This window comes from Nelumbo nucifera, chromosome 3 (genome assembly GCF_055504915.1).
Source record: "Nelumbo nucifera cultivar China Antique chromosome 3, China Antique-T2T, whole genome shotgun sequence".
NCBI lineage: Eukaryota > Viridiplantae > Streptophyta > Magnoliopsida > Proteales > Nelumbonaceae > Nelumbo > Nelumbo nucifera.
Genome location: NC_142651.1, coordinates 82,681,612 through 82,753,700, shown reverse-complemented (window position 1 = coordinate 82,753,700; position 72,089 = coordinate 82,681,612). Strand labels below are relative to the sequence as shown.

Here is a 72,089-nt window from a genome sequence, read left to right as displayed (position 1 = left end):
GCAAAACTGGAAAGTTACACCCGACCCCTAGACTCGATTATGATACTGCACTAGGTGTCGGATTGGGCTATCTTTGATGTACCAATCAGTGAGATCCTTAGCGGGGGTCAAAACCTGGGTATGTTGGGACAGTCCGAGAATTCATCTGAGTGGGTGATCCTAGTGACAGGATCAGCCCCTTTGTCGGACAAAGGTAATGATCGGGGATGCACTCTCACTGATGGAAACCAAGACTGCCGGCAGCTGATTTCAACCGTTGAGATTTGTTTTGCAAAATATATTTTATATGAGATATAAAAGTATATATATTATGGTTTCTAAAATGTTTGCAAAAGGTTTTAATTCCCGGGATCCATATAAGGGGAGCGTGCAACACTGTTCCCTGCAGTCGAGGGAGAGGTCCTCTCTTGTCGGGCAGTGTATGATCATTATGGGCTGAGAGGTTAAGTGTAAGACCATTGAGGATAATGCCTGATGGGCTAATCTTGCATCTGCCCACAGTCCCTGGGTGTTACAAGGTGGCTTGGCCCAGGGACCACTTAGTGTAAGTGTTGGGCCCATAGAGCTCATTTGATGGGTTTCAGGGGGTACACTGTCTTCAGCAGTGCATTCGGCCAGGCCTTGTAACAAAGGCTGGGCTGAACCCATGTGGCTGATGTGTAGATCAATGCTTGGGTCCCACGCCACACAAGGAACCCAACTGGGCAGCAATTTGGAAGGTTTTTGAGTACATAACCTTAATGGGCCTTAAGCCCATTTCGAACTGGGCTGATTTGATCAGTCATTTAAAGGGGGCGAATTCTGAAGTTGGTCAGCTAAAAGGATTGGGCTTAGACCCTATCCACTCAGAGAGTCCAAGATCTAAATAAGATTTAGATCTGGAAACCTCCTAATTAGATTAGGAGACAGCTGATCTGATTTGCAGATAAGTTAAGGATTATCCCTTATCACTAAGGGACTTCTAACCCAAATATGATTTGGATTAGCAGCTCCTAATCTGATTAGGAGCTGATCCCTTTGAGATTATAAAAGGGGAAGGGGGCGGCAGCCTTTTACAACATCATCAACAACATTCTTCTCTTAAAGAGAGAGAGATTGAGAGATTTTCTGCATACTGCGAATTCTCTCCTGCCGCCACCTTCCTGCCATTGCCATTCCTTCAGTTCGATCTCCAGTTCTTGGGAGCAATCAAGATTGGATCTTGATTTCAATCTTTTGTGAAAAGATTGGTTGGAGCTGTACTCAAGTTGTCCAGTTGATCCTTACGAAGGATCAAGTTCTTTTGAAGAACGTTGCTGATTCTGCTCCACCCTGCACTGCGCCATCTTCAGTGGGAGCAGATTTTGGATCCTTCCTTGGGCGTGAACACCTCCATTGGGAGATAGTATTTCTCCGTATCAGGTATAATCCTCTCCCACTCCTTTTGGTTCAGATCTGGTTCAGTTTATGGTTCAAGATTGATCCTTGAAAATATGATTTTCTAAATGGGGAATACGATTCCCAGTTGAAGGGAGAGATAAAATTTTTGAAAGTCGCCCCTTATTCCGCAATCTTTGGGCGTCCATAGGATGGATCTCTCATCCCTTCAGTGGTATCAGAGCCATGGTTCAAACCTTGAACCAGTTTGTTTCAGATCTGAACCTGCGCAACTGGGCAGAAGGTGTTCTACCCAATTTGCGCAGATATGGGTTTTGGGAAGTTTGTTCCCAAAATTAATGGGCGAATAATCTGAAATTAATTTTATATAAATCTGATTATTATTTAGAATTGTTCTTTATGATTTTCTTGATTTATGGACTGTTCGTACAAGAGGAGATCGAAATCTTGGTTTGCGCAGGGAACCTGCAAGATTTGCAGTTTCTTGATTTATTTATTACATTTGGTCTGTAAATAATTTTTTTTTTTTATTTTCTAGACTCAATGTATAGGTATTCGATCTGATGTAATTATTAATAGAAATAGGATTTCTATTTATTTTAATTATGGATCGAAGATGGCGGCGCAGAAAGGGAGATTTCGCAGAGAAGAAGATTTCGCAGATGGGAGAATCGCTATCTGCGATTTGCAGTTTGTGAAACTGCATTCTGTGATCTAACCTCTGTTTTCCAGAGACAACCCGTAGTCTCCGTCACTGAGAAAGGAGGGAAATCTCAGAGAGGAATAAATGGAAATGGATCGTAGATTAAAATCCATATCTATGAAATGAACATGAATCAAATTAGGTTGTGGACTGATGTTTGCTCTTTTATCAGAAAATGGCAAACGGATCTTTTGCAAAGCTACTTGATGACAACAAGTTGAAAGGCCCAAACTATGCTGACTGGTATAGGAACCTTATGTTGGTCTTAACCTCTGAGAAATTGGACAAGGTAGCAAAGAATCTTGCCCCGGATCGTCTGGGAGATACGGCTTCTGAGGCCCGAAGAAGAGAATACCAAGAATGGGAGGAGAAAAACTCCCTTGCCCGCTGCTATATCATTGCCTCCTTGGACAATCCAATTCAGAGGCAGTTCGATCAGATCGAACTTGCTAAAGACGTATTGGACAGTCTTAGGACAATGTACGAAGAGCAGAATCGTTCTACTCGGCAGAAGGTCTTGAAACAGTTCATGACCGCGCAGATGTCCAAGGGCCAACAAGTTCACGACCATTGTCTTCGGATGATGGGCTATATCAACGAACTAGAGGCTCTTGGATCCGGGCTGGATCTGGTAACTCAGATCGATGCTATTCTCAACTCTCTGCCTCCATCCTTTAATCCATTCATCATGAACTACAACATGAACAAGCTGAACGTCAGCTTGCAGGAACTCAACAATATGTTGCAGAGGGCCGAAGAATTGATTAAAAAGGATGAGCCCATTGCCATGCTTGTTGAAACTGGCAAATCGGGCAAGAAAAGGGAGGTGAAGAGAAAGCCCCAGAAAAAGGCTGCCAAACCCAAGAAACAGAGGAAGGACAAGGCATCAGATGCCTGTCATTTTTGTAAGAAGACCGGCCACTAGAAAAGGAATTGTCCTGCCTACCTGGAATCCAAGAAAGGTAACTTCGAAACTTGTGTTATAGAAACCAATTTATTGGTAGCTTCTGCGTCCTGGTGTATTGACTCCGGGGCTTCAACTCATGCATGTAACTCACTGCAAGGGTTCAAGGTAAGCAGAAGGCTGAGTAAAGGAGAAGTCACACTCTACTTGGGGACTACTGCAACTGTTGCAGCCGCGGCCATAGGAACCGTGGAACTATTTTTTAGAGAAGGAATAATTGTACTGAAGATTGTCTTTACGTACAAAATTTAAGAAGAAATTTGATTTCTGTCTCAAAACTGTGTGCAGATGGTTATTTTGTCTTCTTTAGTAATACGATTACTATTAAAAGAAATAACAGATTCATCGCATACGGGGAACTGGAGAACGGTCTCTATGTTCTACATCTTTCTCTAGAAACTAACATAACCGAAACTACGTCGGTTGAAAACCCCAAGAAGAGAGCCCGTGATACAGTTAATCCCACGTGTCTGCGGCATTACCGACTTGGCCACATCGGTGTTGACCGAATCACAAGGTTGGTAAAGGATGGTCCTTTGGATTTTCTAGCTGTAGAAGATCTTCCCACCTGTGAGCCTTGCCTACAAGGCAAGATGACGAGACGGCCATTTAGTGGTAAGCCTGAAAGATGTACAGGCACACTTGACCTAATACATACTGATGTATGTGGTCCCCTGAGTGTTAGGACACGAAATCAACACGTGTATTTCATCACCTTCACAGATAATTTTTCACGATATGGTTACGTGTACCTAATGAGACACAAGTCTGAATCCTTTGAAAAGTTCAAAGAGTTTAGACAAGAGGTCGAGAAACAGTTACGGAGAGAAATTAAAGCCCTTCGATCCGATCGAGGTGGCGAATATCTCTCTGACGAATTCAGGGACTACTTAAAGGACAATGGGATAGTATCACAATTAGCTCCTCCTGCTACACCACAACTTAACGGTGTTTCAGAGAGGAGGAATAGGACCTTATTAGATATGGTCCGGTCGCTTCTCATACAGTCAGAGTTACCCACATCCTTTTGGGGTTACGCATTAGAGACTGCGATTTACGTGCTGAATCGGGTTGCAACCAAATCGGTTCCGAATACTCCATATGAACTTTGGACCGGAAAGAAACCAAGTGTCAGACACTTGAAGATTTGGGGTTGTCCAGCACACGTTAAAAGAATGAGTGCAGACAAGTTGGAATCTAAGACCAGCCGTTGCCTATTTGTAGGCTACCCAAAAGGCTCTGTAGGTTACCTTTTCTATGACCCAAGTGAGCAGAAAGTGTTCTGCAGTCGAAATGCGCAATTCTTGGAAACCGACTATATCCTGGACACCCATCGTCAGGAAGTTGTTCTTGATGAGGAGAGCTCAGGAGCAGTGGGAGATGTCCCACAAGTTCCAGGTAGTGACCAACTTAGAAGATCCACTCGGGCATCCAGGCCACCAGTCCATTATGGTTATGACCAGGATAGTTACCTGGTGGAAACCTTGACTAGTGAGGAGGATCCCGTGACTTACGCGGAAGCTATGTTGGACATAGATTCCCAGAAGTGGGTGGAGGCCATGAGAGCGGAGATGGACTCAATGGAGACCAATGGAGTCTGGACTCTAGTAGATCCGCCCTCCGGGGTAAAGGCAATCGGTTGCAAATGGATTTACAAGAGGAAGAAGGGCCCCGATGGTAAAGTTGAGACCTTCAAGGCTCGTCTGGTGGCGAAAGGGTACACTCAGAAAGAGGGCATCGATTATGAGGAAACCTTTTCGCCTGTGGCCATGCTTAAATCCATTAGGATCCTGCTAGCTGTAGCAGCATACAATGATTATGAGATTTGGCAGATGGATGTCAAAACTGCATTCCTGAATGGAGATCTTACTGAAGATATCTATATGCAGCAGCCGCAAGGCTTCATTGCTGCAGGTCAGGAAAACATGGTATGTAAACTTAACAGATCCATTTATGGGCTTAAGCAAGTTTCTAGAAGTTGGAACATCCGTTTTAACTCTGCTGTCAAATCGTTTGATTTCGAGCAGAATCCGGATGAACCCTGTGTCTACAGGAAGTACAGTGGGGATAAGGTTACCTTCTTGGTTCTGTATGTAGATGACATTCTACTCATTGGGAATGATGTAGGAATGTTAACTACGGTGAAAGTATGGCTTTCGCAGCAATTCTCCATGAAAGATCTTGGAGAAGCCTCCTATATACTGGGTCTTCGACTCTATAGAGATAGATCGAAGCGGATAATAGGATTATCCCAATCTGCTTACATTGACAAAATAGTCAAAAGATACAGCATGGAAAACTCCAAGAAAGGAAATGTTCCTTTCAGGCATGGAGTCACTCTCTCCAAGAAGATGTCTCCCAAGACTTCTGAGGATAGCTCATTAATAAGGAAATCAGTCTTTAGATTTCGGACTGGCAGATAACATAAGGCAGATCTAGTACTAGTAGTTGTTGGATTAATCCCCATGGGAAAGATACTCTACTCATTAGTATATTTCTTGATCGGCTAGTGCACTTGCTATTGTAATCCAAACGCATCAATGGGTGTGTGAAAATAAAATCAAAATGGACAAAAGTTTAAAAGAAAAAACTATCCTTCCTAAAGTTTTGAATCACACACCTAAAACTACAACAAGAAGATCACATTTCTTCTCCATTGCCAAATGCACAAGGTTTCATCTTTGACCTTAGAAGCTGCAAGCTCCCTCTAATTGGCTTTTGAATCAATGAAGAATGTAAGGCTACAAATCAATTAGATCAAATATGCCAAGATCCAAATTTTTTAGCTCGATTTGATTTGAATATTGTATTCCGTTCATAAAATGAATTAAAAATGACATTACTATTTATATCATGAATAAAATGAATTGAAAAATAGGGGCCTTAGTGGCGATTTTTCTCTATCATTCTCATTTGTCTCTAGGCGCCTTTGCCATCGAGTGAACTTTGCTCCCAAACTTTCAATCCTTCGACACACCTCGTCTTCACTCTTCTCTCCTTTGTTTTTTAGGTAACTTTCGAACCATGTATTTCTTACATTCTGGCCCTGAGCGCTATGAACTTCCGAATGGTTCAGAAGGGAGCTTTCCTCAGACTCTTTACCCCCTTTCTCCCTTAGATCCATTGGCTGTCGTCCCCCTTTAGCAAGAGGTGATGGTGCTGAGGGGGAGGGTAGCCTCCAGGGGTGCTGAGGGCAGCCACCTTGGCGATGACCCTCCCTGTGAGAGCGCCGCATCCATGACGCCGAGGGAGGCCGAGGGGGTACAGATCCCAGAGCCCGTCCCTGGGATGGTGGTCGAAAGCGCTGCCCGAAGGGTGGCGATGGCTGATCTTCCACGTTTGGAGTTCGACAACACTCTGGATGTGGACCAGGTAAAGGCCCTAGATAAAAGGTTTCACATACCTCGGTCTTACTAGCTTAGGGTTCCTGACCTCGGAGATCGGCCATGGTCCCCTGAAGAGGGGGAAATTTGTATATACCAACATTTTTTAGAGTTCGGCCTTAGGTTCCCTCTCCATCCTTTGATTTCTGAGCTGCTGGAGTGGTATGACATAACTATCAGTCAGCTCATCCCCAACTCCATCAGGACCCTTGTAGCTATGCTGGTGTGGGCTCGGCTTTGGGACGTAGAGTTAACCCCGAAGATGTTCTGTGCCATGTTTGTTCCAAGGAAGCACTCTTCTGAGGCCAGCATGTACTACCTGCATCAACTGAGGGGGAGGCCGGTTGATAACCCCACGTTTGTCCACAACTGGAAGGGTAAATTCTTCTTCATCACCTACCTCAAAGGTTGGTCGTTCAGGTCAAAGTGGGGAAAGGCTTGTACGACAGTGGAGAAATGTCCTCCTCCGCTTCGGGATGAGGAGGCCGCTACCATGGCACACCTGATTGTTTTGGGGATAGTCAAGGCCAAGCCCTTGGTGGAGAAGGAGCTCCCCTTGGTGTTTGTGGGGCTCAGCCCAACCCCCCTCGGTAGGAGAGGTTTCATAGCTTTTATACACATTCCCCTCGTACTTGTCTGGTGTACTAATTCATATTCTTTCTTTTGCAAAGGTACCAATGGAGAGGAGGAGCTCCCCCTGGTGTTTGCTGCTCGAGAGTGCCCGCGCTAAGCAAAAGACCCGGGTAGAGAAGAAGGCAAGAGGGCAGACGCCGAGGAGGCCTGCCGAGGGTGTGCCCGTAAGGGATGAGCGGGCGTTAGTCCCCACCAAGGTGGTCGCTCAACAATAGGACCCTGCCAAGGGGGCCACTCAACAAGTCCCTGCTAAAAGGAAGAGGCTGGTCGAGGGGTCTAGGAAGCTGGCCGAGGCGGATAAGAAGAGGCATGTTGAAGAGGCCTTAAGAGAGTAGCTGCCGAAGAAGGTGGCCCATGTTGAGCGTCCAGCTGGGGATGCCACAAAGAAGCCTCCCCCTAAGGGGCATCCAACGGGTCCCTCATCCGCCCCCACGTCATCGCAGGAGCTTGCCAAAGGTACCGAGCAGCCCTCCGAGGTCTTCCACCCCCGGTGGTCGGTTCATGAGGGGTCATTTCTGGATGATGCAAAGTGAGCCACGAGCCGTCCATGACAAAGGGCTGTACCATTTGGCCGAGGTAAGTCTTTGTTCTCATGCTTCGTCTTTTGGTTCATTTTTTTGTTGTATTCCTTACTGATAATTCTTGTTGTAGGCTTGTCTTCACTTCGTCGGTCTTGGAGACCAGATGAGCCTTACTCTAAGGCACCTGGACAGGCTCGAGAAGGAGAAGGAGAAGCTCCAAGCTGTTGTCACCGCTGCCGAGGACAAGCGGGACACTTCCAGGATGAACCACAAGGATGAAAAACTGCTCCGAATGAAGATGGAGGCCAACTTGAAGGAAACACGAGCCCACCTCGCCAAAGAGCAAGAGGAGAGGGTTTGCCTTGACAGTATCATCACGGAGGCAGAGTGGCAGGCGACCTAGGCAGAGCGGCGGGCGACCTAGGCAGAGCGGCGGGCTACCGAGGCGAAGAAGAGGGTTGTGGAGGCAGCAACCAAGGAGGACAAGCGGGCAGCTAAGGCAGCGGATGAGGCCATGGAGGCCTTTAAGAAATCACTCGAGTATACCAAGAAGGCTCTCCTATAGGTGATGCCCGATTTTGACGTCGAGGGGCTGAAGGTAATTCCTGACTCCCCTGATGAGGCTCAGGTTGCTAATGGCGCTGACGGTTCTGCCCTTACCCCGGTTGGCGGCGAGGCTTGATGTGGTTCTTCTTTGTCTTTGCTTTTTCTTTCTTCTTATATGATGTAAATGTGCTCGACCTCCAAGGTCGTAAAATTTTTTGTAAACGCTTTACACAGAATGAAATGAAATATACAAGCATTTTTTGTACGATGTGTTCTCTCCTTTTCTCTCTTTTGCATGTATGTTATATATTTTATTTTATTTTTACCGAGAGGTCTATGCCCCTCTCAACAAAGAGATCACAGTTCAAAAAATGGCTCGTAATGGCTCACTTTAGGTACATGCTCGCTTTAGATTGTTAAGGGGCCGAGGCCAAGGCAATGGTATGTTACCAAGGTGCAACTTTCCTGGCTCATTTTTCAGCCAAGTGTTTACTTAGGCTAGGCTGAGGCGGTCTGCCGAAGTATGGGAGGGAAGCCGAGGCCAAGATGCAGCTCGCCTGGCTAGTCTCTTTTCCCAATGGTTACTTTGGCGAGGCCGAGGTGGCATTCCAAGGAAGTTGGGGTCTTGAGCCGAGGTTAACCACATGGTTGGTTGGGGTTGCCGTTTACTTAATCGCGCTAAGTGTATATGACTAGGAGGCCATCCACCGTTGAGGCGGGTGGCGAGGTGTGTGATGCCTCGGCCGTCCTGATGTGTTTTAGTTTGGCGAGGCGTTAAATTAGGGTGTTTCTCGTTGGCTATGTACCCTGGCGATGGTCCAGATCGAGCGCATGGTCCTCGGGAGAGGCTGTGTGCTTCGGCCAATCGTGAAGTCGAGGGGTCCTAGTAACTTAGTGAGAACATGCGCTAAACATTGAGCCAAAGAGGAACTTTGCATTTCATTCATCAAAATTTGCATTTATTGGTAATACATCCGGAGGTTCTTCGAGTTCCACGTCCAAGGGATGGGTCTTCCATCTAAATGTTCCAAACAAAAGGTGTCAGGGCCAACGACTTGCTTGATTCTATAGGGGCCTTCCCAGTTGGGGCCCAACTTTCCTACACCGGGTTCGGGGACCATGACCTTCCTGAGGACGAGGTCTCCCTCTGTGCTTGCTTCTGAGCTTCTTCCAATAGGTCCAAGTTTTCTCTAAGTGCTTCACTATTCTCGGCTTCACTATACGCTTCGATTTGGAGAGTCGACTGGCCAATCTCTGCTGGGATAACTGCTTTTGTACCGTAGGTCAAGCCAAATGGGGTTTCTCCCATGGCTATTCGAGGTGTGGTTCGGTATGCCCAAAGAACACTACTTAGCTCATCAGACCATAGGCCTTTGGCTCAGTCTAGTTTGGTCTTTAGTCCATCTAAGATGGTTCTATTGGTGACCTCGACTAGGGCATTTGTTTGGGGGTAGCCCGCCGAGGTGTACTGCTGCTTGATGTTGAGGAAGGCACACCACTCCCGGAATTTGGCATCATCAAATTGCTTCCCGTTGTCGGTGACTAGCATGTGGGGAAGGCCGAAGCGACAAATAATGTTCTTCCAAAAGAAGATATGAACTGCTCGATCTATAATGGTAGCCAGGGGTTCGGCTTCTACCCACTTGGTGAAGTAGTCCACAGTGACGACGAGGTATTTCCTACCCATTGCTTGAGGAAAGGGGCAGAGGAGGTCCATCCCCCATTTGAAGAAGGGCCAGGGTCTGCTGAGAGCCGAGAGGGTTGTGGCTGGTTGATGGCTTAAATTGGCATGTCTCTAGCATTGGTCACACTTCCGTACCAGGTCGGCTACGTCATTGTGAAGGGTCGGCCAAAAGTACCCCAGCCTTAGTGTTTTTTGGGCTAGGGCTCGGTTTCCAAGGTGGTTATCACGGATGCCTTCGTGAATTTCTCGGAGCACATACTTGCCCTCCTCTTGATGGAGGCATCAGAGGTAGGGCAAGGTGAAGGATCTTCTGTACAACTTTCCCTCCAGCAAGGTGTAGTGGGCTGCCTGACGTCGGAGTCGCCTAGCTTCATTCTTGTCGTCGGGCAGTCGTTCTGTCAGTAGGAAGTCAATGATGGGGTCCATCCATGACGGTTCGGCCTCTACTGGAAGTACTTAGGCTTCTTCTATAGAGGGCTGAGGTAGCTTCTCCACGTGGACAGTGTGGTCGATGGCTGCATTGGAGGTGCTTTCCAACTTAGAAAGGGCGTAAACTCTTACGTTCTCGGCTCGCGGGACTTGCTGCAGGGAGAAAAGCTGGAAGTGGCGCACAAGTCCTTGAACTTTGGCGAGATACTTGGACATGCTTGGTTCTCTGGCCTCGTACTCGCCATTGAGCTGATTCACCACCAGTTTCGAATCGCTGAAGGCTTCGACATGTAAGGAGCCAAGGTCCCTGGCAAGCTGCTAAACATTGAGAAGGGCATACTCTATGACCTTGTTCTTTGGCCTCGTACTCGTTTTCGTTATTGGATGCCGGGAAGTCGAACCTTAGTGCATACTCTATGACTATGGTGTCTGGGGTGAGAAGGATGAGGCCTGCTCTACTTCCTTTGGTGTTGGATAAATTGTCAACAAAGAGTGTCTGCCCACTTGGGGTGAGTCCCCTCGGCCGAGCGATCCCCTTCAGCATCTTCGGGGGCTCGGCGGAAAGTGCATTCTGCTACGAAGTCTGCTAGGGCTTGTGCTTTGATAGCGGGCCTTGGCTGGTTTTGTATGTCAAATTCAGACATCTCGATGGCCCATTTGGTCAAGCGCCCTGAGGTCTCGGGTTTGGTGAGGGAAGCCCTAAGGGGCTGGTTTGTTAGGACCGTTATTGTGTGAGCTTGAAAGTACGGTCTGAGCTTTCTAGCCGAGACCACGAGGGTGAAGGCCAATTTCTACACCTTGGGATATCTGGTTTTGGTGTCACAGAGGACCTGGCTGATGTAGTATATTGGCTTTTGCATTCCGTCTTCTTTTATCAGGACTGAGTTGACTGCCTCATCCCCAACTGATAGTTATAGATATAGGGTCTATCCTGGGGCTGGCAGCGAGGAGGGGAGGTGAGGCGAGGTAGACCTTTAGCTCGTCAAAGGCATGCTGGCATTCTTCCATCCATTGAAATTCTTTCAACTTTTTGATGGCGCGGAAGAACGAAAGGCAGTGGTTAGCCGACTTCGACATGAAGCAATTGAGAGCAGCTATCCGACCGGTGAGTCTCTGGGTCTCCTTCTCTAGCCGAGGGGGTGCCATGTCCAATATGGATTGTATCTTGTCAGGGTTGGCCTCAATGCCTCTTTGAGTAACAACGAAGCCTAAGAATTTGCCTGAGGTGGTATCGAAGGAACACTTGTTGGGATTAAGCTTCATGTTGAACTTCTGCAAGGTCTCAAAGGTCTCGGCTAGGTCCGAGGTGTGCATCTCGGCTTTCAGGCTCATTACCACCATATCATCCACGTAGGCTTCGACATTCCTCCCCATTTGATTTTTAAACACCTTGTTGACGAGGCATTGGTAGGTGGCCCCTGCATTCTTGAGGCCGAAGAGCATCACTTTGTAATAGTAAGTGTCATGCTTGGTGATGAACGAGGTCTTCTCCACGTCCTTTGGGTGCATCTTTATTTGGTTGTACCCGGAGAAGGCATCCATGAAGCTGAGTAGCTCGTACCCTACAGTGGCATCGACGAGGTGGTCTATCCTCGGTAAAGGAAAACTGTCCTTAGGGTAGGCTCGATTAAGGTTTTCGAAGTCAATACAGATCCTCTTCTTTTGTCGAACCAGCCTAGAGCTCGGGTCCACGCTTAGTCTATGAGTGATGATCAAGGGGCCAATTTCGAGCATGTCAGCGATGAACCAAGCAAAGACGTCGGCATTAGTTTTGAGGAAACTTAACAGTTCGGATAAGCTTTCTTGGGAAGGTTGGACCTGACATAGACTATCTTCTTGGGCTTAGCCTCGTCTATGGAAACCGAGACGAGGTCCTCGGCTGGTTGGCCTTGGCTCGCTAGTTCCTCCTTGAGGTCGAAGCCCTCTAGTGGCAGTGCTTCCTTGTTCTTGCCCTTTAGTGCTTCCACATAGCACTAGTGGGCTGCTTGTTGGTCCCCACGAACGACTTCGAAGCTGTGCTTGGTGGGGAACTTGAGGGCGAGGTGACATGAGGTGGTGGTGACCCTGAGTGCGTGAAGGGACGGTCACCCCATGATTGCATTGTATGAGGAGTCGATCCTCACGACCAAGAACTCCTTCATCCTCGTCACCTACCAAGGCTCGGTTCCTACTGTGACAGGTAAGGTAATTTTTCTCTCCAGTTTGACCACATTACCGGAGAAGCCGACCAGTGGGACATCAGCAAGCTGGAGGCACTCAGGTGCTATCTTCATCTTCTGAAAAGCTTCATAGATGAGAATGTCAGCCGACGAGCTAGTGTCGACGAGGATTCTCTAAACTACGAAGTTTGCAATGATGGCGAGATCACCAAAGCGTCATCATGGGGGACTTTGACCCCCCTTACGTCCTCATCCGTGAGGGAGAGGGTTTCCTGCTACTTTGATTTCTTGGGGACAGGCCCGTGGATGCTCAACTGCCTGGCATAGGCCCTATGGGCCGAGGCTGAGGCCACACTCGTGGTCGTGCCCTCGGCGATGACGTCGATGGCGCCGACTATCTACTGGTGCAAGTGTTGTTGATGCTGTTGCTGCTGCTGGAAGGATGAGGCACTGGGCTTGCCACCCATGAACTGCTTAAGGTGCCCTTGTTGGATGAAAGACTCTATCTCGTTTTTAAAATCATAACAGTCCTCTGTGTCATGGTCGGTGCCGCGGTGGTACTTGCAATATTTTTTGGGATTTCCCCTTTTGGGGTTCCTCTTCATCTTCTCAGGCCACTTCATGAACTTCTCCTCCCCGATTTGCATCAGTATCTACGTCTAGGTGGAGTTGAGTGGCGTGTATTGGTTGCAAGCCAGGGCTGAGGCTCGTGGCTTCTTGTGGTCCTTGTTGCTGTTGTTGTTGTTGTGGTGGTGGTTGTCTCCACCTTCCTCTTCTTCTCAGGGGGCCTGTTGTGGTGCTCGGCCTCCCTTTCTTGGTGGTCCCCGGCTGAAGCCTCTTCGACTGCAATGTATTTTCGGGCCTTCTTGAGGAATTATAGCTTCGTCTTCGGCGGGTCTTGGTGATCGAACACTTCAGGGCCGAACCGGGCGGAGGCCATTGATGGCCGCATGCATGGAGACCATGGGTCAAAGTCACGGACCTCGAGCTCTTCCTTCTTGAAGCGGTTGATGTAGGACTACAAACTCTCTCCCTGCTTCTGCTTGATAGACATTAGCGAGATGACACTCTTCCGGCATCATCGGCCACTGATGAAGCGAGCGAGTAGTAGGTTGGCGAATTGTTCACACGAGCTGATCGACCCAGGTTGGAGGATGGAGAACCAATGACGGGTGACTCCCTTGAAGGTGGCCTAGAAGGTTTGGCATGTCAAGGCGTCAGAATACCCATAGAGTATCATGAGCGCTTTGAAACTCTCTAGGTGGTCGTCGGGGCTTGAGGTTCCGTCGTACATCTCCAGTGTGGGGGACTTGAAGTGTTGGGGGAGTGGCTCAGAGATGATGTCCAGGGTGAAGGCATCCATCCTCCCCATCGGATTGCTCTGATCGGCCGAGGCGTCATCTCGGCTCTCTCAGACATGGTGGAGCTCGTCCTTGACGACCCCGAGCTTGGCCCACAACTCTGCAAATTGGGGGTCGGCTAGAGCATGCCACCCATCTCTGTCTTCACGGGTATGGTGAGGGTTTGCAAGAACTTCGGAATGCTCCGAGGCAGGACCGCGCCTCTCCCCTGGCACGACGGTCGTTCAAGACGTCACAGTGGTCTGAGACTGGCGCGAGAGAGGCGTGGCTTTGGCCCTCGGCCCTTGAATGAGCGCTACGATGGCCGAGGTGCCCGCCCTCATCCTGGGGGTTCTCCCTCCACGTAGGAGGTCTCTTTCTCCTACGTTGAGGGCTGGCGGGTTGGCTACTACTAGACTCAATGGGCTTAGCCCGTTGGGGTCAGCCAAGCCGAGTGTTGTGGGCTCGACGTGCTCATGTCATCCCCGATGATTCGACACCCCGGCGGGGCGGTCACCTCGGGAGGGACCTCCTGCCTGGGGGTAGGCTTGCTCCATGCGCTGCGCGAGGTATTCCAAATGGTCGAGGATTGCCTAAAATTGTTCATTCGTGACCAGGTTCTAGGGGTTCCTGGCTCTTTGTACCATGGTGTCTGAAGCTTTAGGAGGTCTTGAGTTTGTAGTGTTTTGGGGGATCGTCTTAGCAACGTTTCCCACAGACGATGCCAATTGTTAATGCTTGGTTTGGCCAAGGGCAACAAAGTAATTTCACTCCCAAGCTTCGAAGGAAGGCCGAAGGCTTTGAAGGTCCAAAGGAGAGGTGAGCCGAGGACTGGAGGCCGAGGCAAATCTCTCCTTCAGATGCTATAGAAGCCATGGGCTAGTGCTGAGAAGGGTGTCCGAGGGAGGACGAGGTGTTGTTCCTAACGTAGTGAATCTGCAAGGGAGTAGGTGTCAGAGGCCTCGGGTGATTACATGAGGCGAGGACTCCGGCGATCATGTTAGTATGTGCCCAAGATACGTAATGAGTTTGGAACTGAGTGGTCCAAAATCCAAAATCCCTTACCTTGTGGGGGTGCCTTGCATTTATTGTTAGACAATTTTGTATGCCCTTAGCTCCAATCAGTTTTGATGTACTTTTGATATTTAATGTAAATAAATAAAGTTTGATGGGAGTAGAATTTATCATATTTTTATCCCCAATTATTCTGTCTTTTATACTAAATTAGCATCTAATTGGACTCATATCTCTTGTATTTTGGTCTAGGGTATGAAAGAAGACATCAAGAGCAAAGAAAGACAAATCGGATGATTTTTCACAGTTTCAATATCGTTCAGTGATCTGGGCCTAACTCGCGTCTCTGAACTCCGAATGGGCTGATTCAAGATCCACTAGAAAGATAAGGGAAAAATCCACAACTTTCATGTTTTGGGCTTTTGCAGATTCGGCCTTCATCGAAGTCAAATCCGGGCCCGAAGTTGGGGCAATTTCATAAGAAGGCCCAATCCGCAGCTGAAGCCCAACTCGTAGAAAAGCCTGGCTGAAGCCCAATTCGCAGAGGAGGTCTATTACGAATCCAAGAACAAAAAACCAAGAAGAATCCTTATAGATTTAAATTCTTGATGTGATAAGAGGATTGAGTTCAAGAGATAAAGAGATAGGATTAGAATTAGGATAGGACTTTCTATTTCTTGTAAAGATCAACTTCAAGAGAAAGTAGGAGACCACCCCCTCCCCTTTAATCTATATAAAGGAGAGGGCGGACCAGCTTTAGGATCACTTGATCACTGAATCATTCAATCATTCAACTTCTGATTTGAATCAAGAAGCAATGAGCAATCAGTCAAGGAGGGTTCAAGAAAGTTTCAAGAATTCAAGAAACTTCAAAAAGAGGAGATCTCAGCACCATGGGCGAATTCAAGAGTTCTTTCTTCCCCTTTGTTTGTTTTAATTCTTCCATCATGAACTGAAGCTAGGGCTATGGAAAGCCTAACCATGTTAATGAATATATTTTTATCTTCTTGATTCATCCAAGATTGTGATTTCTATATAGTCTATGAATTATTGTGCTTAATGCAATTAAGAGCTTGGCCACCTCTTAATTGATTTGGGTTATGTGAATGAATTGAGAGAGTAATTCACATAATTGACATAATAATTCATAGTGTGAATTGAATGGCATATAGAGATATATATACATGATTCATATGAATTTAATGGTTTTCTTGGACTTAATGCACTTTCATCTTGAGAGCTCTACTCGAGAGATCGAAGGGTTACCTGATGGGCGTAGGTTTAGTATATCTCGAGAGAGAATATTAAATAAATTTGTGAAAATCTCAGCTTATGGGAATAATAATTAGTTTTGGATAATTGGACCAATCAATATTCATTGCATTGGTTAGGTGGACCAAAAGTCCTAGCAATTCCATCATTTGCATATTCGATTAGTGATCACCCTTGTTTTTATTTTCTTTTTCCAGTTTTATTTTCAGTAGTTCTTGCTTCCTAAAATCTGAATTTTGATTGTCCAAATAATTAGGGAAGACTGTGATTCTAATACTTATTTTGTTAAATCCTCGTGGGAACGATATTATTATACTACTTGATAACTAGTGCACTTGCTAGAGTTATATATTCATAGCTATCAAGTTTTTGGCGCCGTTGCTGGGGATTTAATCATAAAATAATATTAGAATTTGTTAACCTTGATTAATTTGGACCTTTTATGCCTGTTATTATTTTCTTTTTATTTGTTTTTATTTTTGTTATTATTTTCATTTATTTGTTCGAATTATGCTGGTTCAGATTTACTAGTGCATGACACGCACTAGACAGGAAGGTTTAGCAGAATTTGATCCTGAGATTGAAAGGACCCTTTGCTTGTTGCAAAGGTTCAACAAAGGAAAAGCACGAGAAGAGGTTCTTAGTTGCGAACCAGCCATAGAGATAGAAGGAGAGATGGCAGAAGGAAATGGCACCCTCTTGGATTATGCTTGTCCAAACATTGATGGGGCGACATCCAGCATTTGCAAGCCTACCATCCATGCCCATAATTTTGAAATAAAGCCTGTAATAATTCAAATGATCCAAACTAGTATTCAGTTTAGTGGGTTACCAAGTGATGATCCTAATGCACACATCGTTAACTTCCTTGAAATATGTGATACCTTTAAACATAATGGAGTTAGTGATGATGCTATTAGGCTAAGATTATTTCCTTTTTCAATGTGTGATAGAGCTAAAGATTGGTCCCTGCAGGAAGTATCACCACTTGGAATGATCTAACCCAGAAATTTTTGGCTAAATATTTCCCACCCTCCAAAACAGCAAAATTAATTAATGATATTACTACTTTTGCTCAATTTGAGAGGGAGTCCCTGTATGAAGCATGGGAAAGATTTAAAGAGATGCTTAGGAGGTGTCCTCACCATGGGATACCAATTTGGCGACAAATACAAACCTTTTATAATGGTATTACCCCCTCTAATCGGTCCATTATTGATGCAGCCGCAGGTGGTACAATCATGAGAAAAACTCCAGAGGAAGCATATGACTTAGTGGAGGAGATGGCATCAGACAGCTACCAGTGGAGCAATGATCAAACCAATCAGAGGGGAGTACACCACATTGATTCCTTTGCATCCTTATCTGCGCAAATAGCCAATTTAAATAGAAGACTGGATAATTTTAGTATTGCAGCCATTAATACAACATCTAGCATCTCATGCGATTTATGTGGACAAATAGGACATGCCAATTCTGATTGTCAATTAAATAATCCTTTTATTTCCCATGAGAATGCTAATTTTATCTCTCATGCTGGCAGGACAAATTACAACCCATATTCAAATACATACAACCCAGGGTGGAGGAGTCATCCCAACTTCTCTTGGAGCAACAATCATCAAAAGGCACCCATGGGATTCCAACCACAACCGCCCCCACAAGAAAAAAAGAGTAATTTGGAAGAGATGATTTCTAAGTTCATCAATGCTACTGAAACAAGATTCCAAAGCCATGAAGCATCGATTAAGAACTTAGAAGTTCAAATGGGGCAGGTTGTGAGCATGTTATCAGAGAGGAAAGAAAGAAGGTTGCCCAGCAACACAGAAAAGAATCCCAGAGAGCATGTGAACGCCATAGCCTTAAGAAGCGGGAAGACAATCGGTGAAGCCCCAGAAAATGACAAGAAAGCTAAAATGGCCGATTTACAAAAGGAGAATGAGGGAAGCACCCCTAAACTGAATTTACATGAAATTAAACTTCCTATCCCCTACCCTGGAAGAGTCTTGAAGGCTAAATTAGATAGACAATTTGAGAAATTTTTGGAAGTACTTAAAAAGATCCATATTAACCTTCCTCTTCTTGTTGTATTGTCACAGATGCCGAGGTATGCCAAATTCCTGAAAGAGGTGATGTCTAATAAAAGAAAGTGGGAGGATGGTGAGATGGTAAAACTAAACGAAGAATGTTCAGCAATTCTTCAAAAGAAATTGCCCCCAAAGCTTAAGGATACAGGGAGTTTTTCTATACCTTGCACCATAGGGAATACTGAATTTGAAAAAGCTTTATGTGATTTAAGCGCTAGTATAAATTTAATGCCCTACTTTATTTTTAAAAGGCTGGGATTGCATGAACTAACATCTACCACTATTACCCTACAGTTGGCCGATTGAAGCATTAAATACCCTAGGGGAATAGTGGAAGATGTCTTAGTTAAAGTAGGGAATTTCATCATCCCTGTTGATTTCATTGTGTTGGATATGGAGGAGGATAAATCGATGCCATTAATTTTAGGGAGACCCTTTCTTGCTACTAGTGATGCTTTAATTGATGTGCGAAAAGGTCTACTTACCCTTAGAATCAATGGTGAAGAAGTGGTGTTCAATGTATTTAAAACCATGGAACATCCCAACACAATTGAACATAAAATTTATGCAATCAATAGCATTGATGTTGGTGCAGCTGAAATTAACACATCTAAATTAGATGACCCCTTTGAAAGCTACATTATTAATTCATGTAAAAACATGCAGGTCATGGAGGAAGAGGTAAAGAAGGCGATGAACTATTTAGAGGACGACCAAGAAGGTTTCAAGCCAAGACAAGGTAATGCTCATTATATTCCTAATGAGAAACCGTTACCCTCTGTTTTGCAGGCCCCTATTCCAAATCTGAACTCGCCCATGATGGATGAAAGGGGAGCACACCGAAAGCTACAACCAAGAGAGTTAGAGGATCCGATTCATGATAGGGAAGTTTGTTTTTCTTTTTTCTTTTGCTTTTAGGTTATGTTTAGGTCGTGCTAACAATAAAAATAAAATAAAAAATAAAAATAAATAAAATAAATAAAATAAATAAAATAAATAAAATAAATAAAATAAATAAAATAAATAAAATAAAAATAAATAAAAAATAAAAATTATTTTTCCTTTTGTTACTTATGATTGTGTTTTTTTCCTTTCTTAAAACCTTAATCATAGATAGCAGGGAAGTCCTCTTAAATCTCTCTCCTTGTTCTTGCTATGCAGATTCCATACATTGAGGACAATGTAGATCTTAAGTGTGGGGGAGGATTAAGGGGTTGATCATAGTGACGGGATCAGCCTCTTTGTCGGACAAAGGTAATGATTGGGGATGCACTCTCTCTGATGGAAACCAAACTGCCGGCAGTTGATTTCAATCGTTGGAATTTTATTTTTGCAAAATTTATATATATATGATATATACATATATACGGTTTCAAAATGGTTGCAAATGGTTTTAATTCCCAGGATCCATGTGAGTAGGGAGTGCAACACTGTTCCTTGCAGCCGAGGGAGAGGTCCTCTCTTGTCGGGCAGTGCTTGATCATTATGGGCTGAGAGGTTAAGTGTAAGGCCATTTAGGATAATACCTGATGGGTTAATCTTGCATTTGCCCACAGTTCCTGTGTTTTTATAAGATGTCTTGGCCCTGGGACCACTTAGTGTAAGTGTTGGGCCCATAGGGTCCATGTGATGGGCTCAAGGGGTTCACTGGGCTTTCCAGTGAATTCGGTTAGGCCTTGTAACAAAGGTTGGGCCGAACCCCTGTGGCTGATGTGGAGATCAATGCTTGGGTCTCACGCCATACAAAGAAGCCCAACTGGGCAGCAGTTTGGAAACTTATTGAGCACTAATTACTTATTAGGCCTAAAAGCCCATTTCAAACTGGGCTGATATGATCACCCACTTAAGGGGGCGAATCTGCAGATAGGATTAACCTCCTGATGAGATCAGGAATGGGCTGATTTAATCTGCAAATAGGATTAAGATTATCCCCTATCCAAATACAGATTTGGATTGGGATAACTCTTAATGGGATTAGGAGGTTTCTTAATCACTAAGAAAGGAAAAAAACCCTAATCAAGAATTACAAGAATTCGACCTAGGGTTTTTGCAAGAACACTCTCTGCAATCTGAGATAGGATCTCATCTTCCCTAAGATGAAAATTGCATTCATGCCACTTTCAGCCTTAGGGATATCCTCCAGCCGCCGCCACCTTGCTGCATAGTTTGAACTCCATTGAAGGGAGAATCAAGAAATTTGTTCTTGATATTAGTCTTTGCTGAAAGGCTGATTTAGTTCGGTGCTCTAAGCCTCCAACGAGTTCTTGTGAAGAGTTCGGTACGTGAGACGTACATAGTTGGTTCTGCCCCACCATCGTTGTTTCATCTTCAGCGGGAGCAGATCTTGGATCTTTCTTTGGGCATGAACACTGACGTTGGGAGATTTTGATTCTCCATATTAGGTATAACCCTTCCCCTGACCTTGGCTCAAATCTGGTCTGGTTTTATTCGAGTAGATCCTTGAATATTTGATTCTAAAATAAGGGAATGCAATTCCCAGTTGGAAGAAAGGTAGGAAATTTTGGAAATTCGCTCACCCATTCTGTAACCTTTTTGGTGTCCATACGATGGATCCTACCATTCTTTCATTTATAGCCAGAGCTTCCAATGAGTAGTTGGACTCGGATGGTCCAGATGCAAGCCGTACGTGGGCCTGGCGAGATGTTCTGCCAGATCCACACGGCGCCCTATGACTGGGTCCGCCTGATCCGCGTCAAGGGACCCTAAGCGTCCTCATGGTAAGCCTATGTGGACATCTTCCATTCGACATGCGTCAGCCTTGTACAAGCTAGCCGAATGCGCCTATATCAAAAAGTAACTTATAAGAGACTTGAACCTATATGACCCTTTACTAAATAAATGTATTAATCTTATGTTGATAGAAGTATATATATCTAAATATTTTAGGGATTTTTGGACTGCACTCCCCCTCAGAAATCTTTTTTGAAGTGTGGATCTACTTTTTGATCCTATTAATGGATACAATTCAAATTACGTTAACGGATTTGGATTCAAATTCAAATTATGACAAATAGATACCATTTGGCATGTTAGACACTTTATGCCCTTAGTTCCAATCAGAATGATGTACATTATGACATTTATTGTAAATGAATTAAGTACATATTTGATTCATGTTATTATGGTGTGTTTCTGTGTAATACCCTTAAACTGGACACATATGAGACTCGTTTAAGTTTAGAATGTCCACAGCCCTTAGATAAGTCTGGGGAGATTTATCTTGCCAAGGCTGACACTGATGTGCCGCCAAGTTGGTTGGGGTAGCCTGTCTCAGCTGCCAAGGTAAGACCCGAGGTACATGCAATGTAGGTTTACTTGAAACCCTGAACCGGACCAGATTTCCAGTATTGCCCTGGACCTTGGAGATTGATGGGCAAAATTGGAAAGTTACACCTGACCCCTAGACTCGATTATGATACTGCACTAGGTGTCGAATTGGGTTGTCTTTGATATGCCAATCAGTGAGATCCTTAGAGGGGGTCAAAACCTGGGTATGTTGGAACAGTCCGAGAATACATCTGAGTGGGTGATCATAGTGATAGGATCAGCCGCTTTGTCGGACAAAGGTAATGATCGGGGATGCACTCTCTTTGATGGAAATCAAAGCTGCCGGCAACCGATTTCAATCGTTGAAATTTGTTTTTACAATATATATATATATTATGGTTTCAAAATGTTTGCAAAAGGTTTTAATTCCCGGGATCCATGTGAGTAGAGAGTGTCGCACTGTTCCTTGCAGCTGAGGGAGAGGTCCTCTCTTGTCGGGCGGTGTTTGATCATTATGGGCTGAGAGGTTAAGTGTAAGACCATTGAGGGTAATACCTGATGGGCTAATCTTGCATCTGCCCACAGTCCCTGGGTTTTTATAAGGTGGCTTGCCCCAGTGACCACTTAGTGTAAGTGTTGGGCCCATTAAGAGCCCATGGTGATGGGCTCAGGGGTTCACTGTTCATAACAGTGTATTTGGCCAGGCCTTGTAACAAAGGCTGGGCTGAACCCATGTGGCTGATGTGTAGATCAATGTTTGGGTCCCACGCCATACAAAGAAGCCCAATTGGGCAGCAGTTTGGAGGGTTACTGAGCACATAGACTTATTGGGCCTAAAGCCCATTTTGAACTGGTCCAATTTGATTAGTTAAAGAAGGGGCGGATCTGAGATTTGGATCAGCAGATAGGATAGGGAGTTATCCCTATCCACTAAGAGAGTCTAGATCCAAATAGAGATTTGGATATGGAAACCTCTTAATGAGATTAGGAGAGTTGATCTAATCTACAGATAAGATAAGGATCTATCCTTATCACTTAAAGAGAGTCCAGATTCAAATAAGGATTTGAATCAAGAATCTCCTAATGGGATTAGGAGCTGATCTCTTTAAGTCTATAAAAGGAGGAGGGGGCGAACCATTCAGTTTACATCTCAAAAACCCCTGACATCAGATCTTAGATCACACAGAGAGAAGACAGCAAAAGTGTGACTGTGCCATTTTCTCCCTGCATTCTCCTCCAGTTGTCGCCAATTTCCAGTTCGATCTCCATTCTTGTAGGAGCAATCAAGAAAAGTTCTTGATATCAGTCTTTAGAGAAAGGCTGATCTGAAGTCGTGCTCACATCCTCCATTGAGTTCTTGCTGAAGGATTCGGTTCTTGGGAAGAACACTACTGATTCTGCTCCACCCTACACTGTGTCATCTTCAGTGGGAGCAGTCTTTGGAGATTTCTTTGGGTGTGAACACATTTATTGGGAGTTACTGCTACTCTGTATCAGGTATATCCCTTTCCTACCTTTTGGTTTCAGATCTGGTTCGGTTCTTGGTTCAAGATTGATCATTGAAAATGCAGATTTTCTAAAACAGGGAATGTGATTCCTAGATGGGAGAGAGAGAGAAATTTTTGAAATTTTGCCCAACCTACCTGCAGGGTTTGGCCATCAATATGATGGATCTCTCATCCCTTCATGGCATTTGTAAGAATGTTTGCCAACAAAAGTTGAGTAAAAATTAGGTTGAATTAGTTTAGTTGTTCAATACCATAACCTGACCCAACCTAAATTGAGCACCTACTCCAACTTGACATAAGATTGGGTTGCCCTTTATACACTATATACAAATAATATTTGTACAAGCAAATATAAAGATAAGCCAGGTTAAGATTTGGGTTGGATTGCCCAAGGCCTCGAGTCCCTCAACCACAACTGAATTTGAATTTTTAAGAGTTTGAATTCAGGCTAACCTACCAAGTTGCATACTTGCACCCCTTTGTTGGGGCCAGGTTAAGCTTTGTTTATTGGGAGACAAAGGGTCGGCTGAAGGAAGACATCACACGCGCTTACTTCCAACAACTCTCTCTCTCTCTTAACCTCCGCTCTTCTCTGTTCTACCGTCCGCCTCTGGTCTCTCTTTCTCCATTCTCAGATCTCCCCCTCCGCCTCTGGTCTGTCTCTCTCCTTTCTCCGTTCTCTGTTCTCAGACCTCTCCCTTCGCCTTTGGTCTCTCTCTGGTCTCTCTCTCTCTCTTTCCCCCACAACCTCCACTCTCCCTTGTTCCACTGCCGCCAATGACGCCTCAGAAGATCTCAAGCATGAAACATCGATCAAGTTCTTAATGGATTCGAGGTCAAGCTTCACATCTTGATTGGTACGCTTGAGGATATGGTGGAGAGATCGCCACTTGTGAGGTTCTATCTCCCTGAAGCGTCTCCGACCATTGTGATAAGGCTTCAGGGAGACTATCTGGGGAAAATGGGGAAAATAGGCTTTATCGTCTTCCTCCCAGAGTCTTGGTCATGTGATGAGCAACGCCTGATCCACATCAAGGGCAAAGGTTGGGTCTAGTATGCAAGAGACTCTACTGAAAAATGTCCAGGCAATGAAGTCCCCCTTTGTATGATGGGCAAAATAGTCTTTTTATTCCTTTTGTCAATGGACATAGATGATAAGGAGGATTTAGTCAATTGTCAAAAGCAGTAGGAATACTTTAAGACAATACTGAAATAATAGGGGTATAGTTAGTCAATTTCCTAAACCTCAGGGGTAGTTTAAGAAATTTGCCTATATAATAATAATTAATAAATTACATTAATGTAATATTTACACAAAAGTTGTCCAAAATGGTCCTTTCAGCAAGGTTTCATTCAAAAGCCCTACCAAAATGAGCATTCCTTACGTTTCTTCTCCATTCGAAAGGCAAGGCTGAAAGCAATAACAAAAGAAGAGGGGCTACCACCCATTGAATCTGCAATACACCGTCCCTCAATCCGTCTCTCGCTGTCATTTTCTCCTCTTACAGGTGTAATTTGAAGAGGTTAGGGCTTCTGCCAGTTGCATTTGCAACTTCTGACTTCTAAGACCTAAACTAGACCTGATCACAGTGTTTTAAAATCACAAGGTGCAAAAAAAGCACAAGGGCCAATTTGCGCCCGAGGTGCAAGGCACAAGGCGAGGCGTGCACCTTTTTGAAGCAAGGCACAAAAATACAGAAAAATGCTAAAAATAAAAAAGTCAAAAGATTCAAAATGCCAAAAAAATTAAAAAATGCAAAAAATATTAAACATGATGTTAATAAAAAATATAAACTTAAATTTTAAAACAAATGTTTTAAAAATCTATTATCTAAAATTAAAATACATAAACATAACATGTGAGGCGTATTCAAATGAAAATTTAAAAATAAAAACAAACATATAATGCATTTTCAAGCATGTAAAACCCACAATCTCCTTTTTTTTCAATTGCATTACTTCAAGTAGCTAATGTAATGTAAAACATATTGCATTCTTGATTCTATGAATTGTCTTTGTATCATGCCCCTTGAGGCAACCCGAAGAAGTCCGTGTTAGGGTCTTTAATTCTTATTTCTCACATAAACAATAATGATTTTATAACTTTAATTACCTTTGAAAAAGATATTTTGTTGGAATGAATGAATGAACAACATTAGCAAATAGGGGGCTTTGAATGGTGTTGTTAGGCTAAAAAAAGTAAAAACATAGAATTTTAAAAAGGCGCATGCCTGGGCTGAGGCTAGGGGTGTACAATCGATCGGTTTAGTTTGGTTCGGTTAGAACCGATGACCTAACCGACTATTCGGTTTGACCATCTCTCCCAATAGAATTGCGCCAAACTAGAGTTTAGAACCAACTATGCTCATTTAAATCGGTTCGATTTTAATGATTAATGAATAATTAGTTATTAGACTTTAGTATAGGTTTTAATAATTAGTCTTGGTCTTAATGAACAATTAATACAACTACAACTACACTCATTTAATGAACAATTTAATGACTAATTATTAAAACAACTACACCCATTCTTCACAAACAATTAATGAGTAATTAATAATTAGTATATGTTTTAATACTTTAGTTGTTTAGAGTCCCTAGACAATTAACTAAGTATTATTAATTAACTAGAATAGGCCTAAAGCTGTAAATCACAATGGGGAATTGTGAATTGGCCATTGGAAAACATAATAATTATTAATTAATAAGTATAAAGTTTTAAATAGAATATTATATATTTAATAGACTTAATTAGATACAACCACTAATTTGGTTCGATTGAAAATCCCAACCAAACCAAACCAAAACCGAAAACCAAGTTTTTAAAGAAACAAAAATTGAACCGAACCGACATTCAAGTTAACCAAATTGAACTATCTTATTTGGTTTGGTTTGGTTCAATTTTTGGTTTATCATTCAGATTTGAAAATCCCTAGCTGAGGTGCATGGTGCATCAGGCGCATGGCGAGGCACACCAGGTGTGCACCTTTTAAAAGGGGTGTGCCTAGTATTTGGGAGAGACACATACCCTAAAATGCCCCTTGCCTATGTGCCTTTCAAATCACTACCTGATCAACACATGCTTGTTGGATCTCATCAACTGTAATATATCCACTCCCATCCTTGTCAAAGTATGAAAAGCCAATAATGAGATGTTCCTCACATTCCTTTGAGTATTCAACTTTTTGACCAACCTTAATCTTGCCAATTTTAGGTGAGGATTCAGCTTTTAGTCTTTTAATGCCCCACTTTATAATAGGTAGGGGTGAGCAAAAAGAACCAGAAAACCGAACTGATCGAAAAAATTGACCGAAACCGAACCAATGGTTAACCGAACCGATTGGTTTGGTTTCGGTTTGATAATATTAAAAAACCACTAATTATGGTTCGATTTTGGTTAACCTTTTAAAAAACCAGCGGTAAACTGAATTGACCGGTATATACTAATAATATATATATTATATATATAATATATAATTTATATATTATATTTTTAAAATCGAATAAAGATTCGATTTTAACCTAATAATCGGCCTCCTCCGCCGTTCCCCTTTCTTTCTCTCTCTCTCTCTCTCTCTCTCTCAAACTCTCAGTTCTTTTCTTCCCCAACGGATTGACGACCTCCACCCTCCGGCTGAGTCACTGACATCCGATAATCTCCGGGCTCCGAGCCTCTGACTGATGGCCTCTGACGTCTGACCAACTATCTCATTGTCTTTCACTCTTTGTTCTCTCTCTCAGACTCAGTCATTTTCCATCTTCTTCTTCCCCAATGGGCCAAACCTACCGACGGGCGATGGCCTCCGACCTCCGGGCTTCGACCAATAGTGTCTCTCACTCTAATCTCTCTCAATTCCGTTCATCGGCTCTCAATCTCTCACCAGTCATCTCTCTGACTCTCTCAGAGTCTCAATTCTGTTCACTCTCTCTCATACCGTCGGCTCTCAATCTCTCATCTCTCTCTCTCTCTCTCTCTCTCTGACTCACTCAGTCTCTTCTCTCTTAGTCTCAGTCACTCATCTCTCTCACTTCAGTCACTCTCTCTAACTCAGTGACAGTCAGCCAGTCACTCATCTCTTTGTCTGTCATCTCTCTCACTCTCAGTCACCACCAACTTTAGAGTTCAGGCGACACCGCGACAACCGAGCCGACAACAAGTCAACAACCACCAATTGGCAAGTCGGCAACCAGTCCGGCACTAGGAAATCGCCACCTCTCACTGCACCTCTTTTAGGTTTTTTTTTTTTTGTATTTTTAGAATGAATGAATGTTGTTTGTATTTTTCATTTCAGCTTGAATAATTTTTTTTGGATTGTTAGAAACTTAGAATTTAGAAATTTAAATGAATGAATGTTTACTTTAGCATATTTTTCTCACTCCACCTCTTTTAGTTTTTTTTTTGTATTTTTAGAATGAATGTTGCTGTTTGTATTTCTCATTTCAACTTAAATGAATTTTTTTAGATTTCTAGAATTTAGAAATTTAAATGAATGAATGTTTAGAATAAATGAATGTTGGCTTAAATCATTGTCTATTTTTTTCTGATTTTATGGAGAATTTGGATTAAATCTTGAATGAATGAATGAATTTAGAAATTTAGTATATTTTTCTCACTCCACCTCTTTTAGGTTTTTTTTTTGTATTTTTAGAATGAATGAATGTTGGCTTAAATCATTGTTTATTTTTTTTTTGATTTTATGGAGAATTCAGATTTTTGGCTTAAATCATATGTTTATCTTTTCTAATTACACATGTATTTTTTTTATTTATCAGATATATGTCAAGTATGAGTGATACCAATACAATGCCAGATAGTCAAACTCAAAGTGCCAGCAATCATCTAGTTAGAACCACAAGCATAAACCCATCTCCTTCTCCTGCTGCACCTTCAAGTAATGCTGGCAATTCATCTCACCCAGCTAATTTAGAGATTGATTCAAAAGTTTGTACCACTTCTTCTAAATCTTGAGTGTGGGATAATTTTACTAAACTTGACTACAAGGACAAAAGTGAACAAAGGGCAGAGTGCAATTATTGTGATAAAGACATAGCTTGTCCATTTTCAAGTTGTACTAGTTCCTTTAATCACTTGTCTAGATGTAAACAGTATCCCCTTAATAATATAGACAAGCGGCAAAAGACTTTGGAAGCTTCATTTCAAAGTTCTAAGGAGGGGAGCACCACACCATCACTTATGCCTTACAAGTTTGATCAAGATGAATGTAAAAAAGAACTTGCTAGGACGATTATTGTAGATGAATTACCTTTTAAGCATGTGGAACGAGAGAGGTTTAATGGCTTCTATGGTAAGATGCAACCAATATTTGTAGTTCCTTCATGATACACGTTAGCTAGAGATTGTTATAGTCTTTATGTGGAGGAGAAGAAAATGTTGAAACAATTTTTTACAAAACTATCATCAAGGGTTTGCCTCACTATAGACACATGGACATCATCTCAAAACCTTAGTTACATGTGTCTCATTGCTCATTTCATTGATGATGAGTGGAAATTGCACAACAAAATTTTAAATTTTTGTCAAAATTTTGGTCATTCAGGAGAGATAATTGGTAAGGCCATTGAGAAGTGTTTACTTGATTGGGGCATTAAAAGACTGTTCACTATAACAATGGACAATGCAAGTTCAAATGATGTAGGGATTCGGTATCTGAAGAAAAGACTTAATAATTGGAAGGGAAGTGTCTTAAAAAGTGAGTTCTTGCACATGAGATGTGTTGCACATATTTTGAGCTTAATTATCAAATAAGGGTTGTCAGAGGTAGATGATTCTATTTTCAGGATTCGTTCTATAGTGAAATATGTATGATCTTCACCAACAAGGTTGCAAAGATTTAAGGATTGTGTGGAGAAAGAAAAGATAGTGAGTAGGGGTCTTGTTTGCCTAGATGTTGTAACTTGGTGGAACTCTACTTAATGCTGGAATCTGCTTTGAAATTTCAAAAGGTGTTTGATTTGTTGGAGAGTGTTGATAGTAGGTATGTAGATGATCTTACTCATGCTAAAAACAAGGGTTTGTTTATTGATGGAGATTGGGAATATTCTCGTGGTTTGCTACCTTTTCTTAAAATTTCCTATGAAACTACATTGGAATTGCCTGGCTCACTTTATATAACTGGAAATGAATACATGAAAGACATTTACGGTATTGGAATTATTCTTTCTCGGAGGTGTAAGAGTGATGATTCCTCTATTAGTTTTATGGCTTACAAGATGAAGAGGAAGTATGACAAGTATTGGGAAAATGTCAATAATATCAACACTATGTTATTCATTGCAGTTATTCTTGATCCCCAATGTAAATTGGAATATGTGGATTGGGTTATTAGTGAGTCATATGATGTTGATATTGCTAAAGTGTTAAAAGATAAAGTGAAACAAGTTTTGACTTCTATGTATGAGTTTTATAGTTCAACTCAGTCATCTCCAAATATTCACTCAAATAATCAATCTCAGGATCCAAATGATATGGAAGTTGAGAATGTGGAGGATGTTGCTGATTTCATGAATTCATTATTTAACAAGCAAAAAGTGGGCCAATGAAGTGTAGAGAACAAAACGGAATTGGATAAATATTTAGGGGAGGAATGTGAAGATTCAAAAAGTAAATCATTAGACATGTTGGCTTGGTGGAAAACTAATTCCTCTAAATATCAAGTGCTTTCTTTGATGGCTCGGGATTTATTAGTTATGCCTATGTCTACAGTTGCATCTGAATTGGCTTTTAGCACTGGAGGTCGTGTGTTTGATTCATTTCGTAGTTCTCTAATTTCGAGAACGGTAGAAGCTATCATTTGCAGACAAGATTGGTTGTGAATGTCACGTGGTCATCTTTATATAGAGGAGAGCTTAGATGAGGTTGAAAATATGGAATCAAGTAAAGTTTGTGTTTTTCAATTTTGTTTTTATTGTTCATGTTTATTTTGTTATAGTAATTCTAATTTGTATTTGTCTTTTTATTACAGAAATTGTATCTTTGATCGAGGAGCATCCTCTTGTCAACATTGATGATTAAGTGGTTGAGTGGTTATGGAACTTGTGTTTGTGGTTGTGAAGTGTGAAACTAAGAACTTATTTTTTTATAGTTGTGGTCCTTGTAGGCTTGTGGTTGTGATTGCCAATGATGAATATGAGTTCATTCTTTAGTCTTTTAGATAATATTTTGACTTCATTCTTTATTTAGGGTTTTCTTTTTTTTTGTTTTTCTTTTCTCTTCAGAGCTGAATGATGATTATAACTATATGAGGATCTAGCTAGCTACCTGGAAACACTGCTATTTCTATTTACTTGCTATATTGGATTGGTATAATTGCAGGTGTCGGAACTTATATGATAATAGCATATGCTCAGGACAAATATACTGCAAAGGAGCATATATACTATCGGCTGGTCCAACTCCTTGTCATTACAGTTACAATGTCTATGATAATTCTTTATGGAATTATCACATGGCTGTTGGGACAAAACCTGTTAGCACATGACTGCGGAAAGGAGCAATATCCATATTACCTTATTCTTGGTTTCTTGTTGCTGTTTAGAATGTCAACTCTTACAATCTTTTCATTTGAGCTAATGGCTTATATGAAATTTGGTTTCTTGTGCAGGTCTTGTGCAGGGACTAATGAGTAGATACTAGAATTTGCCTACACTCGGTTCAAGGCTGAGTTTCCAATCTTTGATAAGTTGAGCTCAAAGATCTTTTAATAGCGGGTTTCTCTTTTTCCCTTGGTTTGAATTTATTGTGATAGAGATTGTGGTGGAAATCCAATTAGCTTACCCATGTCATCTTAATCAACTAATAAAGTTTCATTATTTTTTGGGACAAACACCTTAGATGTAACGATTCTTGTGAATGCAAATATAATGACAAATAGAATGTGAAGACCCCCACGCAGAGTCTTGGATCTCCATTAGATCACATTATGAGATTCTGCATTTTATCTCAAGTCCAAACTCACAAGATTATTTCTGTCAGCACCATGAACTATGTTAGGAGTAAAAGCATTTGAATACAAGTCTTGAAACAGTAGTCTTTATGTCCTTATTTATTTGTTTTCTTTCTTATATCATTCTGAAATCCAGGTCTGCCTTGACCATAATTGGGTTGTGTTAGGGTTGATTGAATTTGAAGGGATGGGATATCCATCACATGGATGCCCAAGTATTGCGGAATGGATTGGGCGAATTTCAAAAATTTCTCCCATCTTTGCAGGAAATCGAATTCTCTATTTTTAGAAAAACATGTTTTCAAGGATCAATCTTGAATCAAGAACCAAACCAGATCTGAACCAAAAGGAGTAGGAGGGAGGATGTACCTGATACGGAGAAACAATATCTCCCAATGGAGGTGTTCACGCCCAAGGAAGGATCCAAAATCTGCTCCCACTGAAAATGGCGCAGTGCAGGATGGAGCAGAATCAACAATGTTCTTCCAAAAGAACTTGACCCTTTGCAAGAATCAACTGGATGGCTTGTGAGTACAGCTCCAACCAATCTTTTCCCAAAAGATTGGAATCAAGATCAGATCTTGATTTCTCCCAAGAACTGGAGATCGAACTGAAGGTAATGGCGGCGGTAATAAGGAGGCGACAAGAGAGTATTCGCAGGGTGCAGAATTCTCTCTTCTTGTGATTTTCAGCTCTGAAGAGAATTGAACATCAATCACTAACAGTTGCTGCCCCTTTCTCCTTTCATAATCTTAAAGGGATCAGCTCCTAATCCCATTAGGAGTTGCTAATCCAAATCATATTTGGATTAGAAGTCCCTTTAAGTGATAAGGGATAACCCTTATCTTATCTGCAAATCAGTCATCTCCTAATCTAATTAGGAGGCTTCCAAATCTAAATCTCATTTAGATCTTGGACTCTCTAAGTGGATAGGGTCTAGGCCCAATCCTATCAGCTGATCCATCTCAGAATTCGCCCCTTATAATTGATTGATCAAATCAGCCCAGTTCGAAATGGGCTTAAGGCCCATTTAAGGTTATGTACTCACTTAGCCTTCCAAATTGCTGCCCAGTTGGGCTTCCTTGTATGGCATGGGACCCAAACATTGATCTACACATCAGCCACATGGGTTCAGCCCAGCCTTTGTTACAAGGCCAGGCCGAATACACTGTTATGGACAGTGCACCCCCTGAAACCCATCTTATGGGCTCTATGGGCCCAACACTTACCCTAAGTGGTCCCTGGGCCAAGCCACCTTGTAACACCCAAGGACTGTGGGCAGATGCAAGATTAGCCCATCAGGTATTATCCTCAATGGTCTTACACTTAACCTCTCAGCCCATAATGATCAAACACTGCCCGACAAGGGAGGACCTCTCCCTCGACTGCAAGGAACAGTGTTGCACTCTCTGCTTACATGGATCCCGGGAATTAAAACCTTTTGCAAATCATTTCGAAACCATAACATATATATATCTTTATATAAATATATTTTGCAAAACAAAATCTCAACAATTGAAATTGGCTGCCGGCAGTCTTGGTTTCCATCAGAGAGAGTGCATCCCCGATCATTACCTTTGTCCGACAAAGGGGCTGATCCTGTCACTATGATCACCCACTTAGATGAATTCTCGGACTGTCCCAACATACCTAGGTTTTGACCCCCACTAAGGATCTCACTGATTGGTACATCAAAGACAGCCCAATCCGACACCTAGTGTAGTATCATAATCGAGTCTAGGGGTTAGGTAACTTTCTAGTTTTGCCCATCTATCTCCAAGGTCCAGGGCAATACTGGAAATCTGGTCCGGTTCAAAGGTTCTATTAATCCTACACTGCATGTGCTTCGGGTCTCACCCTGGTAGCTGAGACAAGCCACCCCAACAATTGGCCACACACCAGTGTCAGCCTTGGCGGGATAAATCTCCCCAGACTTACCCAATGGCTGTGAACATTCTAAACTAACACAAGTCTCATTAAATGTCCAGTTTAAGGGTATTACACAGAAACACACCACAAGAACATGAATCAAATGTGTACTTTATTCATTTACAATAAATTCATAATGTACATAATTCTGATTGAAGCTAAGGGCATACAACTGTCTAACAGAATTGGCTGAGTTTAGTTTTCAAGTTAGTCTTTGGTAAGGTTATGGTTACCGTGGTTAACCAACCAACCGGTTAACCGGTTGCATCGGTTTGGTTTCAGTTCGGATAATTAAAAAACCGAATAGTTCTGTTTGGTTCAAAAAATGTGTTGCAGATTTGAGATTTCTTCCCTTAATATATATTGTTTATTTCTCTTCTTATATGATAATTAATTTTTTTTTTGGTGATTTGTTAGTCAGTTTATTTCCCAACTGATTGATATTAGATGCATATATTTTTTTGTTGTTTTTCAAGTGGACCATTATATTGATTGACCCTTACAACCTTGGCACAAGTTGGTGATTATCTATTTAGCCTCGATTCTTCGGTATCCACTTGGTAATTTCTTTTTGTTATTTATTTGTTTTATTTTTTGCAATAATTAATATTGGTTAAATAGAAATATAATATCTAATTTCATGCATTGGAATATAAGGGCTATTTATTTAATTGCAAGTTGCATCAGCATGACTCAACTTGGAACAAATCAACCTTTTATTGAAGGTTCTCCATCAGTGTGGAATGATTTTTGAATTAACAAGAATGCATTTGGTGAAGTCGTTGCTACTTGTAATCATTGTAATAAAAATTTAGTGGTTCTAGTAACAATATTACTAGTTACTTGGAGAAACATTTTTCATTGTCTTAGGAAGAAGTGTAAAGATTCTAGTCAATAAACTTTAACTATGATTAAGGGTATAGATGAAAAAACAAAACTGTAAGGTTTTATACCCTTTCAATATGGTTGAGCATGCATATTTTTACAAGTTTTGCAACAATCTTTAACTATTGTTTAGATTGTTTTCTTGTAATACAATTAGGGCTGGTATTGTGGCAATGTAACAAAAGGAGAAAGAAAAGCTTTATAATTTTTTGATGCCCTTTCTTTTGTAAATGGTCTCACTACCAATATATGTGGACAGCAAAAAACCAAAACATTGGTTATTGTTGAATGCTCATTTCAATGATAATGCATGGATATTGCATAAGATTATTTCTTTTGTGCAAGTTCCAATTCTTCATGGTGCAAAGGCTCTTAGTAGGGTATTGATGGAGTGGAATATTGGTAAGAAGTTGGCTAGCAATACAGTTGATAATGCATCTACAAATGATGCAATTGTTAGGTCAATTAAGAGTCATTTTCTTGATCAACATTTGCTTTTATTGTTTTGAGATTTTTTTTTCATATTTGATGCTCATGTCATATTTTAAATCTCATTATGCAATATTGTTTGAAAATCATAGGACATGTATTCCAAAAAATTTGGGATTAAGTAAAGTTGCAAGGTTGTAAAAGTGTATCCTTTGATGTGGGAAATAGGTGAGACTCCACATATCTTATGTTAGAGTCTACTATAGCACTTATGAAGGCTTTTTTTTTTTTTTCGTTTGTAGCAAATGAATCTTGATTTTAAAACAGTCTAATTGTTGAGGAGTGGGAAATGGCAACAATTTTTAAAAAATGTTTAACGATTTTTTATGATGCCACTACTAAATTCTCAGGTTCTAAATATTCGACGGCAAATATTTACTTTGTAGATATTTGTGAAATTCATTTGAAGTTGCTTGGGTGGGTTCAAAGTGACCATGTTGAAAGAATGATGGCAAAGTTTGATAAATATTGGTAGAAGTGAAATTTGTTATTAACTATTGCTTTGATTCTTGACCCACAATTTAAGATTAGATTATTGAAGTTTTATTACAATCAAATTTATGGTGCTAATGATTCTTATTATATTGATAAGGTTCGATATACATTGCTTGATCCTTTTTTTTTAATATGAAATTGAAAACACAAATTTACTTGAGGGTTGTGATAGTCCTTCAAATGTTAGAGTAATTGGTTTCAATAATAACTTATTTGGAGATGAAAATGGAATTGGGGAAAATGACCAAACATTTAGATTTTTTGATAGTTAGTATGTGAATAAAGAATGCCTTGATGGTCATGGGCAATGCCAAAAATCAAACTTGAATCAATATTTGGATGGCACGTGATGTGATAATACCAATTTTCACAGTTACATCAGAATTGACATTCTCTATGGGTGGTAGAGTGATTGATTTAAGACGCATTTGATTTAGATGTTGTTGAAGCTCTAATATATAGACAAAATTGGTTGCCAGATTTGAACATGAGTAAGTAAAAGAATGTTATTTATTACCATTTTTTTTAATTTCTATACTACGGACGAAAAATCAAGATACACATAAATATAGTAGAAAATTCAAATAAATCCTAAAAAATATATTACTAACAATACTTATAAATTTTATATGATTGTAAATAAGTCATGTAAATGTAAAAAGACCATAATTTAATAGTATATATAAAGTGTGACATATCAGGACAGAATTAGTAACCGTTGAAAAGTGATGGAATTACTAAAATGTTAAAAAAAAAACAAAAAAAACTAAAATGTGAATATCAATTTTCAAAAAAAAGACAATATAATTAATCTTAATATTTATTAGTATATAAATTTTAATAATTAATTCTAACATTTATTAATAAATACTTGTTAAAAATACATATGATCATAGCAAACAAATATGTGTGGCTACTTGTGGTTGTTAAAATCAAGTGACCAAGGTTCAAATCTTGCTATAGCTAAAATTTGAAGTTTTTACACTAACAAAATGAAATTAATGAGAGAGGATCATTAATTAAAGGAATTAATGAGAGAATTTGAATTGGGTGCTAAAATTCAAATAAATTTGAAAGAGAAATTAGACTTAAATACATGACTAACGACATTAATGAGAGATTTAGTATTAATTATTAAATATTGATTAATGAAATTAATGATGAACCGAAATCAAACGTATTGAACTATATCAAATTGTTTCGGGCTCGTATTGGTCGATATAGATTCGAAACAACCCAATACGAGCCAGTATCGGCCGATATGTATGAAAAGAAATGGAACAAATGATTTATACTTCCGTGTATCAGGTTCTTGTCAGAACGATACGTATCAGCCGATACGGCCCAATACATTGCGATATTTTGAACCTTGGGTATGTATTCATAAGTCCTTTCACCAATAAAAACAAGATATAATGGAGTTTGGTCATTAGAAAATGGTAAGAAACATAATTGTCAAGGTGCCCTTGGAGTCTCACCTTGCCTAATTGCCAAACAATTTTGTACTTTCTATTATAAAATATTTTTTATTCTTTATTTTCGATATTATAATTATAAGACAGACATGAATAATTAAAATATTCATTTTTATAAATTAATTTTTTTATTATTTTCTTATTTGCTAGGGTTTAATCAATACAAACATTGCCAAATGTTGCATTGAACCCTCAAAGACTTAACCCAAACCAATAAGTAAGATAGAACTTAAAATTTTGTCTAATCAACACATTTTCTTCCATATCTTCTTGAAGTTTATATTTTTCTTATGAAAATTATAAATAATTATTAAAAAATATGGTTATGGTACCTAGGGAGCTACCCTAGGATCTATATTTTTTACTTAAAAAAATACATCCATTGCCTAGGTGACGTCTAGGCGCCTACTTAGGCAACTAAGAAACAAGGCACCCCCTTGTCGCCTAGCCTCGCCTCTTAAAAACTATGGTAAGAAATGATTTTTATTTTCTTTGAATTCAGGTATGTGAATATATTCTTGATATTTTTGTAGGATTGGATAGACGAAAAGATTGGCTTTAAAGATTGCATTTAGACGGGACTTTTTTTTATTATATTTTAGCATGTATTTTAGCAAGTTTTCATTGCATTTTAGCAGGTTTTTATTGCTTTTTCAGCATGCTTTTATTGCCTTGTCGGTTCGGGATTAGTTATACTTCTACCTGGAACTGACCCAAAACTGACCCGTTGACAGCCCTAAAAGCAGGTAAATCATCAATCAATTTGAAAGCAAACCAAACATATACAAGTATGGTATTACTGGAAGGAAGAAAGGTAGTTTGGCAGTTTGCATATTACTATAAGTAAATGGCTATGAGCAGTCAACATTCAACAAAAAAAGGATGCAAATTAAGTCAATTACTACAACATACCAAAGCTAGGCAACTCAGAGATGATGGAGTGGACCATTTGAGCCCTATAGGGCTTAGCTCTAGCAAGAAAAACTTTGGCCTTCCTCTCATTTTGACCCAAGTACCCAAACACAGCATTCAAATCTTGAGGGTCAAACCCATCCATGTTCATGACCTCATGCCACAATTCATTGAAGAACTCTTGATCACTTTGAACCGTGAGGGCAGCTGCTATCTTTTTCATTGCCTCGTTCATCCTATCAATTGCACTAATGAATTCATCGATAGCTAACAATGATGTAGATGCATCATCATAGATATCAACATCGATGTCATTATCACTATCTTCCTCAACATCTAATTCATTTACAAGTTCAATACCAATTCTAGCCTCTTCACCCATGACCTGGTCAATTCCCAATATCACTTGCATTTCATCATACATCTTCAAGACACGACCCTTTACTTTAAATGCATGAGGATTGGCCTGCATTGTACAGTTCATGATCACCACCTACTTCACTAAATAATTTTATTATAAGAAAGAATTACATAAATATATGCTAGACCTACCTGTAGATACTGCTCCCAAACCGCAGGATTTGCTTGAATTTGATTTCTTGATTCATTCCATCTGAAGCCACTTGTGCCTAATAACTTCTTAGCTTCTAAATAAATAGGCTTTAAGGTTCGCATCCTACTCTTGATGTGCGGTGTTTTCATCTCAATGCCAAATTGATTAGTCATTTCCTTGCAAACATATGTGTATGCTGATGTCTTGAACCCTTTATCATCTTTGTTGCCCGAGGCAACTTGATTAGCAAGCAACTCAATCAATGCTTTATCCATTGCATCATTCCAACGAACTTGCCGGGTTCTTTTATGCTTGGTTGAGGTAGAGTGAGAAATAGATAGGACATCCTTATCCTTGTGACCATCCTTTTTGCTCCCGATAGATGAAACCACAGTATCCTCTCCAGCAACCATCCCTGAAAATCATTCATCCCATAAATAAACAGCAATCATTTCATTAACAAATACAATTTGAATGACACATGCGATGTTGACAAATCTAATTGAAGATGTTAATAATACAACTAATATGTTCAAAAAGGCTAATTAAAGAATACACATGCAATATTATAAACAATGGTTCAATGCACCAACAAATTGCATGCACATGAGTGACAATACCAATGAGTTTATATTAATTAAACACATAATCAAATAAGACCAATGCATTTTCCTCCAATCACAAAACATGTTTGATCTGATTTGATCCCTAAATCCCTAAACTTGTGTTTGGTTTGAAAGAAAAGGTAGGAAAAGGTGGTTTGTTTAGGTTTTCCTATCTTTTCTTTTAAACCAAATACAACCTAAATGAAGACCATCTTGCTAGTTTATTCCTTTGGAGTCTTTATCCTAGGGATTGTAGGAGTGGGTCATCATCTACATTTTCAAGCACATCTACTTTAATATTTTTATCAGTTTGTTGGATATTGATTTAGAGGCACATGACTCTTTAAACAGGCATGTGACGAGGCAAGGTAGGGAGTTGATGGACAATAATACTGGTCCATCATTGTCCCCTTTCATCAATCCTCGACTGGCCGCAAGTCGCTCCTCTAACCAGGCGGCATCTTCGACCTGGGTATGGATTCCTAGCAACAGAAAATCGGTCTGCTCCCTAGAACGGCGCAACCCGAAGTTTAAGAAGCCATCCTGCAAGCTCCAAATGACGGCTGTAGATGATTTGGACGATTCTAGTGAGGATTCAAGTATTGGTAGCATTGAGGAAAACAATTTTTTTTTTTGGAAGGGGAGAGCTTCCATACCGAGATTCTACTCTTAGAGGAAGATTTATCTAGCAAGGAATTCCAGCCTGACGCTGTACAAGATTCTAGGTTTGTTGTTACTAAATTCACTGATACAAAGGAGGCGACGGTCAATTACTGAGGTTGTTGGGTCTACCTCTCTCAACAGGGAAGACTCTAGACCAGATTCGCACCAAAAACCAGGAGCCATGTAGGATGGTGTCGACTCCTTCATCTGGACAAAACTTAAATGAATCAAAGAGAGAACATGGTGAAGGACCTTCTAATAACTTTTGTGGCCTGAGTCCCAGTGCTACGGGCCAATTGCTCTGGTCCAAGGAAAGGGTTCCCAAGTTGGTTCTTACTGGCTTTCAATCTCCTGTTTCAGAGAACCCCCTTGTGCCTCTCAATCCAGGTATTATTGTCAATTCATTTTTTGGTACTGATTGTGTCTCTGTGCTTGTTGTAGATACTTCTGCTATCGCACCTGTTTCCCAACCAGTTGGAGAAGATGGAAGTGGGGTTGTCAAGAAGGGTGTAAAGGCAGACGGAGGATTGGGGGCTCTCATTAGTTGAAAAGGAGGCTGATAGGATTTGGAGCCTGATTTGTAACGAGTTTGCGGGACTTAATAAGAAGGAAATGGAATAGGAAAACTGGAACATGTTGATAGTGATAGAAGGGGAGGAAGGGGTAAATTCAGGGGCACACTGTGGTGGAGCAGCTGGAGCTCTTGAGGAAGGGAAGGACTAGGAGAAAGAACAACCAAATAAGGTGAAGATCTATAATAGAAGTGTGAAGAGAAAAAGAAAAAGAGAAGGAAGAAGAGATCAGAAGTGGAAAGACTATGATCGGATGTTGAGAGTGATTTAGAATTCAGTGATAGAGGGGAAAGACGGAGAATTCCAAATTAGGAGACAAATAGTCTTAAGGAGTTTTTCTAGAACTGGTTTTATGAAAATTATTAGTTGGAATGTAAGAGGATTGGGGAATGCGAGGAAAAGGCGAGCTATAAAAGATTTGTTGAGAAGAGAAAATCCAGACATTGTCATGCTACAAGAAACAAAAATTTCAGAACTGGAAGGACGGTGGATTTGAAGTATTTGGGGTTCAAGAATTTCAGATGGTCTTGTAGTCCTTGTGGGGCCTCTGGAGGAATTTTGACAATTTGGAAAGATGAGGTGGTGGAATCGGTGGAGGAGCTGATTGGAAGGTATTCAGTTTCTATGAAATTCCGGAACATAGGGGATGGCTTTATCTAGGCTGTCACCAACGTATATGGTCTAAATAGATATCGGGAAAGGAATGAGATGTGGGAGGAGTTATATGCCATTAGGGGCCTTTGGGAGGGACTGTGGTGTGTGGTTGGGGATTTCAATGTGATTAGGTTCTCCAATGAAACAAATAATCCCAACCAACAGGTGACCTGAAGGAAGTGACTCTATTGCAAGCCCGTTTTACTTGGTCCAACTTTGAAGAAATTCCCAACTGCTCAAAATTGGATAGATTTCTCTTTAATGAAGCTTGGAAATCACATGAAGCAAATTTGGTGTCTAAAGATTTACCTAGAGTCACAATCAGACCACTGTCCTATCAAGTTAGGTTCAGAAACCTTTCCAAGAGGCCCCACCCCTTTCAAATTTGAGAACATGTGGCTCACACACCCAGATTTTGTGCAGAAAGTGGAGGGTTGGTGGAGGGAGGGTTTAAGGGGGGTGAAGTGGAAAGGAGTGGGATTTCATAAGAAACTAAAAAGATTGAGAGGGAAAATTAAGGAATGGAACAAGGATCACTTCGGGAGAATTAGGGAACAAAAGGTCATTTTGATGTCCACGATAGAGGAGTTAGATGAGAAGGAAGCCCGAGGAATCTTGGTAGAGGAGGAAAGAAATGAGGTTTAGGATTAAGAAAGATTTGGAAGAAGTTTTTTAAGGGAAGAGATTAGTTGGAGACAAATGTCAAGGTGTAAGTGGTTGAAAGAAGGTTATAGTAAATCAAAATTCTTTCATACTTTGGAAAATGGGAGGAGGAAAAATTTTGTGGCTAGATTGGAGGTAGATGGGCAAGAGATAACAAATCAAGATGAAATTGCCAAGATCTTCGTGGACCACTTCAAAGCAATTTTTAGGAGGCCCTTGGATGATAGATTACGATTGGAAGATTTTGAGTGACCCAAGTGGAGATTGAAGTAGCACATTGGATGGAGAGAGCCTTTGTAGAAGAGGAAATAAGGAAGGCAGTTTTTTCAATGAAGATTGAAAGCCCCAGGGCCAGATGGATTTACTATGGCTTTCTATCAAGACTGTTGTGGGTAAAAGATGACCTTTGTGAGGTCTTCAATGAATTTGCGGAGAGGTTTATTGTGAGCCAAGGGGTGAACGCAATCTTTCCTGCCCTTATTCCAAAGAGGTCTGATGCTAGCCATCCAAAGGACTTTAGACCCATTAGCCTAGTAACAAGCATCTATAAGATTTTGGCTAAGGTTCTATCTTTGAAAATAAATGTAATACTTCTAGCCATAATCGGTCAAAATCAGGGGGCCTTTATCCAAGGGAGACAAATAACTGATCAAATTCTTATTGCTAATGAGTGTGTTGGATATGAAAAGATCGAGGAAGAAAGGTTTTGTATGCAAATTGGATATGGAGAAAGCCTATGATTTAGTAGATTGGGCTTTCCTTGTTGATATAATGAAGAATTGCGGGTTTGGGGAGAGATGGTGTAATTGGATTTTTGGTTGCATTAATTCATGTCACTACTCTCTTCTGATTAATGGGGTTGTGAGACTTCTTCTAAGCTTGCCGAAGTTTAAGGCAAGGTGGTCCTCTTTCACCCTTTTTGTTCACCCTAGTAGTTGATATGTTTAGCAAAATGATCTCAACGGTTGATAGGAAGAATGTAATAAAATGGTGGAAGATTGGAAGGGATATGGTCTCGGTGACACATTTGCAATTTGCAGATGATAGCATAATTTTCTATGAAGGGGGTGAGCAAGGTGTGGTGAAGAATTTGTAGGAAGTGGTGAGGAAATTTGAGTTAGTTTCTAATCTAAAAATTAATCTTGAAAAGAGTTGTGTAGCAGGAATCAACTTAGAGGAAGGGGAACTAAACTCTATTACCTACATCATAGATTGCCCCATAGTTAGCTGGCCCTTGACCTACCTTGGCCTCCCTTTAGGAGCAAACCCTAGAGAAAGCTGGTTTTGGAATCCAATTATTGAGAGGTGTGCAAAAAAGGGGCCCGGATGTAGTAGGCACATTAGGTAAGTACAATGAGTGAGCACGTAATAGTTGTGTGACACATGTCCTATTTAATGCGCCTTTCATCCAAACGTTTTTGCTCCGTTAGACAGAAATTATCCATTATTCTATTATCTTTGTCAAAATAATTAAAAATAAAAACAATGAAAAGGAAAACTTAAACGTGTAACGTTTGGATGAAAGGTGCATTAACTAGGACATGTGTCACACAGCTATTACGTGCTCACTCATTATACTTACCTAATGTGCCTACTACATCCGGACCCACAAAAAAGTTGGTAGCTTGGAAGAGGTAATGAGAGATTTCCTATGGGAGTCGGGTGATGAAAAGAAAGATCATTTGTGTTAGTGGTGTTAGTGAAGGGGTATTTTGGTCTTTGCACTTGTTGAGAATGTTGATGTGTACTGTTATGTTAGTTCGAGTGCCTCTTACTTAAATAAGGGCACTTAAGTCTTTTCCAATAAGTTAATAATATTATAACAGGTCTGGCCGAATCTAGGGACAACTTCTCTTATTCGAACCAGACCTTCTCTCTTCTTCTTTCCTCTCCTATTTCTACTTCTTGCTGTTCACTTTACTTTACAGTCAACGAACAAGACAGAATTCTAGGGCAGGTCGAACTTCAACATGGTATCAGAGCAACATTGAACAAATCAGACTTGCTAGAATTTTGTCTTCTGCGCATTCGAACTAGGGTTTCTCAGCTGTGAGTTGGAGACTGGGAAAAGGGCTGAAAAGGAGTGATCGCCCTTTTCCCTTGGAGGTTCCTATGCCTCCGATTGTGTCGTTGGTGATTGGTTGTTGTGGTTTCTAAGCCCTAATTAGGGCTGGTACGTGTGGTGCAGTGGTGTCTCAGTCCTTCGTGTGGTTGGCCTTCAGGCGATGAGGTAAAGTTTTTTTTATGCATATTTTCTATTATGGAATACATGAGAGGTGTAGTACAGTTCGTATGATGGGTTTTCAGATTGCAGTATGCTAGGGTTTATTCTGGTTTGTGTGTGATTCGAAGGGCAATAGTGTCTACTTAATGGTGAAACTTCCGGTAGTTGTGGATTAGGGTTTGTGGTGTTACAAGTGTGGTTTTCAGCATTTAATATTGCTGAAATTAGTGTGCAGACTTCGGTGAGTAGGGTTTGTGGTGTTGCAGTTTTCAGCATTTAATATTGCTGAAATTAGGGTGCAGATTTCGGTGAGTAGGGTTTGTGGTGTTGCAGTTCTCAGCATTTATTACTGTTGAAATCAATGTGCAGATTTCGGTGAAGTGTTTGTGTGTAGTGCTCAAAATTCAGTGATAAGGGAGTTTGGCAATGGCAGATAATAGTGATAGTAAACCTAGTGTCATGATATCTACTGACTACCTAAATGTCCAAATGACCTCCATTAAACTGAATGGAGAGAATTATGTCCCTTGGGCCAAGTCTGTAGAGGTTTTTCTGAAGGCGAAGAAGAAAGTGAAGCACATAAGAGAGGAGAAACCCCCCGCTAATTCTCAGGAGTATGAAGACTAGGAACAGGAAGATGCACAGATCATCTTCATGTTTCTTGACACAGCCAAAGAGGTGTGGGATCATGCTAAGAAACTGTATTCAGGTCAGGATAATACCACTAGGGTATATCAACTGTATCAGGAATACTTCAATCTGCAACAGGGAAATCAGAGCCTTGAGGAGTACTATGCCAGTGTGAGAAATGTCTGGAATGAGTTAAACGTCTATCATCCTCTCACTTCTGATGTCAAAGTTCAACAGCAACAACGAGAGCAGCTTGATGTGACACGGTTTCTGGTGGGGCTGAAGTCTGAGTATGAACCAGTACGAGCCCAGATACTAGGGGGATCTGCTCTTCCATCTTTAGAGGAGGTGTTTGCTCATCTTCGGAGGGCTTCCATTGGATCTATGGATTCTAATGTCTCAGATAAATCAGCATTTGCAGTATTGAGAGGTCGAGGTGGCAGAAGTGGGGCTCGAGGAGCCCAGCCTGGCAGGAGTGGTAGTGGTGGACCTACACATATCCGTGGTGGTGGTCGTACTGGAGGCAGGGATTCAGGGGGAGCTCGTGGTAGAGGACGTGGCTCGGGTCCACGGAAGTGTACTCATTGTGGTTTGGATGGACATACTATTAACTACTGCTATGACTTACATGGTCCTCCCTCGACGTGGGCCAACCATGCCATGACTAGTGACACCAGTTTCAGCTCTAGACAGGAGAACCGGTCAGCTGACCCGATGCCTTCTACTCCCTCAGATGGTCCAGACAAGGAGATGGTGAGTGTTCCTCGGGATGAGTATGAAAGGTTTGTTTAATCCAAGTCGCAGCAGAACACAACTACCTTTGCACACTCAGGTATGGCTTGTTTGGCATCCACACCCAACCCTTGGATTATTGACACTGGAGCCTCCGATCACATGACGGGAACTCCAGGTGTGTTTTCATTTCTCACTCATTGCTCAACATCACAATCTGTTACCCTTGCTAATGGCTCCACATCATCTATCCGTGGTGTTGGTAATGTTGACCTAGACCCTGTATCCCTATCCTCTGTTTTATTTGTACCTAAGCTTCCATTTAATCTTATGTCTGTCAGAGAATTGAGATGGAAGCTGAAGAAAGAGTTAGAAGAGGTCATTTTGAGGGAGGAGATTTCTTGGAGACAAAAATCTAAGCATAAATGGATCAAGGGGATAGGGATACCAAGTTTCTTCATGCAATGGCCAATGGGAGGAGGAAAAATTTTGTGGCTAAGCTTAAGTTTGATGGAATGGAATTCAATTCTCAAGAGGAGATAGCTAGTTGTTGTGTAGCCCATTTCAAATCTATTTTGAGAAGACCCCTGGAGAATGGAGTGAGAGTGGAGGATTTGGAGTGGCCAAGCTTAATTGACTTAGATGTGGGATGGTTGGAAAGAAATTTTGAAGAAGAGATAAGACAAGTTGTCTATTCTATGGATAGATCCAAGGTTCTTGGACCAGATGGATTCATTATGGATTTCTATCAAGACTCCTGGGACATCATTTTAGAAAATTTTTTGAGGTTTTTAGGGGGTTTGAGAACAACCATGTTATTAGTGTGGAGTTAATGCCACTTTTTTAGCTCTTATACCTAAGAAATTAGATGCGAAACATCCCAAAAATTTTAGGCTGGTTAGTTTGGTGACTAGCATCTATAAAATTGTGGCAAAAGTTCTATACTTCCCTCTCTCATTACTTAAGCTCAAGGAGCCTTGGTATAGGGTAGACGAATAACAGATCAGATTCTTATAGCAAATGAATGTGTGGAGGAGATGAGGAGGTCAGGCAATCAAGATTTTGTTTGTAAGTTGGATATTGAGAAGGCCTATGACTTGGTGGACAGGACATTTTTAATAGAAGTGTTAAGAAGGTATGGGTTTGGGGATAGGTGGTGCAATTGGGTGAGTGGATGCAACCTTTTGTTGTTTTTTTTTTTTGAAAGGTAAGGTTAAAATTTTATTGATGATGGGAGGAAAATAGATTACAACATCTTCCCGATGAACCTCACTAGGAGAGAAAACAACTTACAATTTCCACACAAATTGAGAGTAAAGCATTTAGAACACATTCTGATGCTTGAACTCAGGGATTATAGATAACCATGAGATGAGCAAACTGGAGTAGTTCATCAGCTTCCCTTTCTTCTTCAAGCCAGGCAGTTCTAGCAACATAATAATAACTCTTTGACAAATCCATGCATGACACAGCAAACATTAGCAGCTTTGAGAAAATGCTCCCAAATCTTAGCAGAGATTGAGCAGTGAATGCTAAGGTGATCAGCGGTCTTTGGCAGGAGCCCACATAGACAGCATTTCAGATCTGGGAGCCGCACTCCTCGCCTGTCCATATTGACTTTCGATAGGCACTTATTCAGCACCAAAGCCCAAACCAAAAGTTTGACTTGGAAGGACTGATTGGGTTCCACACCGGTTTGCTAGGGAAGCCAGTAATGTTGACCTTGCTAAGCTTAGAAGCCAAGGATTTGACTGAATAAGAGCCATCTCCACTCCACTTCCATCTCCATTCATCCTCAAGATTTGTAGACATAACTTGCCTCTATAAAAGTTGTAGCGGCTCTAGCATCTGATCCATTTCCCAATCAAAAAGATTTCGCCTAAAATGAGGAGTCTAGGACACTAAATTCTCAGCCATGTCATAATTGTCAGCAATTGAAACATCTGGGTTAGGAATTGATTAGGCCGGCCAAAACCCACTTTGCTACTTCCGATCTTACATTACAAAGAATTTTTAAGCGAAAGAGGAACTTGAGGGAGATGTTCAATTCTATTGAGTGGAGTGATAGCAAGTAGGCAAAGGAAGCCAATGGTAGAAGGGTTGTAGAGATAGCAATGATGCCTTTGATGAGTACATGGTTTACCTACAATTTATAAAGTTTATGCATGATTTTATGATGGTTTGTTTGAGTTTCACCCCATTTTTAGTTTAATTTCAGGAAAAATTTCAGGGAAACCAATTCAAGAAAAAGAAGGCATAAAACAAGAAAAAAAAAGAGCCAAAAAAAAATTAATTTAGCCCAACCCAGCCAAGAGAGCAATAGAGTATCACTCGGCCCATGTAGCCCATGCTACACTCTTTGGGAGAACCCAAAGAGAGAGCCTAGCAAGAAAGCTAAATTCGGCCCAGCAAAGAGGAGGCCCATTTCAGCTCAAGAGCAGCCTAGATTGCAGCCCAAAACAGCTCAAAATTCAGCTAAGTTGCAGCCCAAAGTGCAGCCCAAAGGGAGCTAGGGGTGACAACTTCTGAAGGCTTCAAGAGAAGAAAGGGCAACCAATTCTAGAAGGTGAGTTCGAAGGAGGGGAAGCTTGATTGAGAGATCTATGTTACATTTTTACTCAGTTTTTGTTTTCTTTGAATTCAAATTCAGCTTTAGATCATGTAGTTTGTAGTTTAGAATTTCAAATTTGAATAAACTGTAGTATTCAGTTAATCAGATAAGAGCTGGCTGGTTTAGTATTAGTAGTTGCTACCTAAATCCTCGAGGGAACGATACTCTACTCATCTCTTTATTACTTGAGCGGCTAGTGCACTTGCTAACTACCTAATAAGCATTGGTTCAACACCTTGCATTCAAGTTGAGAGAATAGGCTAAAATTACAAATTCATGATTCAGCAATCAGCCCTCTTAGATCATTCGAATAGAGTATGATTCAGCCTTGGTTTGGTGAAACCCCAAGGCAATGAACAACTTCTTTCAAGTGCATGTTCATCCTATGCATGAATGATGATTCTTATATCTCTATCAAAAATCTAATCATTCATGCATGCATTAGATCAAACAATTCAAGGGCATCAATTCAGATTGAATTGATCACCAACTAAATTGTGCAAGTTATCTCTAACCTTGCATTCAATTCGGTTCTTGAGTAGCAGATCCGAATTTCTAGAGTCTCTCTCAAGCATTCTAGAAATTCCAAGAAGTTAGAATAGATCGGCCAAGCTGAATAATGAATGTCTGAATTCTTTCTCAATCAATTCAGACATTACAAATCTCAGATCTGAAATTTCAGATTTGGATTTGTAAGAGAACAATTCGGCCCATCAATTCTACAATCAATTCTCTAATCAAGAAACATCAAAGCTGGATCTAATCCATTCGAATGATTCAAGAAAACTTAATTACATAATCTGAATTTACAACATTCAATCTCCATTACAGCAAGAAAGAAAGAAAGAAAGGAAGAGACACTACATGATCTAAAGCTGAATTCGAATTCAAAGAAAACAAAAACTAAGTAAGAATGTAACCTAGATCTCTCAATCAAGCTTCCCCTCCTTCGAACTCACCTTCTTCTCTCTTGGATGATTGGATCTCCTCAGTTCCTTCTTCTTCTTGCGCCTAGCTCTCTCTTCTCCTCTTCTTGAATTTCGAACCCAAGGGACTAGAGTGTCTTGAACTTAGGCAATTGAACACCTTCCCCCCTTCAAGAGACCTCCTTAAATAGGCTTTCAAGGAGTTTAGAAACCTCTATTGAAGCTTCTAGAATTGGTTGCCCTTCTCTCCTCTTGAACCTTCTAGAGTGTTGCCCCCCTTTCTTCTCTTGAAGCCTTCAGAAGTTGCCGCCCCTAGCTCCCTTTGGGCTGCAACTTAGCTGAATTTTGAGCTGTTTTGGGCTGCAATCTAGGCTGCTCTTGAGCTGAAATGGGCCTCCTCTTTGTTGGGCCGAATTTAGCTTTCTTGCTAGGCTTTCTCTTTGGGTTCTCCCAAAGAGTGTAGCATGGGCTACATGGGCCGAGTGATACTCTATTGCTCTCTTGGCTGGGCCGGGCTAAATTAATTTATTTTTGGCTCTTTTTTTTCTTGTTTTATGCCTTCTTTTTCTTGAATTGGTTTCCCTGAAATATTTTTTGAAATTAAACTAAAAATGGGGTGAAACTCAAACAAACCATCATAAAATCATGCATAAACTTTATAAATTGTAGGTAAACCATGTACTCATCAAATACCCCCACACTTAAGCTTTTGCTTGTCCTCAAGCAAAGACATCAGCCATAAATTGATCATCCCCCCCCCCTTTTATTCTCACCATTTACCGGATGAATTTGTAGGAGGGAATTGCATTGAGTGGTCGGGAAACTTTTGTAAGTATTCAACTCCTATTAACACATGCATAAGAGCCAAGGAAAGAGAGAATATGAGATTCTTCAAATTCTAGTTTTCACTCCTGTTCAATATGTAGATTAGCTCCTTGACTGCGAAGATTAACCATTACTTTGAACTAGGTTCAAATCTGTAACTGCACCTCATTCAGAGTTCAACTGCATTTTGTCCCTTTGGACCTTAGTCGTCACCAATTTTATTTTTTTCTTTTTCTTTCCTCAATTGTTTTCTAGGTGTGAGTGCATTTTATGCTCCATCTCACACTGGTCATAGGCTTGAGGCAAATAACAAGACTCATATTCCAAGCTGCTAGTTTTACTATTCAGCTCGGAATAGCGAAGTCAATTGGGCTTTGTCCTTTTTGCAATTGTTGAATCTCATGCATCAGTAATTCAAAAGTGAACTAGCTCGACTAACCATTAATGATGAAATCAAGTGCTTTCATACATATGAAGGTAGTTAGGGCTAGTCATGATGAAAGACATATTCAGCCCCCTTTAACCTCATGCATGTGCTAAGTTGGATCATTCATAAGAATAAAAACTGATACAAACGTTGGTCTCCCTCAACTCTTTATACTCCCTCTTTAAATTCACCTAATAAACAGCAATGAACTTGGGGGATTTCAGTCTAATTGGTCATGTCATTGTCTGCATGTGTGTGTTGGGGTGATTGAGGTACATGGTTCTAGCTCCACACCCTGGCCTCAGCCTAACTCCCCCACACTTAAGATGAACATTGTCCCCAATGTTCCTAGTGTTGGGGAGTAACAATAAATCCAACAAGAACAATACCAAGTGAAAAGAGTGTTGTAGAGGACTTCCTAAAGATTAAATTGTGCAATGGTTCTTTTAGTCGGAAGCCTCTTCTGCTAGAAATCACTCCAAACTAGAAGGAGAGATTAGAAGCTTTATTATTCTAACTAACATCCTAAAAATAATCAAAAACAAGGAAATGCTATAACAGTATGCAAGTCAGACAGTTTATGACTAAGTATTTGAATATTATCATGTTGGAGGGTCACTGGTTATCTAGATAGAGAGTGGATGGAAGGGGCACTGTGCCGCCCACCAAATATGGTTTTAGGCGCTGACCATTTACCTTAAATGTACCTTGAACCGGGTGGGTGACCTCTACGGCCCCACGGGGAAAAACCTGTGTAATTGTGAAAGGTACAAACCACCGGGATCTCAGCTTACCTGAGAACAGGCGAAGACGGGAATTGTACAATAACACTTGCTGGCCTACATGAAAATCCCGTCTCAGCAAGTTCTTATCATGCCACCTTTTAATTCTATCTTTGTAAACCCTAGCATTCTCATAGGCGAAAAGTCTGAATTCATCCATCTCATTCAATTGCAACCACCTCTTAGCACCCGTGGCCTGTATGCCAAAATTTAAAAATTTTAGTGCCCAATAGGCCTTATGCTCTAACTTGATCGGTAAATGACATGCTTTACCAAAGACCAACCTGTATGGGGACATGCCAAGGGGTGTTTTATATGCAATTCTATATGCCCATAATGCATCATCCAATTTGATGGCCCAATCTTTCCTAGCAGATGCTACGATCTTCTCTAAAATTCTTTTGAGCTCCCTGTTAGCCAATTCAACTTGGCCATTGGTTTGTGGGTGATAGGGGGTAGCCAATTTGTGTTTAATTCCATATTTCTGCATTAGCCGTTCAAATTGGGTGTTGCAGAAATGAGTTCCCCTATCACTAATTATAGCTCGAGGAGTGCCAAATCGGGTGAAAAGCTTTTTTAAGAAATGTACTACCCTCCTAGAGTCATTTGTGGGTAAAGCCATGGCTTCTACCCATTTAGACACATAATCAATAGCAACGAGGATATACTTATTCCCGAAAGAATTCGGGAAGGGCCCCATAAAATCTATACCCCCGACATCAAAAATTTCACAGATCAGGATATTAGAAAGGGGTATTTCATTCTGTCGGAAAATGTTACCCATTCTTTGGCATTTGTCGCATGTGGACACATACCTATGGGCATCTTTGAATAATATTGGCCAATAAAAACCTGATTGCAAGACCTTAGCTGCAGTGCGGCTAGCTCCGAAATGTCCTTCGGCTTCTCTATCATGGCAAAATCGTAGTACCGATTCCATCTCCTCCTCGGGGACACATCTCCTTATGATCTGATCTGATCTGCACATAATTTGTACAAAAAGGGTTCCTCCCACAAATAGTATTTTACATCAGAAAAGAATTTCTTCTTCTGTTGATAGGAAAGAGTACAACTGTTCATCTGGAAATTTTTCTCGAATGTTGTTGGTTTTCTCTTCTTTTGAGCCTACCTTGTCCAACCAGGAGAGATGATCAACAACCAGGTTTGCGGTACCCTTCATGTCTCATATTTCAATGTCAAATTCTTGTAGCAATAGGATCCACCTGATCAGTCTTGGTTTTGAATTTTTCTTGGTAAGCAAGTGCCTATGTCGAGTGGTTTGTGTACACAATAACTTTGGACAAAATCAGATATGAACGAAACTTATTAAGTGCAAAGATTACCGCTAGTAGCTCTTTTTCTGTTGTGGTGTAATTTAGTTGTGCTCCATTCAAAGTTCTGCTAGCATAGTAAATCGGCTGAAAATGTTTGTTCACTCTTTGTCCTAAAACAGCTCCTACGGCTGAATCACTTGCATTACACATCAGTTCAAATGGAAGTGTCCAATTTGGTGCTATCATGATGGGTGCATTGATTAACTTGTCTTTCAAAGTGTTGAATGCCTGTAGGCATTCGGCTGAAAATTCAAAAGCCACTTCTTTCTAAAGCAAAGTAGACAATGGCTTGGCCATCTTTGAAAAATCCTTAATAAATCTTCTATAGAATCCAACATGCCTCAAGAAGCTTCTTACAGAACGGACAGAGGATGGGGGTGGCAACTTCTCAATTGCCTCTGCTTTAGCTTTGTCAACTTCTATACCTTTCTGTGAAATCTTATGTCCAAGCACTATGCCTTCCTGCACCATAAAATGACACTTTTCCTAGTTCAGCACTAGATGTGTCTCTTCGCATTTCCTAAGCACCTGTTCCAAATTATTCAAGTATGCATCAAATGAAGAACCAAAAACTAAAAAATCATCCATGAAAACCTCGATAAATTTTTCAACCATATCAGAAAATATGGACATTATACACCGCTGAAAGGTTGCTGGGGCATTGCACAATCCGAATGGCATCCTTCGGTATACAAAGGTACCATAAGGGCAAGTGAAAGTGGTCTTTTCTTGGTCCTCTAGTACAATTGGGATCTGATTGTACCCTGAATATCCATCCAAGAAACAATAATACTCGTGCCTAGTTAACCTCTAACATTTGGTCAATGAATGGGAGAGGAAAGTGGTCTTTACGGTGGCTTCATTTAATTTTCTATAGTCAATGCATACTCGCCACCCGATGACAGTTCTAGTCGGGATGAGTTCATTTTTTTCATTTGGGACAACGGTCATACCCCCTTTCTTGGGCACGACTTGTACGGGACTCACCCAAGAACTGTCAAAGATAAGATAAATGATCCCGACATCTAAGAGCTTAATGACTTCAGCCTTCACCACCTCTTTCATGTTTGGGTTTAGGCGTCTTTGGGGCTGAACCGAGGGCTTGCTGTCCTCTTCCATCAAAATTCTGTGTCTGCATATTGATGGGTTAATGTCTTTGATGTCCTCTACCCTCCAAGCTAGTGCATTTTCGTGTTCCCGCAACACTCTTAGCAATTTTTCTTTTTGCAATGGGTTCAAGGATGCGGAAATTATTATAGGAAGAGCTGATGGTTCCTCAAGGAAAGCATACTCCAAGTGGGGTGGTAATTGCTTCAGTTCGAGGGTGGGGGGTTCTTGAGATGACGGCTTACCTGTTGGTACAGGAGTTTTGCCTAAGTTTTCTAATTTGAGAAATCCCTTCCCTTTGAATTGAGGTTTATCATTCAAGTATGCCATCATGAGATTTATTTCCTCATTTTCCCCCATTTCAACTTTTCCTTGTTGTAGGCAAGGTTCAAGAGGGTCAGCTGATCTACTCACTAGGAAGCAATCATTAACTGCATCATCAATAGCATCAATCATGTAACAAGAGTCATCACTAGAGGGTGCATGTTTCATGGCATCAGACATTTTAAAAATTATTTCCTCATCTTGTATCCTAAGGCTGAGTTGTCATTGTTAGACATCAATCATTGCCTTCCCGGTAGCCAGGAAAGGTCTCCCTAGGATGAGAGGGACATCCACATCTTCTTGCATGTCCAATACAATGAAATCAACGGGAAAAATGAATTTATCTACTTTAACCAACACATCTATGATCCCCCTAGGATGATTAATGGACCTTATCAGCCAATTGCAATGCAACTCTAGTGGGTTGGGTCTCTCCCAATCCCAATTTTTTGAAAACCGAGTATGGCATTAAATTTATGCTAGCTCCCAAATCACATAATGTTTTTTCAATTTTTAAACTGCCTATAGTGCAAGGAATAGTGAAACTCCCTAGATCTTTAAGCTTTTGAGGCAGCTTGTTAAGAAGGATTGCCGAGCATTCTTCATTTAGAGCAACCGTAGTCACATCTCCCAATTTCCTTTTGTTTGCCAATAGTTCTTTCAAAAATTTTGCATAGTGGGGCATCTGGGCTAAAGCATCAGCAAAAGGAATATTAATATGTAAACTTTTAAATATCTCAAGGAACTTACCGAATTCCTTTTCAAGCTTGTGTTGCTTCAGTCGATTAGGAAAGGGAGCTGTTAGTGCATTTCTTGTTGCGGTTCAGATTGCTCCTTCTAGTTCCCGGCTTCAAGGGTTGCATCTGCCTTGGGTTCAGCCCTTGCTTTCTTCTCTACTTTTGGAAGCTCCTTACCACATCTTAAAGTGATAGTTAGCACTTGTTCTCGTGGATTCACCTATGTATTGCTTGGTAATGTGCCCGGTATCCTTGCTGAGATCAATTGTGCCAACTGCCCAACATGATTTTCCAAGTTCTTTATTGAAGCTTCTTGGTTTTGAAACCTGGTTTCAGCACTGGCTATGAACTTTGTCATCAGCTCCTCTAGGTTAGATTTTTGTTCTGGCTGATGAAAATTTTGGTGGAAGGGCTTTGGTGCATGCTGATTCTACCATGATTGGTTCGGGTATCCTTTCCATCCCGGTTGAAAGGCATGATGGTACTGATATCCTTGCTGCCTTGGAAGGTTACCGACAAAGTCAACCTGTTATGTAGACTGCCTAAACTGATTGCCAACTTGGCATTCAGTACTGATGTGGCCTCCCCCACACAAATCACATGTCATGGGCTGCACATGCATGGCTTCCATCTGCATCTCGTCTAATTTCTTGTTGAGTGCACCAATTTGAGCAGATAGAGCCGTGTATGAGTCAACATTATGAAGACCATGCTGCTTTCTTACTTGTGTTCTTTCTAAATGCCATTGGTAATTATTGGTTGCCATCTCCTCTATGAGTGCATGGACCACTTCAGGGGTCTTATTATTGATGGAGCCCCCGGATGCTGCATCTAGGATGGTCTTATTTGAAACGGTTAGACCATTGTAAAAGGTCTGCACTTGCAGCCATATCGGAAAGCCAGGATGAGGAACCTTCCTCAACAGCTCCTTATAACGTTCCCATGACTCATAGAGAGATTCTCCCTCTTGTTGGAAGAAAGTGGTAATGTCATTTCTCGTTTTCGATGTTTTGGAGGGAAGGAAATATTTAGAAAGGAATCGGCCAACCATCTCATCCCAAGTGGCTATAGATCCGGCTGGTAATGAATTTAGCCAAAACTTGGCCTTATCTTTCAATGAGAATGGGAATAACCTTAGCCTTATAGCATCATCACTTACCCCATTATGCTTGAAGGTGTCGCAAATTTCCAAGAAATTGGCTATATGGGAATTTGGATCTTCGTGAGTCATACCACAGAATTGAATTGTGTTTTGAATCATTTGAATTATGGCTGGCTTGATTTCAAAGTTATTAGTAGCAATGGCCGGTCTTCTAATCCTTGAAGCAGCCCCAGTTAAGGTGGGCTTGGCATAGTCCATCATGGTTCTAGGTTCAGCCCCAGTTAAGGGAACTATTTAGAATACAAAATTTCAATCCTAATATCAATAAGTAGATCTGGAATCTACTACAACCAGATCTGAAATAGGACTAGAATCAAGAGCTTTAAGCTTTTTCTTTAAGTTCCAACTTGTATGTCTTGCATGCAGCCATTAATTACAGGGACCTGAAATCAGATCTGAAATGTTAGCTACTGAGAACAGTCATATTCAGATCTGAGTTCAGATGAGTTCAGATCTGAGTTCATACCACTAACCTTATTGAGTACAGATGTTGTGCATGGTTTTTACACATTCAAATCTGATTTTTATGAGGGTACATGCATAAATCATTTACACATTCAGATCTGCAATCTTAAATTTCAGCATCTACTGCAATTTACAAATTTCTTTCTCCTTGTACCGATCTGTTCTTATTGCTGAAATCTGATGCTATACTGTTGCCATTCAATGTACATGTCTGAAATCAGTAGCTAGAACAACTATGTTCAGGTCTGAGATGTGATTTCAGCAGTGAGAGTGCAGATCTGAAATCAATGGTTATACTATGCATGGTAGCAATGTCCAGATCTGTATATACCGAAATCAGATCTGTCATAACTTGCTTTCAATTTTGATTTAATAGGACCTGCTAAATCTCTAAATTAAAGTAGGTTTCAGAGGTGAATACAGATCTGAAACTCAACAAGTTATAACAAATATGATTCGGTATGTGCTCAGATCTGATTGCAGAAGTGATAGGTAAGGTAATTAGATCTGAATCACCTTATTTTCATAAGCTATGCAGACCAAAAAGAGTAGAAGCTATAGCAATAATGAGTTCAGATCTGATCTCTGATTTCAAAAGTAACAAGTAAAGTAATCAGATCTGAACTGCACTCTTTTGAGTAGCAGCTACTCAATCTGAAATCAGTGGTTATTGTGAGGTTTTACAGCAGCTGAAATTACAGCAGCTACTTGATGCTAGGTCAGGGCTGATAAGGAAATTCAGCAAGGAGTGCAAGTGTATACAGATCTGAAATCAGTGGTTATGTCTGGTAGCAAAGTTTCAGGTCTATATATCAGGTCTGTTCTAACTTGCTTCCCATAAGACCTGCTAGATCTTCGAATTGATGTGGGTTTCAAATCTGAAATCATGGTGAATACAAGTCTGATTTTAGATCTGAAACTCAGAATTGAGAGCACCAAGTTAGAAGAAAAATGCTTCATTATGTGTTCAGATCTTATTGCAAAAGTGCTAAGCAGTGTGATCAGATCTGAACTATAAAATCTGATGAGTATGAAGATGATATGGAATTTCCAAATGATGAGGGAAATGATGAGGAAGAATGAATGCTTGAATCTTGAGGAAAAAAGAATCAAGAATGGATGAATGGAGTCAATGGACATATGAGAATATATGATTTTGAGATTTTGTATAGGTAGTAAACTTGCTTTTTGTATAGGTTATGCTTTGTGAACAATGATTGATGAAAGAACCTTTTTTTTATATTAGAAAAATAGATATTGCATATTTAAATACTTAATATATAGCTTGTTTTTTGAAATATTTTTCAAATCTGATTCCTTACTTGCTTATTACAATAAATGATTAATTTTTATATTGATTTTGTTACATGTGAGTGTAATGGTGTGAGCCATGGAGAGGATACTGATACCAAGAGGTAAGTGTCTTTTAAGTGTTAACTTCATTAATGTTGATTATCTAATGTTGTATAGGACCATAGGTTGTGCTCATATGCCATATACTTATATTCTTTAATTCTTTGAAGTGTTAACTTCATTAATGCTGATTTCTTAATAACTTAAAATAAGAATAAAAACTAGGCCCAACTCAACACTCCCCCTCAAGTTGGGAGTAAATGTCACACATTCCCAACTTGCAACACCTTTGGTGAGAACATCAGTGAGCTGCAGATCAGAAGCAATGTATGGAAGACAAACTTCTCCAGAAGTCGCTCTTTCTCTGATAAAATGTCTATCCACTTCAATGTGCTTAGTTCGGTCATGCTAGACTGGGTTATGGGCAATGTTAATTGCTGCCTGGTTATCACAGTACAACACCATAGGTTCTTCTGCCTGTACACCAATTTCTTCTAATAGGGAATGGATCCAGAGAAGTTTTGAAACTCCATGTGCCATGGCCCTGTATTCAGCTTCAGCACTTGATCTTGCCACCACTGTTTGTTTCTTACTCTTCCACGAGACAAGGTTACCCCCAACAAGGGTGCACACTCCTGAAGTTGATCTCCTATCATCAAGGCATCCTACCCAATCTGCATCTGTATAAGCATCTAGTTTCAACCGTCCATGATCAGTAAAGAATATGCCTTTGCCCGGGTGTCCCTTCAGATAAGCAAGAATCCTGTCAACTGCCTCCCAATGCTGGACTCGTGGAGCATGCATGTATTGACTTACCACACTTATTGCATAGGAAATGTCTGGTCTTGTCACACACAAGTATAGCAGCCGACCCACAAGTCTCTGATATTTCCCAATGTCCTTTACTGGCTCACCTTCTGATGCATTGATTCTATGGTTCTGATCAATAAGGGTATTGATTGCCTTCGTTCCAAGCTTCCCTGTCTCTTGAAGAAGATCCAAGACATACTTCCTTTGAGAGATAAAAATTCCATGTTTTGATCTTGCAACTTCAATGCCTAAGAAGTATCTCAGTTCTCCAAGATCCTTAATTTCAAATTCTTTATGTAGATTCCTTTTCAAGCAATCAATCTCACTTAGGTCATTCCCCGTGACAACAATATCATCCACATAAAAAATTAGGATTGACACCAAAGATCCCCTTCGCTTCACAAACAAGGTATGATCGGCTTAAGTCTAAGTGTAGCCAAAAGCAACCAAGGCTTTTTTGAATCTGTCAAACCATGCTCTAGTAGATTGTTTCAAGCCATAAAGTGACTTCTTAAGCCTGCATACCTTTCCCTTTTCAGCATCACTGTAGAAGCCAACAGGAAGATCAATATACACTTCCTCTTGTAGATCCCCATTTATGAAAGCATTCTTCACATCAAGTTGAAACAAGGACCAAGAGTATGAAGCAGCAAGAGAAAGAAGTATCTGAATAGAGGTCATCTTTACAACTGGTGCAAGGGTCTCTAAGTAATCAATGCTAGGTCTGTGTGTACCCTTTTGCAACAAGTCTTGCCTTGTACCTTTCTATACTTCCATCTGCCTTATATTTTACTGTGTAAACCCATCTGCATCCAACTGTCTCCTTGCCCTCTAGTAGATCCACAATGTCCCATGTCTGATTCTTAATCAAAGCTGCCATCTCTTCCTGTATAGTTGTCTTCAACTCAGGTTTGAAGAGAGCCTCACTAACACCCTTGGGTATAGACATAGAGTCGAGAGAGGAAAGAAAAGCACGGTAGGAAGGAGAAAGTCCACTGTAGGATAAGTACTGTGAAATATAATGAGCAGTACACTTTCTCTTTCCTTTTCTGAGAGCAATAGGAAGATCGAGGTTATTTGTAACAGGGTTAGTAGAATCAATGATAACTGAAACAGTAGCGGGACCAAGAGGAATACCTAAATCCATGTCAACTAAATCTGGAGTCTCCAAGGAACCAATAGGAAGTGACGTGAGTTCTGTTGTAGTGGAATCAACTTCCTTGTGAAGTCTTTGTCGTAAGTAATGCTGAGAAGCAGGACGCAAAGGAGGTGGTAAGGTAGGTGACACAGGAGGGTCAAGCACAGGAGTGAACACAGGGACTGGAACTGGGAGAGGAATAGACTATTGACTCACTTCCCCAAAACACTCCCCCTGAGAAGGATTCTTTGAGAAGAAGTATGTGGATTCAAAAAAGGTGACATCCATGGTAACATACTGGCTCCCAGAGACTGGACCATAGCAGCAGTACCCTTTCTAATTTTCTGCATATCCAAAGAAGACACACTTCTTTGCCTTGGGATCAAGCTTCGAGCGGTGAGGACCAAGGATATGAGCAAAGCAGACACACCCAAACACCCTGAGAGGAATATGAAACATCTCCCCCTCTGGAAAAAGGAGACTGAATGGGGTGCTGAATCCAAGTATACGAGAGGGCACCCTGTTAATCAGATATATTCCTGTGAGAACTGCATCACCCCAAAACCGAACTGGAACTGTAGATGTGATCATCATGCTTCTTGCAATCTCAACAATGTGTCTGTTCTTCCTTTCTGCAACACCATTCTGCTGTGGACTATAGAGACAACTGCTCTGATGGGCAATACCATATTCTAATAGATATGAGGCAAGGTGTTTTTCAAAATATTCCCTGGCATTGTCTGATTTTAACACCTTTATTCTTGTTCCAAACTATATTAGCACCATCTGATGAAATTGCCTCACCAAGGGTGGTACTTCATCGCGGGATCTCATCAGGTAAATCCAAGAGTATCGTGAGAAATCATCCACAAATAAGAGAAAATATCAATAGCCCCTCATAGAAGGAACAATGTAAGGTCCCCACACATCAGAATGAATAACATCAAAAGAAGAATAACACCTTTTATTACTAGGTTTAAATGAATGTCTACAATGCTTTCCAAGTTGACAACCTTCACACTCCAGACTTGACAAACTAATAGACTTAAAAAGTTTTGGAAACAAAAGACTCAAAGAAGAAAAAGGTAAATGGCCCAAACGATTATGCCAAAGCATAATTTAACCCACAGACCCTGACTCACTATCCTTGCTGACATGACTCTGATGAGGAGGAAGCACATCCAAGAGGTAGATCCCATTCACTTCACAACCACTCTCAATCGTCCTCTTTGAATCCAGATCCTGCAAAATACAATGATCAGGAGAAAAAATTACTGAGCAGTTCAGGTTCTTAATCAAACTACCAACAGATAACAAATTAGTGCTCAATCTGGGAACATGAAGGACAGAGGGTAGAGAAATAGAACACTAATCTTAACAGATCCCTTCCCAGCAATGGGAACATGGGATCCATCAGCTGTGGAAACCCTATCTCTACCAGAACAGAGCTGGTAAGAAGAAAAAATAGTAGAGCTATGGGTCATGTGCTTTGAGGCTCCAAAATTTATAATCCAAGGAGGTCCCTCCTTACCTAAAGTAGAAACATAATTTGCAGTGACGTGTGAACAACCCGTGTGAGCAAAAGAAGTAGAATGGACTCCACCAGTACCACTGTACCTTGTTGTCCGCTTGTTGCTGAATTGGAATTGGCTGTATCTCGTTGGCTCAGAAGTTGCCCATACCTCTCAAGTTCGGCCCTTACTGCAGCAGCTGCAACAGACTCCAAAGCAGCTGTAGTAGGAGGGGTCGGAATGTCACCAGTAACTTCCATGTGAGCATTTCCCTTCTTATTTTTCAATCTAGTCAGCACAAGATGTGGGTGAAGCTTCCAGCAAGTATCTCGTGTGTTTAGGCTTCTTACAGTAATCACAGATCAAATCTCTTTTATCTTCCTTCTTGATTTCACTACCACCCTGATCTCCACTTTGTTTAGGTTTCACAGTACTCACCATGGCAAACTGATCAGAAACAGGATTTTTCATTATCACATCTCTCCTGCTCTCCTCCCCTAACACAAAGGCATATGCCTGGGAAAGAGTAACACTGTCCCTGGAAAGAAGATGTTGTCTTGCAATATCATACTCAGGATTAAGGCTAGCAAGAAATTCAAACACCCTATACTTCTCTAGATGTTTCTGATAGGTAGTTGCATCCTTAATGGTTTCCCAAGCAAATGCCTCTAAATGGTCAATCTCCTGCCACAGTGCTTTAAGGGCTGAAAATAGGCTACAACAGGTATATCTCCCTGCCTTGTAGAAATAATTTGATTTCTCAATTGATAAGCCCTAGCAACATTCTCCCTCTGTGAATAGGTTTCTACAACCCCATCCCATAATTCCTTAGCTGTATTTGCCCATTAAAAATTTTTACTTATATGGGGCAACATGGAATTACACAACCAAGTCATCACCATATAATTCTCCTATATCCACCGGGAGTTGCTAGTTTCGGGTTTCACTTCTTCACCAGTGATATACACTAATTTCCCACGAGCACCAATGGCCATCTTTGCAGATTGTGACCATTCTAAGTAATTTGCACCATCCAACCTAACTGTAGTAATGGTCCCAATCCCGAAAAGGTCTCCATCACCTCCTCTCACTGGTCCCATTTCACTCCCGGGCTTATTTTCAACTCCATGACCCTCCATGCTTCTCAAAAAGTGTAAAGAAAATAACTGAAATATGCAAGAAGATCAAACAAAACACTTTTGGAACCAACAACACCTTTCTGGTGTCCTAGACAGTCTTTCCACAAAAGATTCCTTTTTTGCGGGACTGGAGAAGAGAGAGAAGAGGCAGCCTCTCTCTCTAGAAGCCTCCAAATCAGGCAGGACTTGAACCGCCCCTTACAAAATACTCCAAGGAACCCTCAAAAATTAGGGTGCCACTTCCTAGGTCAAAATTGAAGAGTCCAACAGAAATAAAACTCTCCCCCTTTCTCTAGTTTTTCCTGATTTTGATGAAAAACCTTAGACCAGCTACAAGGCAAACAAATCCACCAAAAAATCCAAATATTGGGCTTCCTTGAGATCTTCAATCGGCCTCTTAAATCACCACGCAGTCGGCCGATTTAGGGCTGCATGAGAAAACAACTCAAGGAACCTTCAGCCTGCTTTGATACCAAGTAGAAATCACTGATTGCAAATTTAGTTGAATTTCTTGTGAAGGGAAAGAGGAAGATAAAGATTTCAGCAATAGAGAAGAAAAGAGGAGGAGAAAAGAGTAGGAAGTCAACCAGGATTCTTAGATAAACCCTAGCCGCCAACCCCTCATTATAATTTATACTTGACTTAAAGGATGAGATATTACAAGGATGCCCTTAGTAGGGCGACTACTAATGTAGTTGAACAGTCACAACTTAAAAACATAAACTAATGGACCTAAATCCCAACAACTTCCTAACTAAATAACTTAAAATAAGAATAAAAACAACTAGGCCCAACTCAACAAATCTAAGTATCTAATTCTAACCAATTGAGCTAATAATTAAGTAATTAACTTTGTTTTTTGATATTTTCCTGATTTCTTAGAATTTCTACATGTTTTTTTCTATTTTTTAGTTTCTTTTTTAATTTTGTGCGCCTTCTTTAAAAAGGCACGTGCCTCACCTTGCGCCTTGCGCCTCAGGCGCATTTGAAACCTGTCGCTTTTTGTGCGCCTTTCGCTTTTAAAACACTGGGTGGGAGATAGTTAGTAGAAGTAAGGAAGGAGGGGGTATAGGATTAGGAAACCTAGTTCTTAAGAATGAAGCTTTACTAGGGAAGTGGCTGTGGAGATGGCCTTTTGAGAGAGAGAGAGAGAGAGAGAGAGAGAGAGAGAGAGAGAATGATTGGGATGCTGGGGTATCTCGATGGGTGACTCTTAGAACACCCTAGAAGGCTATACATGGGATTGTTCCCCAATTCCTCAAGTTGGTCCGGTATGATGTCTATTTTGGAAATAATGTTCTTTTTTGGGAAGATATTTGGGTGGGCAACCTCTTTAAAGACCTTTTCCCCTCTCTTTACTCTCTTTCCCTTTATACAAAAAGGCAATTCCTAAGTTTATTCCTTCCCCGATTTCTCCTTTGGCTTTAAATTGGAGGTTTGGCTTCCGAAAAGGGCTACAGGATGATGAATTTGCTTGTATTTCTGAACTTTTGTTATCACTTGAGTCTATTTGCTTGGGTCCCCTCAAACTTAAGATTTTTGTCCAATGAGATCAAGGATTCAAGTGAAATTAATTGTTTTCTATAAGCAAATACACTAACCCACCTCCTCCACCAACTCTTTGCTTATTTATTAGATCAAATCATAGCTTCTAAACAAATATTAAATGACAATCAGACCCAGATGTGTGCCATGCCACCAACAATAACCGTGTTGTACTTCATATTTAAGCAAGAAGCCATAGATCCACCAGAGATGAAGCTCCCTAGAAATCCTGGGTCCCCACCATATACAACACTAAGTAGTAGAGTGGGACCATTTGTCACCAAAAGTGAAAGAATAATAGACGCCATTGTCATCTAAAGAATTGACTAATGCCCTTCACATACACTCAATGTTTTCAAAAAAATATCATTTTGATCAGATCTGCTGATACTGTGAAATGTGTGAACTGAGCAAAATATCAAGACATTGCATTTTCAAAAGAAGAATAGTTTGATTTGATTTATATAGTTATATAGATTAGAGTATATATAGTTAGCATAAATAAGTAATATGGAAAGATTGGTGTACAGCATTTCAGTTACAAGGAAAAAAAATTCAGTAGGGCAATGTTAGTTTTATAGAAAATAAGGGAGAAACAAAATTTTGCTAAGAACTTTCCCTCAACTTTCTGTTTTTCTCTTATTTCTATCAAACCAAACATAGCCTTAGCTTCAAGAATGAAGAAACTAAGTTGGACTCTTTCTGTTTGGACAGATTCACAGCCAATCCAGCAGATAATTGTCACAAACTCTACAACTTCAGGAAGAACTAGGGGGTGTTCTAATCCTGTGGTTATTTTCCTTGGGATTCTCCCTTGGCCTAGCTAACTTGTTATCTATCAATCAGGATTCCCTACAGTCTCTGCTGTTAGTTACAGTTACTAATGCCCGTTCATTAATGCAGTATTCTGCTATGCCCTACAGCAGCACACGAGGATGACCAAAATGCTTCCTGGGCTGAAGTAGTATAGTTTTAGCATGGCAGCATTTCTTTTTCTGCAGTATCCAAAAACTAGACAACTTTCAATTGTTAGTGAGTACTCGAAGCAACCTATTCAATTTACTCTTTCTTTCTCTTTTTCTTTTTATTTGGCCTTTGCAAACATGAAGGCAACAGACACTAAGCCTATGCTCGTTCACACACACATACACCCTGTCCTAATTAAAGAAAACTAAACACACCGCCCATCCTCAAATTTCAGACTTAAAACAAAATACAAACATGCTGACCTTGAATTCAGAACTAAAACTAAGCAAACATTGATATCTTGATTTAAAAACCAAAAGGAATTCTATCAGGACGACATTATTCAGATTCAGACTTCAGTTTTAATAATTAGAGAACTATAATAAAATTATTTTCGCACGTAGAAAAACAGTCAATGGTATGACGAAAACCTCTTGATATAAAAAAGAGTAGGCCTAAAACAGGCAAAAACCAGAGCTCATGTTCAAATTAATGCACATTTGTTTCTAGAACTAAAAATCTGAGTCCTCTAAACACAAATTCAATCAAAAGAAAAAAAAAATCATGCAAAACAATAGGAAGAGAAGGACGTGGTTGAGAAAAGGGAACAACCTTCTCGGGTCTGAAAAAGGAGGGTAAGATAGGAACCAGAAATGCAACCGACGGAGGGTTTTGTTGAGATGCTCCAACTGCTACGATGGCTTCAGAGAACAGGGTCGAATCTCCCTCTGACAGGATATGCGACCTAAAAACTAAAAAACAAAAATCATAATCCACTGAAGGGCGGCTGTATTGCGAGATGGGAAGCAAACATACACGCATATAAGTAGATCGGAGGTAGTACAAGCTTGTGGGCAAGAACAGAGGTTACCGTTGGTATGGAGTTCCGCTGAGGAAGAAGAAAGCAACCGGCGGCTCAGATCTCCTGGAGTTTGCAGTTCGGAAGAAGCCGTTGTCCTCTCTCTCTCTGAGGGATTATGCAGAAAACGATATGCTTCGGTTGAGAATAATAGCAACTTATTTTCGATGAAAACCCTCCCACGTTTACATATTTGCATCGAATGTTGATAGAGTTTCACGCTCTTACCAAACGGGCGCAAACCTGAACCGGAGAGCATATTTGCAACGGTTCGAAGTTTGCACTCTTACAAAACGCAGCCTGAACAACAGGTCAAATTGAGTGGAGTATGATCTCAGCGCAAAAGGTCAAGCCCAAAGCACTCAACAACAACGGTGATTTTGTTTCAGCGTCGTTGCGGAGGCCGAGATGCATAAGGCTGATAAATTTCACAAACGCTGGAATCCTACCTGTGATTTGATCATCGGCAACGTTCGAGATGGCACGCAGGAAACTCTCCAGCGATTCCCTTGCAGTCGGAACTAATGAGAGTAGTTGGCGTTTGGCGACACGATTGAGATTATGGACGGCCAGAGAGACGGTGCCGCTGCCGACCATGTAACCGGAGAGAGAGACTGAGGAGTTCCGGGAAATAGATAGGAGTTCGAGAGAGAGAGAGAGAGAGAAAGAGACGTGTCGGTAGCCAAGGAGCTACTTTTGACGTGGCCTGATTTGTTGTGGACTCGCTGGGAATTACCGGTGAGTTCAAAAGCAGACAGTTCGAAATGTTAAATCTCTACCGAAGTCCCATGATCCCATCTGTGCAGCCCTAGAGTAAGAGGACGGGGGTGAGAGAGAGAGACCCATCTTGTTTTTCCCTTCCTGCTGCAGCTAGTGAAGACGAGGAATTCAGAAATTTCTTAGTCGTTCATCGATTTTACTTCCACAAGCGGTAAATTCTCAATTCCTCTTTCTTCAATTTTCTCTTTTATTTATCTTGTTTCTTTTTGTAAATTATGTTGTAAATTTCGATTTCTTGTGTTTTCTTTTTCTGCAGGGTTGATGTCTAGGGTTTTTGCGAGGTTGGATTTGTAGGATTTTCCGATTTTTTTGTTCTTATTATTGTTGTTGTAATAGTGATGGATGAGGTGAAACATAAGTCGAGGAGAGAGAATGCGGAGAGGAAGGAAGATTTGAAGAGGGGAGCGTTGATGAGAAGTACAGGGAGAGGGATAGAGAAGATAGAGAGAGATGACAGAAACGGAGAAGAAAGAGAGAGGAAGAGGAAAGAGAGGGAGAAGTTGAAAGATAGAGAGCACAGAGAGAGGGAAAGAGGTAAAGAGAGAGACATAGACAGAGAAGACAAAGATAGGGAAAGGGAGAAAGATAGAGAGCACAGACAGAGAGATAGAGAGGATCGGGAGAGGGAGAGAGATAGAGATAAAGGGAGGGAACGAACAAGAGAGAGGAAAGAAAGGGAAGAAAGAGAGCGTGAGAGGGAAGATGGGGAGAGGGAGAGGGAAAGGGAAAAGGAAAAGGAGAGGGAAAAGGAGAGGGAGAGGGAGAAGCGTTGAGAACTGGATAGGGATGAGGACAGGGAAGCAGATGATTATGACAGGAAACGACAGAGGATGGAGGTGGATTATAATCAGGAAAGAGAACGTGAGCGGAAGAAATTGGATGAGGAGATGGACAAGCGAAGGAGGAGAGTTCAGGAATGGCATCAATTGCGAAGGAAGAAGGAAGAATCTGAAAGAGAGAAGTGTGGTGAAGTGAATGGGGATGAACCAAAGTTGGGTAAGAACTGGACCCTTGAAGGAGGATCAGATGATGATGAAGCTGTTGTTGCAGGGAAGTCGGAGAAGGATGTGGACTTGCAGGAGGATGCCAAGCCTGCTAGCATAGGTGCAGATGCCATGGTGGTTGATTCTGAGAATGGAAGTGGAGTGCCTATGGGACAAAATGGCGGTGACAGTGTCAGTGGGGAGGAGGAAATTGACCCATTGGATGCTTTCATGAACTCTATGGTGTTGCCTGAAGTTGAGAAGCTGAACAGTGCCAAGGATTCTTTGAATGTGGAGGATAAAAAATCTGATTCCAAGAATGCCCAAAAAGACGGTATGAGTAATGGAGTTCAACCAAAGAAAGGTATAAATAAATCTATTGGAAGAATAATTCCTGGAGAGGATTCTGATTCAGATTATGGTGACCTTGAAAATGATGAACTTCCACCAGAAGATGAAGATGATGATGAATTCATGAAAAGAGTGAAGAAGACCAAAGCTGAGAAATTAACTTTAGTTGATCACTCAAAGATCCAGTACCCACCTTTCAGGAAGAATTTCTATATTGAAGTGAGAGATTTCAAGGATGACGTCCAAAGAGGTACCTGCTTACAGAAAGCAACTAGAATTGAAGATACATGGAAAGGATGTACCAAAGCCTGTTAAGACATGGAACCAGACTGGTCTTGTGAGTAAAATATCGGATACAATAAAAAAGCTTAACTATGAGAAGCCTATGCCCATCCAAGCTCAGGCATTACCAATAATTATGAGTGGTCGAGACTGCATAGGAATTGCAAAGACTGGTTCAGGGAAAACCTTGGCATTTATTTTACCAATGTTGAGGCATATCAAAGACCAACCACCTGTTGCTCCTAGGGATGGTCCTATTGGGCTTATAATGGCACCTACAAGGGAGCTTGTCCAGCAGATCCATAGTGATATCAAGAAGTTTGCTAAGGCAGTGGGTGTTAACTGTGTACCTGTATATGGAGGTTCTGGAGTTGCCCAACAAATAAGTGAATTAAAGCGGGGAGCTGAGATTGTTGTGTGCACTCCAGGTAGGATGATAGATATACTTTGTACTAGTAGTGGAAAGATAACAAATCTCCGCAGAGTTACGTATCTGGTTATGGATGAAGCAGATCGAATGTTTGACATGGGTTTTGAACCTCAGATTACTCGCATTGTTCAAAATACCCAACCAGACCGACAGACTGTACTGTTCTCTGCCACTTTTCCCCGTCAAGTTGAGATACTGGCACGTAAAGTGTTGAACAAGCCTGTGGAAATACAGGTTGGGGGAAGGAGTGTTGTGAACAAGGATATAACACAGTTGGTTGAGGTGAGACCAGAAAGTGAAAGATTTCTAAGACTCCTAGAGCTAATTGGGGAATGGTATGAAAAGGGAAGGATTTTAATATTTGTCTACACACAAGAAAAATGTGATTCTTTGTTCAAGGACTTGTTAAGGCATGGTTATCCTTTCCTCTCTCTCTTCATGGGGCTAAGGATCAAACTGATCGTGAATCCACCATTTCTGATTTCAAGAGCAATGTCTGTAATCTGATGATTGCAACAAGTGTTGCAGCAAGGGGGTTAGATGTCAAGGAGCTTGAGCTAGTAATCAACTTTGATGTCCCAAATCACTATAAAGACTATGTTCATCGTGTTGGACGGACTGGTCGGGCAGGCAGGAAAGGCTGTGCTATTACATTTATATACATTTATATCAGAGGTGGATGCAAGATATGCTCCAAATCTTGTAAAAGCCCTGGAACTTTCTGAACAAGCAGTTCCTGAAGACCTGAAGGCTCTGGCTGATGGTTTCATGGCAAAAGTAAGTCAAGGACTTGAACAAGCCCATGGCACTGGTTATGGGGGAAGTGGTTTTAAGTTCAATGAAGAAGAGGATGAAGTGAGAAAAGCTGCAAAGAAAGCACAGGCAAGGGAATATGGCTTTGAGGAAGAAAAGTCAGATTCAGAGTCTGAAGATGAAGGGATCCGGAAGGCAGGAGGGGACATCACACAGCAAGCTGTCCTTGCTCAGGTTGCTGCTTTAGCTGCAGCCTCCAAGGAAAGTATGGGTTTGGTGCCAACCCCTGTCAGTGCAGCACAATTGCTTCCAAATGGAGGACTACCTGTAACTTTGCTTGGTGTCCTTGGTTACCAGGCACGGCAGCTGTTGTTCCTGGGGCTACACTGCGTATTGTCCCTAATGAGGGAGCAGCTCGTGCTGCAACATTGGCAGCTGCCATGAATTTGCAGCATAACCTGGCAAAGATCCAAGCTGATGCAATGCCTGAACACTATGAAGCAGAGCTTGAAATTAATGATTTCTCCCAGAATGCTCGTTGGAAGGTAACCCATAAGGAAACTTTAGGTCCAATTTCTGAATGGACAGGAGCTGCCATTACAACAAGGGGGCAGTATTACCCACCTGGTAAAATTCCGGGACCTGGGGAGCGCAAGCTCTACCTGTTCATCAAGAGACCTACTGAACAGTCTGTAAAGAGAGCAAAAGCAGAGGTAAAACGTGTTTTGGAGGATATCACCAACCAGGCATTGTCACTCCCTGGTGCAGCCCAACCAGGAAGGTACTCAGTTCTGTGAGATACTGGTTAAGATTTCTCTAGTTGGATGAATGTGTACTTTTTCGTTTTCCATCTGCTGGAAAACCGTTCCTTGGACCTCTGTACTCCAGATTCTATTTTTCTTTGGATGTTTATACTTGGCCTACTGGGATTCACCTTCTTATCTTTGGTTGTGGAAAATCAATATATTTACGGCCAAAATGATTTCTTTGGTAACTTGTAATTTTGATTGACATCTTATGAATAATTTTTTGAGACCATTATACAAGCTTTTGTATAAAACAGTGGTAAAGAAAAGATGGATTGAAGAAAGAATTCTTGTTAAATTCATGTTGCCCTCTTTTTGAAAATCAATAATAACAACAACATCATATCTTAGAAAGAAAATCACATTAGATGTTTGACTGTAACGTTACAGCCTTAAAGGTATGAAGTTTTAACTCAATCTCAACAATCACGAAAGACTTGGAAGAAACACACGTTGGGGAGTCGCCAATTCCATTAGAATATTGCCCACTCATATAGTACTCATAGCATGATACATTCATTGATATGTGCTGTTAAATTCAGGCAGGATGTTAGATTTTAAGCGCATCACAGAGTTTCTTTAATTTTGCGTTGTGTTCCTGTAGTATTGAATATTGGATGAAAAGATGATAGATACAGAATTCAAAAGCAATTTTCTTCTTAAGCTCAGTTTGTACTCTTCCAAACTGAGCCTCAAGATCTGAAATAGAACTATTATAGCAATTGAAGCTCCAAACATAATCTTGGATGCAAGTATGCAGTATCAGAGGTATCCAAGGAAAGAATGCTAATAGGAGATATATTATCAGGTAATATGAGCATGGCTTCTTTCTACTGCATGTCATTATAGTCAGGTGAATGACAAGTGGAACTATAATGACAATCTTTCTCATCTTCATGAGGATCATGAATGATATTTAGCGGCAGCAAATTTCTTATCCTCACCCTTGTAGTTAACCATGGTTATGGGCTTGTCACCAGGGCAGCAGGTTTTCCAATTATAGTAAAGGCCTGAAGGGCCAAAACTTGATGAGTTGATGCTATTCTACAGATTGACATCAATGATTTTCAACAAAATAAGTGTGTATGTAGAAGGGACCCAGAAATGGTTCTTTATGCATCAAATAACATGTAGCAACTCTCTGGAGTCTCTTGAGAAATAGTTTAAGGCAATTGGTTTAGTTTGTTATGCTGTGTTTAGTTGGAGTGTAAATCTGAACCATTGCAAATTTGTACTCTGGTTTAGATTTGTCTTTGTACAAGCACACTTGACTTGATACATACAAAACTTTCATCGAACTAATACTGTTATTTCATAACTTTCACCGATGATTATTCTTGGTATGGTTACGTGTACCTAATGAGACATAAATTTGAATCCTTTAAAAATTTCAAGGAGTTTAGACAAGAAGTCGAGAAACAGTTGGAGAGACATATCAAAACCTTTTGATCAGATTGATGAAGTGAATATCTATCCAACAAATTCAGGGACTACTTAAAGGACAATGAAATTATATCACAATTGTCTCCTCCTGTTACACCACAGCTAAACGATGTGTCAGAGAGAAGAAATCGGACTCTATTAAATATAGTTTGGTCACTCATCGTCCATTCAAAATTACTTATATCCTTTTGGGGACATGCATTGGAGACTGCAATATACGTGTTGAATCGGGTTTTGACCAAATCGGTTTCTATGAATCCTTATGAGCTTTGGACCAGCAAGAAACCAAGTGTAAGACACTTGAAAATATGGGGTTGTCCAATACACGTTAAAAGAACAAGTGCAGACAAATTGGAATCCAAAACCAGTCATTGCCTATTTGTAGGCTACCCCAATGGCTCTGTAGGGTATATTTTCTATGACCCAAGAGAACAAAAGTTGTTTGTTAGTCGAAATGCCTACTTCTTAGAAGAATATTATATTCTAAACGATCATTATCAAGAAGTTGTTCTTGATGAAGATAGTTCATGAGTAGTGGGAGATAATCAATAGGTTATGGATGGCACCTAACTTAGAAAATCTACCCGGATGTCTAGACCTTTAGTTCGTTGCGGCTATGATCAAGAAAGTTACTTGATGGAAGCTACGAACAATGAGGAAGATCCTCTGACTTATACGGAAGCTATGTTGGACATAGATTCCTTGAAGTAAGTAGATGCCATGAAGGTCGAGATGGATTCGATGAAAATCAACGGAGTTTGGACTCTCGTAGACCCACCCCTAGGGTGAAAGCAATTTGTTGCAAATGAATTTACAAGAGGAAGAAATGCCCTGATGGAAAGGTTGAGACCTATAAAGCTCGGCTTGTAGGGAAAGGGTACACTTAGAAAGGAGTCGATTATGAGGAAACCTTTTCGCTTGTGGCCATGTTCAAATCCATACGGATTCTGTTAACTATAGATGCACACTATGACTATGAGATTTGGCATATGGATGTCAAAACCGCGTTCCTAAATGGAAATCTTACTAAAGATATCTATATGCAATAGTTGTAAGGCTTTGTTGCCTTGGGTCAAGAACATATGGTGTGTAAACTGAATAGATCCATATATAGGTTGAAGCAAGTTTCAAGAAGTTGGAACATCTGATTTGACACAATGGTCAAACAGTTTGACTTTGAGCAGAATCCGGATGAACCCTGTGTTTATAGAAAGACAATGGGAGAAAATGTTACATTTCTGATACTTTATGTAGATGACATTCTACTCATTGGGAATGATGTAGGAATGTTGACTCCAGTGAAGGTATGACTTTCACAGCAATTCTCTATGAAAGATCTTGGAGAAGTCTCCTATATCTTGGGACTTTGACTCTATAGAGATATATCGAAAAAGATAATAGGATTATCACAATCTACTTACATTGATAAGATCATCAACAGGTACAACATGGAGAACTCCAAGAAGGGTTCGCACAGCAATTCTCTATGAAAGATCTTGGAGAAGTCTCCTATATCTTGGGACTTTGACTCTATAGAGATATATCGAAAAAGATAATAGGATTATCACAATCTACTTACATTGATAAGATCATCAACAGGTACAACATGGAAAACTCCAAGAAGGGTTCGTTCCTTTCAGTCATTGGGTCACTCTCTCCAAAGGAATGTGACCTAAGACCCCTAAGGAGATTGAGGGCGTGAAAGAGGTTTCCTATGCCTCATCTGTAAGGAGCATCATGTATCCCATGTTGCGCACTCGGCCAGACATTTATTTGGCCATTAGTGTGGTAAGTAGATACCAGTCAAACCTAAGACAGGAGCATTGAACTACTGTGAAAAACATACTCAAATACCTACGGAGGACTAAAGACTATTGTCTTGTCTTC

The 72,089-nt window shown here is 40.9% G+C and overlaps 2 protein-coding genes and 2 non-coding genes across 5 annotated transcripts; 2 read left to right on the top strand and 2 right to left on the bottom strand.

The window, feature by feature from the left end:
- Window positions 1-17,071: 17,071 nt before the first annotated feature.
- On the bottom strand, window positions 17,072-17,178 carry LOC148801412 (small nucleolar RNA R71). Its single transcript, XR_016084881.1, has one exon. It is a non-coding gene; the product is annotated as a small nucleolar RNA R71 (small nucleolar RNA).
- Window positions 17,179-36,907: 19,729 nt separating this feature from the next.
- On the bottom strand, window positions 36,908-65,037 carry LOC104590501 (uncharacterized). Of its 2 annotated transcripts, none has more exons than XM_088900541.1 (4): window positions 64,824-65,037; window positions 64,387-64,482; window positions 37,610-38,025; window positions 36,908-37,523 (listed from the first exon to the last, which is right to left on the bottom strand). In XM_088900541.1, the coding sequence occupies exons 1-4, from the start codon at window positions 64,969-64,971 to the stop codon at window positions 37,047-37,049; spliced, it is 1,137 nt and encodes a 378-aa protein (XP_088756667.1). In that variant the 5' UTR covers window positions 64,972-65,037; the 3' UTR covers window positions 36,908-37,046. The 2 variants fall into 2 exon arrangements, with proteins under 2 accessions (XP_088756667.1, XP_088756666.1); XM_088900540.1 differs by having other exon boundaries at window positions 64,387-64,674; window positions 64,824-64,978.
- On the top strand, window positions 54,323-54,428 carry LOC148801411 (small nucleolar RNA R71). Its single transcript, XR_016084891.1, has one exon. It is a non-coding gene; the product is annotated as a small nucleolar RNA R71 (small nucleolar RNA).
- Window positions 65,038-65,154: 117 nt separating the features above from the next.
- LOC104590500 (DEAD-box ATP-dependent RNA helicase 42-like) lies at window positions 65,155-68,999 on the top strand. The gene is given in 6 exon segments (XM_010249189.3): window positions 65,155-65,305; window positions 65,411-66,709; window positions 66,711-67,626; window positions 67,629-67,859; window positions 67,861-68,302; window positions 68,305-68,999. Coding segments are annotated over 5 exon segments (3,252 nt in total). The 5' UTR covers window positions 65,155-65,305; window positions 65,411-65,492; the 3' UTR covers window positions 68,751-68,999.
- The last annotated feature ends 3,090 nt before the right edge of the window (window positions 69,000-72,089 follow it).

Bases quoted from the DNA above. Each gene is read 5' to 3' on its own strand.
- LOC104590501 (XM_088900540.1), bottom strand. From the start codon at position 64,633: ATGCTCTCCGGTTCAGGTTTGCGCCCGTTTGGTAAGAGCGTGAAACTC. The intron at 38,026-64,386 runs GTAACCTCTGTT...AATGATTTTCAG, and splicing joins AGCGGAACTCCATACCAACG to GGATGGTTGCTGGAGAGGAT. The intron at 37,524-37,609 runs GTAGGTCTAGCA...TGTACAATGCAG, and splicing joins TTTGGGAGCAGTATCTACAG to GCCAATCCTCATGCATTTAA.